Source organism: Theropithecus gelada, chromosome 10 (genome assembly GCF_003255815.1).
Source record: "Theropithecus gelada isolate Dixy chromosome 10, Tgel_1.0, whole genome shotgun sequence".
In the NCBI taxonomy this organism is placed as follows: domain Eukaryota; kingdom Metazoa; phylum Chordata; class Mammalia; order Primates; family Cercopithecidae; genus Theropithecus; species Theropithecus gelada.
The window spans coordinates 75,492,706-75,562,803 of NC_037678.1; the positions used below are offsets into that span (position 1 = coordinate 75,492,706).

The 70,098-nt window shown below is 49.8% G+C and overlaps 1 protein-coding gene and 1 pseudogene across 6 annotated transcripts; one reads left to right on the plus strand and one right to left on the minus strand.

Annotated features, from left to right (window-relative positions):
* Window positions 1-6,438: 6,438 nt before the first annotated feature.
* SMOX (spermine oxidase) lies at window positions 6,439-45,917 on the plus strand. Of its 5 annotated transcripts, XM_025400185.1 has the most exons (9): window positions 13,349-13,505; window positions 15,671-15,672; window positions 33,012-33,245; window positions 35,319-35,545; window positions 40,326-40,499; window positions 40,612-41,371; window positions 42,012-42,172; window positions 44,922-45,011; window positions 45,441-45,917. In XM_025400185.1, exons 3-9 carry the CDS (start codon window positions 33,038-33,040, stop codon window positions 45,576-45,578), a joined length of 1,758 nt encoding a protein of 585 aa, XP_025255970.1. In that variant the 5' UTR covers window positions 13,349-13,505; window positions 15,671-15,672; window positions 33,012-33,037; the 3' UTR covers window positions 45,579-45,917. The 5 variants fall into 5 exon arrangements, with proteins under 5 accessions (XP_025255969.1, XP_025255971.1, XP_025255973.1 ...); XM_025400184.1 differs by lacking the exons at window positions 13,349-13,505; window positions 15,671-15,672 and adding an exon at window positions 6,439-6,668; XM_025400186.1 differs by lacking the exons at window positions 13,349-13,505; window positions 15,671-15,672; window positions 44,922-45,011 and adding an exon at window positions 6,439-6,668.
* A 15,866-nt stretch (window positions 45,918-61,783) lies between these two features.
* LOC112633373 lies at window positions 61,784-62,178 on the minus strand (annotated as a pseudogene). The gene has a single exon (XR_003121516.1). The product of XR_003121516.1 is annotated as a 60S acidic ribosomal protein P2 pseudogene (transcript).
* Window positions 62,179-70,098: the final 7,920 nt, after the last annotated feature.

A 70,098-nucleotide genomic window follows, 5' to 3' on the forward strand; every position in this document is an offset into this window, starting at 1 on the left:
TACTATGTAGGGAAGTGAGGAACGTGGCCAATACGTCAATCCACTATATCTTCCAACTGGAAACTACGTTTCTGTGGGTATACATGACCCATTCCTTTATAAAATTCCTCTTGGCAAAGACTGCTGGCTGTTCATCACTATCACTTTCCTACCCTTCCTGGATACACAGCTAGGATACATTTCCCAGCCTTCTTTGTACTTAGATGTGACTATGTGACTGGTTTTTGTCGTTGGCATGTGAGTGGAAGTAATGTCATTTTTCAAGCTAAGACTTTCTTCTGCTGCTGGTTTTATGCAGATTACTACAAGACCCTAATGGGGTCTGGAGGCACAAGATGGAATGAGCCTAGATCCTTGAATCACTGTGTGGAGGAAGGCCATTATGAAACACGAATATTCCTTTATTGTGTCAGTAAGATCTAAACTTCTATTATGTTTGAGGCATTATATTATTGGGTCTCTGTTACACTAGCCAGCATTACTGTAAGTAATATATTTGTTAAAGCCCTTTTTTGTTACTCTGCTTTCATCCTACATGGTAACCCAATGCCCTGTGATGGTGGGTGTGAAGTGCTCCACACATGTGAAATCTGACTGCTACCAACACTTTACTAATGTTCCAACTCAAAATGGAATCTAAGTCAGCTGCACTAATGTGACAGAGACTGGTGCTAATAATTGCTAACATTTGGAGAGTACCTGATGGCTTGGACATCACTTTTCACACCCTTTATTCTTTTTAATCCTCACTACATCCCTGAGAGGTAGACTTTTATCATTACCCCCATTTTACAGATGACAAAATGGAGTTTTCCAAACTTGCTGAAGGCTTCACAGCTGGTCATTAGATACCCACACCCGACCTTCTTCCCCTCATTGTTCTGTGAGGAAACAAAGAGGAGACTTCTCAGCTCCACTCCATTTTACACCAATCAGGCTCCAAAGGCCTCCTTGGTGAAGCAGAAAAACAGATTATACCCAAGGCTGCTGGTGCTGCTGGTGCTGCTGACTTGTAAGGAGAATTTGAAGCTCCCAGGCTTTAGTTGAACCTGCCTGCCCTAGGAATCTGTTCTTGAAGACAACAGCGAGGTATTCCTGGGGGCTTCAGCTTGGTGGTAGATTACTTGCAAAGATGGCTGCCAAGGAGTCCTGCAATTCCTGATGCACAGTGGTCATGGGATGAATTGTGTTCCCCCAGATATACTGGGGTCGTAACCCTGAGTACCACAGGATATGACCTTAGTTGAAGATAAGGCATGATATATTGTTTGTGTGTGTGTGTGCATGTATATATATACACCATATATTGTATGTGTGTGTGTATATTACACACACAATATATTGCATATATATACGCACACACACATACATGATATATATTGTGTATATGTATACACACACACATATGTTTTTGTCCGTGGTTCTTAGTTCATAACTCCTATAGTCCTTATTATTTCCTAAGTGACCAAAACATATCTTTTGTTAAAATTATTTGTACTTCTGTCTTTGGTTCCTGAAGTAGCTTCAGAATGGCTTCAGAGCCATGAAGGTGAAAGCAGTCTTTTGTTATAATGTTGGGGGACTTTAGGCCTCAGAAGACAGAATTGCTCTCTCTGACCTTCTTCATTTCACCTGCTTCTTTTTCTCCCCAAGGCAGGCCGTAGAAATTAAAGATATATTCTAATTACCCCCCATCTTTCCGTCTTGGAGCTAGCCATAAAGAAATTCTCTGACTTATTTAATTGCAGGTCATAAAATCCTCATTTCAGAGGGGTCTTGCCCCATGCCCTGGAGGAAGGAATGCTGCACAGAAAGGCTAAGAAGAATCTGAACAGACAGGCCTTGCTGGGTTCCCCCACTCAGTCTATTAGTATCAGATTATACCCTTTTTGTCTATCACATTTCTACACGTTTGTCCTTATACCAATCATGTCTATCCAATGAAGTCTCCATAAAAGGCCCAAGAGGAGGGGTTTGGGGGAGTTTCTGGACAGCTCAACTCATAGGAAGGTGAACAAGAACTCATCCACGTGCCCAGAGGATGTTGTAGCCCAACTCCACAAGAATGGAAGCTCCTGTTGTTAGGATTCTTCCAGATCTCGCCCCATATAATCCCTTCATCTGGCTATTTATTTGTATTATTTAAATAAAGGTATTAAAATTAATTAATTACTTAACTAATGTATTTATTTTTTTCTTCCACTGCCAGAAATATTTGTATCCTTTAAAATATCTTTTTTTTTGATAGTCACTCTGTTGCCCAGGCTGGAGTGCAGTGGTACCATCTTGGCTGACTGCAGCCTCTGCCTCCCAGGTTCCAGCGATTCTCCTGATCAGCCTCCCGAGTTGCTGGGATTACAGGCACGCGCCACCATGCCTGGCCAATTTTTTATTAGTAGTAGAGACAGGGTTTCACCATGTTGGCCAGACTGGTCTTGAACTCCTGACGTCAGGTGATCCATCTGCCTAGGCCTCCCAAAATGCTGGGATTACAGGTGTGAGCCACCACACCGGACCTAAAGTATCCTTTCTAATAAACTGGTAAACATGTTTCCCTGAGTTTTATGAGCCACTCTAGCAAATTAATCAAGCCCAAAGAACGGATCATGGGAACCCTAACTTGAAGCTGGTTGGTCAGAAGTTCCAGAGGCCTTGGCTTGAGACCCGCATCTGAAGCTGGGGCAGTCTTGTGGGACCCAGCCCTTAACCTGGGGGATCTGCCACTATCTCTAGATAGATTGTGTCAGAATTGAGTTGCATTAGAAGATGCCCAGCTGGCTGGGCACGGTGGCTCACGCCTGTAATCCCAGCACTTTGGGAGGCTGAGGCAGGCAGATTACCTCAGGTCAGGAGTTTGAGACCAGCCTGACCAACATGGAGAAACCCCGTCTCTACTAAAAATACAAAATGAGCCGGGTGTGGTGGCGGGCACCTGTAATCTCAGCTACTTGGGAGGCTGAGGCAGGAGAATCGCTTGAACCTGGGAGGCAGAGGTTGCGGTGAGCCAAGATTGCGCCATTGCACTCCAACCTGGGCAACAAGAGTGAAATTCTGTCTAAAATAAAAAAATCAAAAAAAAAAAAAAAAAAAAAGAGAAAGAAAGAAAAAGAAATTGCCCAGCTGGTGTCTGCTGCAGAATTGCTTGCTTACTTATTGGGGAGCAATCTCCCACATTTGGTCACAGAAGTGTTCTGTATTGATTGTTGGGGTGTGAGAGCAGAGGATAAATGGTTTGTTTTTGAGTCCCTGGGGTTTTTACAGAGGTAATCAAGTTAAATGAGGTCATTAGGTTGGGCCCTAATCCAATGTGACTGGTGTCCTTATAAGAAGAGGAGATTTGAGCTGGGCACAGTGGCTCACGCCTGTAATCCCAGCACTTTTGGAGGCTGAGACACGAGGTCAGGAGTTTGAGACCAGCCTGGCCAATATGGTGAAACTCCATCTCTACTAAAAATACAAAAATTAGCCAGGCGTGGTGGCACAAGCCTGTAATCCCAGCTACTCAGGAGGCTGAGGCGGAAGAATCACTTGAACCTGGGAGGTGGATGTTGGAGTGAGCCAAGATCCTGCCACTGCACTCCAGCCTGGGCAACAGAGCGAGACTCCGTCTCAAAAAACAAAACAAAACAACCCAAAACAGAACAAAACAAAACGAAACAAAACAAAAAAAAAAGAGGAGATTTGAGAGAGAGCTCATGGGAAGGTGATGGCAGACATGGAGGTGAAGCCAATGAACACCAGAGTGCCAGAGAACTACCAGAAGATAGGAGAGAGGCTGGAACAGATTCTCCCTTCTAGAGGGAACCCACCTACACTTTGATCTTGGATTAATGCCCTCTAGAATGGCGAGAAACTAAATTTCAGTTGTTTAAGTCCCCTAGTCTGTGGCATTTTGTAATGGCAGCCCTAGCAAATGAGTACAACACTCCACTCTTTCCTTCAAGAGGTGGAGTTGATTTATCCTTCCCTTGAATATGGGCTGGCCTTATGACTTTCTTCAGCCATAGAATGTGGTAGAAATCATGACTTGGCAGTTCTGAGTCTAGGTCTTAAGATGTTTGGTTGCTTCCATATTCACCCTCTGGGAAGCCAAACCACCACATGCTAAGGAAGTTTAGGCTATCCTGCTGGAGAGGTCCCATGGAGAAACAGGCCATTTTGATTGTTCCAGCTTCAGTCAAGCTTCTAGCTAATGTCCCCAGTCAACATCACATGCAGCAGAACTGTCCAACTGAGTCCAGCAAACCCCCCAAATAGTGAGAAATAAGAAATCATTCAGCTGGGCACGGTGGCTCACGCCTGGGAGGCCGAGGCGGGTGGATCACCTGAGGTCAGGAGTTCAAGATCAGCCTGACCAACATGGTGAAACTCCATCTCTACTAAAAATACAAAAAAATTAGCTGGGTTTAATCTCAGCTACTTGGGAGGCTGAGGCAGGAGGATCACTTGAACCCAGGAGGTGGAGGTTGCAGTGAGCCAAGATTGCGCCACTGCATGCAGCCTGGACAACAGAGTGAGATTCTGACTCAAAAAGAAAAAAAAAAGTTGTTTTAAACCACTACATTTGGGGCAGCTTGTTATGTAGCAATGGGCAACTGAGATGTGCATCTTCAGTTCAGTGGGGCAAGTACTCCAGCATCTCTGCCACTGCTGCCCTTAAAGCCTCCAGTGCCATCCTTGCCACCCTCCTCCCGATGGATTCTGGGTGACTCCTGTCTCCTCACATTGCTTGCTTCTCTTCTTTTTTATTTTTATTTTTAAAGATACATTCTATTTGATGTTCCCAGCATTGCTCACTTCTATACACTAATTTTCAGGGGTGCATCTTGTTGGCAGGGCCTGGGTACTGCCAGCACTTCAGCTGCAAAGGAGACTGGGAAAGAGTGTTTCTGGCTTTGGCATGTGGGGAGGGGTTGGAAAGGTCCCCTAACATACAAAGATGTTCAAAAGGTACTGGCATCCCTGAAATGTAATGAAGGTCTTCAACCATGCCCAATACTTTTTGGGAACTTAATGTGTTCTTGGCACACAGCTCTGGGTCCGTTCACCTTCTAAAGGTAAACAGGGCCCTGAAATCACCTTTCCTCACTCTCCATCCACATGAATTAGGATGAATTGACTCTAGGGATGCATGTGTGACTCAGACCCAACTAATCTGAATATCAGAACCTCAGTGATTAGTTTGGAATGATATGTGAACCAGTCCAAGGCAACTAGGTGTCACCTTGGCTTTTTGCTGAAATAAATGAGGACTTGGGCTGAGAGGATGGAGCCTAGAGCAGCTGGAAGCCAACTTCCTACTGCAAAGAACAGAGATGAAAGACAGGGGAAGGAAGACCAAATCCTGATGTATTTTGTGCTTCTTGGTACCTGAATCAGTCAGACCACCTTTTATGTGAGCATATAAATTACCTGTCTGCTTACACCAAGCCAATTTGCATAGTTTCCCATCATTTGTAATCCATCAAGTCCATATTAATATTTTTATTTAACAAACTATTTTTTATTTTTTATTTTTTGAGATGGTGTCTTGCTCTGTCACACAGGCTAGAGTGTAGTGGTGTGATCTTGGCTCACTGCAACCTCCGCCTCCCGGGTCCAAGTGATTTTCCTATTTCAGCCTTCCGGGTAGCCCCCGACTACGCCCGGCTAATTTCTGTATTTTTAGTAGAAACGGGGTTTCACCATATTGGTCAGGCTGGTCTTGAACTCCTGACCTCAGGAGATCCACCTGCCTCGGCCTCCCAAAATGCGGGGATTACAGGCATGAGCCACCGTGCCCGGCCTTATTTAATAAACTCTTTGAAGTAGGTACTATTTATTAACCCTATTCTACAAATGAAGAAACTGAAGCAAAGAGATTAAGTAGTTTACCTAAGGCTACCTAGGGGCAGAATTCAAATCCAGGAGATACAATTCTGAGAGCTAACAAATATTCCGCTCTCCTCGGTGACCCAGGAGGATTCACAGAGGAGGGTGTGACATGTAGACTGACATTTAACCCCAAGAGGGCATAGGGATTTGTGGGGTGGGGTGGGGAGAAGAGGCTTCCAGGGGACGGAACAGCTTGGGCAATGACAAGGCCTTTTCTGCTGAGAGGAAACTTCACCTGAAATTCACTTGCCCCAGTCCTGAAGCCTGTCCCCAAGCGGTTCCCTCTTGGAGGGGAGCATCAAACCCCATTTCTCCAGGGCCACCTCTACCCTCCTGGCTTCTGGACCTCTGCCGCCGCCCTATGCTACACGTCGCTGCCTGTCCTGCGGTGGGTCCCCTGCGGGAGGGGGGACCCCTGATAGGGAGGGAGGAGGTGCGGGCCCAGATTTGGGCGCGGGACCTGGGTTTCCGAGGCAGGAATCCAGCAGTCTCCGGCTTCAGCGGCTTCCAGCTTCCCGGCTCCCGGCTCCCGGCTCCCGGCGGGGCGGGCCCGGGGAGGAGCTCGGCGCGTCCCCGCCCAGAGGCGGAACGGAGGGCCGGGCCGGAGCGGGGTGGGTAGGGGACGCGAGGCGGAGCGGGGCCCCACACAGGCCGCGGCGGCTGGCTCGGGCCCCTACGGTCCCGGCGGCGGCTGGAGGAGGAAGCCAGGCGGCTGGCGGAGGAGGAGAGAAGGAGGAGGCCGAGACCGGTGCGCCGCTCTCCGCAGACTTACTTCCCCGGCTCAGCAGGGAAAGGTACGGTGCGCCCGCTCTCCGGCCCCGGGCCCCGGCTCTCAGCTTCCCTCGGGCGCAGGCAGGGGCTGCGGCCGCAGCGAGAGGGTGAGGGGCCCAGAGCGGTCCCCGAGGGCTCCGCCGGCGCGGGGCTTGGGCGGCCAGCGCGGCGCTCGGGCGCTCGGGCGGGGGTGCGGGGCGTTCCGGGAGGCTTGCGGGGAGCGGGGGGCGCCGCGCCCCCCTGGCTCCCGCGGTGGAAAGCAGTGGTGTGGGCCGGGGTGGCGGTGATCCCGGCGCTAGGGCTGCGCGGCCCGGGCAGGGCGCCGGGGGTAGAGTGCCCGACGGACCCCCGAGCTGCGTGCGGGAGGGGAGCGTCCCGGGTGCCCGGCAGGCGCGCCCCGTGGGCGCAGACAAAGCCGGGCGCGGACGCCCCGCGACGACTCGGGCTGCCGGGAGGGTGGGCACCGGGGAGAGGACAGAAGGCTCCCGAGTGATGGCCCGAACGCCAGGAGAGGCTGTGCTGACCGCTCTGGGCTCCGGGCGTCCGGGTGGTCCCTTTGGGGCCCCGGGCAGGGTGAGGAGCTGCTTTCTCCTAAGGGCCAACTAGGGGCTTACGGGATGCCCCGGGCTTGGCGGGAGCCGGGCTCGCAAAGGGTTCGGGTGTGTTGGACGGCTCACTTTGGGGGAGGGGCTGAGGGAAGCCACTGCCCTGGGGTAGGGACGAGGGCTCCTTTAGAGCAGTTGAGGGGCCCGCGGCGCTTGAGCCAGGGGGCTTGGCCCGATGAGATACGCGCAGTTCCTGGCATGTATAGTGAGAGGTGCCCACAGGTTGTTTGCAGAACATTGCTGTTGGTGGCATATCACGTACCAATCTGTGGGGGGCAAGTTGGCCATGATTGGAGCCAGCAGTAGGTGCCCTGGGGTTACCGGGAGCGGCGCGGGCCGGGGTGCCATGCATCCGAAAGTGTGTGCGGTGAAGCCCCCACATCTGCATTCGGCCACCTCTGCCCCCTTGCCTCTTGTTAGGCGGAGAAAGCATCCCAATTCCTGCCGCTGGCCTTGCCTCCGCTTGGGCTCCAAGGTCCTCTCCCTGTCCCCCTTTCTGCAGTTACCCCCGCTCTCTCCGGTGTTAGAAGTGGCTTCTTTCCCCCTGGATCGTCCACAGCTTTATGAGAAATATGCTTTGGCACCCTGTCTCTCCAATTTTGTAGCCCCCTTTTTGCCTTATTTCCTCATTCCCTCCAGCTTCAGACCTTTTTCCCTTCACAGCAAAACTTCTCTGGAGAGCCTTCTGCACTCGCTTCTTCGGAGCACAGCTCTTCCGTTCTTTAGCTGGCTTGCCCTGACTTCAGTCCCACCCCTTCACTGAAACAGCCTCAGCCAAGCTCTCCAGTGAGCTCCACGCCCCCACAAGCAAGTCTTCTTCCACCTCTCCTGGTCTCCTTGAACACTCTCCTTCAAGAACCAGTATCCTCCCTTGGCTTCTCCTGGTTTTCTTCCCTCCTTGGCTGCCGTTTTTCTTAGACTTCTTTTCAGACAACTCCTTCACTCAGCTCCAAATGTTGGAGGGCCCCAGGGCTCTGTCCATAGCTGCTTCTCTCCCCGGTCTATTTACAAACTCTTCCCCGTTTCATTCTTTCTTATGATTTTAAAAATCAAGCATCAATTTGCAAACATACAGATCTTAAATGTACATCATTCTGATAGTTTTAAATAGCAGATTTTATCTCCAACCCCAGCCTCTCTACCTAACCCCCATCTGATGATTTTTGACGTCCTGGGTGACAAAAAACTTAATACGGATGAAAATAGAACCCTGATGGCACTCCCCAGGCCTTCCCATCTCAGTGAATGACCCATCATCTACTCACTTTTTTTATTCTTATTTTTATTTTTTGAGACGGAGTTTTGCTGTTTTCGCCCAGGCCGGAGTGCGATGACGTGATCTCGGCTCACTGCAACCTCCGCCTCCTGGGTTCAAGTGATTCTCCTGCCTCAGCCTCCCAAGTAGCTGGGATTACAGGCATGCGCCACCACGCCCGGCTAATTTTTATATTTTTAGTAGAGATGGGGTTTCACCATGTTGCCCAGGCTGGTCTCAAACTCCTGACCTCAGGTGATCCACCCGTCTTGGCCTCCCAAAGTGCTGGGATTACAGGCATGAGCCATTGCTCCTGGCCCATCTACTCACTTTTAAAGATGGGAAACCTAGCCGGGTGTGGTGGCTCACGCCTGTAATCCCAGCACTTTGGGAGGCCAAGGCAGGTGGATCACCTGAGGTCGGGAGTTCAAGACCAGCCTGACCAACGTGGAGAAACCCCGTCTCTACTAAAAATACAAAATTAGCTGGGCATGGTGGCACATGCCTGTAATCCCAGCTACTCAGGAGGCTGAGGCTGGGAATTGCTTGAACCCGGGAGGCGGAGGTTGCCGTGAGCCGAGATCGCGCCATCGCTCTCCAGCCTGGGCAACAAAAGTGAAGCTCCATCTCAGTCAAGAAAGAAAGAAAGGAAGGAAGGGAGGGACGGAGGGAGGGAGGAAGGAAGGAAGGAAAGAAGGAAGATGGGAAACCAGGGAGGGAGGGAGGGAGGGAGGAAGGAAGGAAGGAAGGAAGGAAGGAAGGAAGGAAGGAAGGAAGATGGGAAACCAGGGAGGGAGGGAGGGAGAAAGGAAGGAAGGAAGGAAGGAAGATGGGAAACCAGGGGCACAACTCCACCAAGAGCAAGTCCTTTTGGTTCTTTTCACAAAATTGATCTCAGGCCTGCCCTCTGTGCTCTGACTCCACTGTTACAGCCCCAGGCTACCTGCCCCAAGCCAAGCCAAGCCACCTAACCCTCTCCCCAGGTCTGCACTTGCCCTCTTCTGATATATTTTAGTAGAGCAGCAAGAATGATATAGAAACTGTTGATGGGACCATCTCATTTCTCTAAAATTCTTGATAGCTCCCTATCACACTTGATTAAAATCTCAAAGCTTTCCCTCAGCCTACCAGACCCTCCCCATTCTGGCCACAGCTGACCTCCCCAGCCTTATCTTGACCACTGTCTCCTCTGCATTCTCCCTGACAGACACATCTGAATCATTTCTGCCCTTTGGACACCCTAAGCTCTCTCCTGCCCCAGGGCCTTTGCTTGTGCTATCTTTCCTGCCACGAGTGTTTTTCCAGTGCCCTTTACTGGCCTGGCTTTTCTCCTTCTTATTTTTAAGGTCTTCACTTAATTATACCTTCCTCAAATGCCTTCCCAGTCTTGGGAAGTCCCCCATAATTCATCATAGCACCTGACTTACTTTCTATATTATATTTATCACAGTTCACAACCATTTGTTACAGTTGTTTGTATATTTGACTTATCTGGCTTCTTAAGGGCCGGAACCTTGACTGAAAGGACCAGTGCTGTATCTGGAGCATCTAGCACAGTGCCTGGCATATAGCTGATGCCCAGGAAATCTGAAGCCAGGTGGGCAGATTGGGGCTGGGTTGGGCAGACAGGTGGGTATTGCAGTGAGCACAGGAGCCCCCTTTAAACTTCAAGTGACCCTGAGGATTTTAATTTTTTTTCCACAAAAGCAATTGTGCAGATTGCTGCAAGAATCTAAGGGCGCCAATGGGATGTGAAAAAGGGAAGTGGAGAAGGTACGGGTGGCTCGAGAGCAGGCCTGTATGTCGAGGGCAGCCGGTGGGATGTGAGTCTGTGCGTGTCACTGTGGTTGGGGTAAATGATTTCCTTTGCTTTCTTTGGTAGAAATCCAGGCTGGGTCAGCAGAAGGATATGTGTGCATGTTGGGTGGGAGGGAGATTCTCTAGCTCAAAAGATGTGGGCAGCCTGGGCAGCCAGGAATTGATTTCAGCCCACTCTCTTGGGGGACTGCTGGGTGCCTAGCCCTGGGTGGTCTCTCTCTAGACTCTTGCCTTTCTATCCACAGCTTTCCTGTTTGCACAGAGGAGCCAGTTGAGTGTTAAATTGTGTGGCTGGTACTCTCAGAATGGAAGGCTGAGAGCTAGGGGACCTCAGATCTGGGACAGAGGGGAGCTGGGCCCTGGACAGGGGACAGGGGTGGACCAAGGTAACACCACGACGTGGGTGCTAGAACTAGGGGCAGTGGTCCAGATCTGGGATCGGGCTGGCATGCCTAGGAAAGGCCTTGAGCTGGGATAGGTGGGGATGAGGAGGGCATCCTGGGTGGGAGGAATCAAGCAGAGGTCAAGAGGCAGGGCAGGGCCCTGGCATATTCACTGGATGCCCTGCATTGTTCTAAGGACTTTGCAAATGTTAACTCCTTTAATCCTCTTAAAGGCTCTATAAGGTAGGTCTTATTCCCATTTTACAGATGGGAAGACTGAGTCATAGTCATACAACTAAATAATGACAAAGTGAGGATTGAATCTAAGCAACTTGACTCCAGAATCCATGTTCAAAATCAGTACACTCTGCTACTTCTCTCATGCCTCTCAGTTATGTGTCAGCCAAGGGCTTCCTAAGAAGAGGCTTTTCCTGCCTCCCAGAGGTGCCTGGCCTTGGGGGCTGGGGAGGTGGGAAAGAAGTTACACCCTTTAAGGTAGAAGGGATCCTCACTTGGAGTGGGTAACCGAATTTTTCTGCTTCATGCCCCGCTTTTTCTTCCAGGAGGGGCTCCGGACCCAGACCAATGGGTGGGGCATCACGTGCACTGTGATTTTGGGGTGCTGGGAAGGTCTACTGCTTCTGGTTCAGCTACTGCTTTCTGCCTGAGATGCCATCATTAGAATGTCACCCTTCTGGGTTTAGCATTGCCCTTGTCATCTGCCTGTAAAATGGGATTAGAGGGACTTTTTTTCTTTGCTCCCTGGAGGTCACATGCTTGAGTGCCTTCTCCTTGTAGACTCTGAAAGGAGGAAAGGCTTCCCCTGGGATGCCAGGCTGAGGAACTGGGCCAGGAAGGGGGGAGGAGGGTGTGACAGCTCTGCCCTGGGAGGCTTTCCTGTTTGGCATGAGGATGGCTCTGGGCAGGTGACCTGGCCTCCCAAGGACCTGACTGGCTGGCTGAGGAACGGTTTGCTGACCACACAGGGATGGGGTCTGTTTTCTCCGAATTCTGAGCCCCAGAGTTGAGGGGATCTGCTCATCTATCTGGACAGATCCTGCCAGCCTCCTAGGAAGACAGGGAGGCAGGGTTCGTGGAAACTGAGGCACAGGGAAAACATTGCTGTCGGAAGCTCACCAGCCTTCATGGTTGTCAGGAAGGGCTCCCTTCTCTGGCAGGGGAGCATGGAGGAGGCCTGTCCACGATGCCCAAGTCCTTGTCTGCTGAGTTGCAGTGAAGGCTGTGGCTGAGCCTGAGGTGGACAGGCTAGAGCTGAGGTGGACTTCCTGACAAGTAGTCACTGGGCCTTGTTAGCTGTGGTTAGCACCTGGCATCTCCTGTGCCCCAGCCTGGTGTTCAGAGCCTTTGGGAACACAGGACATGGTTCCTGCTCTCCAGGAAATAAACGTGAGCCATGCCAGGTGTGATACAATGAGGTCCTCCTCCCAGAGGAGGTGGTGCTTTGGGAGGGTTCTGAAATCTTGGGCGGCTTTGGCTGACAGAGGAGGGGATGGCATTCCTAAGGTGGAGGAGAAGTGGGTTGAAGCCAGGCCTAGAGTGGTTTGAAGCCAGGTTGGGAAAGGCCTTGGCTGCCAAGCTGCTGAGTCTGGCCTTGATTCAGTAGGCCCTGGGGAGCCTTTGAAGGTTATAGGGCATGGGGGCAATTACCTGATTAGAGCAGTGGTCTATAAAAGTGCTTTTCAGACTCGAATGCACATAGATCACCTAGGCAGCTTGTTAAAATGCAGGTCTGTCCTGTCTGATTCAGCAGGTCTGGGGTGAGGCCTGTGACTCTGCATTTCTTTCTTTCTTTCTTTTTTTTTTTTTGAGATGGTGTCTTGCTCTGTTGTCCAAGCTGGAGTGCAATGACAGGATCTCGGCTCACTGCAACCTTCGCCTCCTGGGTTCAAATGATTCTCCTGCCTCAGCCTTCTGAGTAGCTGGGATTACAGGTGCCCACCACCATCTTTAGTAGAGACAGGGTTTCACCATGTTGGTCAGGCTGGGCTCGAACTCCTGGCTTCAAGTGATCCGCCTGCCTCAGTCTCCCAAAGTGCTGGGATTACAGGCGAGAGCCGCTGCGCCCCGCCTGAGACTGCATTTTTAATAAGCTCCTTGGCAGTGCAGTGCTGCTGCTCCATGGAGCGCGCTTTGTATAGCAAGGATTTAGACTGCAGTCTTGAGGGATGAGTGCAGTTCAGGTGGGTGGAACAGGTAAAGGGAACCACCTTGGCTCCTGCGGCTCCTGTGTTTCAGGATGTGTAGGGAGCTGCCGGTGTAGGGGGTGGGGGTGGTGTAGGTGGGCTGGGGGCAGGACAGAGGGCACTGTAGAAGATGTGAGATGCAGGGGCTCTGCTGGGAGCTGGAGCTGTGTGAGGGCCTCCAGGTGCTTGGGTCATAGGCCAGGAACATAGGTCTGATTTCCAGGGCCCCTAACTGTAAGGAGCTCCCAAGACTATGAGTGGGTACCTTGAGTGACTGTATCCCAGGGCAGGGTGACATGCAGACAGCATGGAGGGCACCTTATCTCTCCCCACAGCTGAGCCTGGCACTGCGGGCAACCAATCTGGAGTGAGCAGCCTTCCTCCAGCCAGGGCAGGGCGGAGAGATTGGGGAAACAGCTGATCCAGCCCTCTAGCTCCAGTTGTGACGTGTCCTCATAAAAGACCGTAGTCTCCCCAGCTGCCGGGCCATCACCCCAGTATGTGCAGTGCCCGTCACCCTGACCCAAGTCCTTGTTGCCTGATGGTTACGTGAGCTGCTGTTGGGGGATCTTATCCCACTCTGGCCACCTCTGCGGTATACATGGGAGTAGCGGGGGCCTGGATGCTTCTCTCTGCTCTGCCCTGGCTGGGCCACTACAGGCAAGTGTCTGCTCCTCTCTGAGGTGTCAGTCTCCTCATCTGTAAACTGAGGGGTTCAGGTCCCTCCTTGGGGGGTTATCACAGGGTTTGTTGGGTGGGGCATTGCATCTTCCCAGAGAGTCAGCTTAACACATTTTAGTTTAATCTTAAGTATTAAAGTTAACATTAAGACTTACATGGGGTCGAATTAGCAATTTGCTTGCAAGAAACCAGGTTGCTTTGGGGCTCTCCCAAGGCCCCTTGCACCTCAGACTCTAAATGGCCTGCGGTGGGTATCTGAGGACACTGGTCGGTTGAGTCCCCCCAGATGCTAGCAGGGGGGTAGCAGTCACCACACCTAAAGGAAGGTGCAGAGGGCAGACACAAAGGGCAAAGGTTCAGCTGCCCTGGGCAGTGCCATGAGGGGCTGGCAGGGTAGGGGTTGACTGGCTCTCAGTCTGAGCTCCCCAGGTATCCCACACACGCCTCCTCAAAGGAGGGCAAGGCCAAGCCAATCACACCCCACTTTGATCCCTGCCCCTGGGCCAGGCTGTCCTGCGGGATGGGAGGGGATAACATTTCTCAAAGACTGTTCTGGGCAGTCTCAAGGGTTCAGGGGACAAATAAGGATAGAAACTGGCAAATTCACTCCACTACCCTATGGGAGGTTCAGAATACGTTTAAGAGAATTAAAGGCCCTGACAAGTCCTGTAGAAAAGAAACTGTTGAGTGTTTCCCAGCCTGATCTGACCATGGAAATCTTTTTTTAAACGACTGCCAATAATGTCCCACCCACCAGGAAAACACCTGCTGGGAGGAGCTGATGTGGAAAGATGCTGCTCACTGGAAGGCCATGAACGTGGTAGCACAGGTGGACTTCCTGGTAGAGGTGGACTTGGTGGGATGGGCACATTTGGACAATCAGTAGAAGAAAAGAGCACTGCAGAGAGAGAGAGATGCCAGGCTCCCCTCTGAGGCCTCAGTTTCTTCATCTCTGTAAATCTTTGCCCTCCATGTCTGCCTCCCCACCTTCCTTTGGGTGTAGTGACTGCTACCTCCCTGCCAGTGCCTGTGGGGACCTCAACTGACCAGGGCCCTCAGATGTGCCTGTCCCACCTCTACCAGGAAGCTCCCCGCCATCCTTCCTTTTCTCCCTGGTATTTCTGGGCTGAGAGCCAGCCCTGGGTTCTTTTGGCAATGGCTCTGCCTCACTGGGTAAGTGAGGAAGGATCTGGAAGGACCTGTCTGGTGCCTGGGATCCCCAGGTAGCTGGGCCTGGGTCTTCTGGATTCTTTTTCTTTTTTTTGAGATGGAGGCTCACTCTGTCGCCCAGGCTGGAGTGCAGTGGCGTAATCTCGGCTCACTGCAACCTCCACCTCCTGGGTGCAAGCAATTATCTTGCCTCAGCCTCCTGAGTAGCTGGGATTACAGGCACTCACCACCATGCCCGGTTAATTTTTGTGCTTTTAGTAGAGACGGGGTTTCACTGTGTTGGCCAGGCTGGTCTGAAACTCCTGACCTCAGGCAGTCTTCTCGCCTTGACCTCCCAAAGTGCTAGGATTACAGATGTGAGCCAGCCCGGCTGTCTTCTGGATTCTGAGAGGGCCTTTTCCTTATACCTCCTGGGCATCTCCTCGCTCTGCAAGTTCTCCCCAGCCTTTCATCTCAGAGCTTAACACAGCAGGGTTGTGAACTCTGAACAAGAAGCTAAGCCTCTCTGTGCCTCTGTTCCCTCATTTGTACCAGGAGGCTAATATTTCCTCCCTCCTAGGGTGGCTGGGTTGTTGTGACACTCTAATACCGGTTGGCTGCTCTTACTACTGTGATTGACATGGCTGGAGGAGGGACCCTGGGGAGGGTCCTGTCATCGTGGACATGAGGGAAGAAGGCAAGAACCAGCAGAAAGCAGCACAAGGCTTAGGGTGGGGTCCTGGTTAGACCAGAGCAGCCTGCAGAGGAGAAGAGTGAGGGTGCAAGTAGCTAGCAGGACTGGCTTCCTGGAGGAATGGCCAGTGGGGTGGGGAGATCTGGACAGGATGAGAAGTCACAGGTTTGGGTCTGAGAGTCAGAGGATCCTGGTGGGTGTGTGTAGGAGACAGGCGGCCTGCGGGCAGGGAGGAGGCGTCAGGGACTGCCTTGGTTCACTGGGCTGTGGCAGCCCACAGAAGGTTTTGAGCAGGGCAGTGATGTGATCAGAGCAGTGCATTAGTGAGAAAGGAGGCAGGGTGTGAGTGATGGTGGGCTGTGGGCGGGGACGGTGCTGTGCCCCTTCATGGACTTGAAGCTTGGGGAGGGGCCAGGTTACAGACGTGACCCTCATTCTCAGACTCTCAGGGCAGTCAGTGAGGCTACCCTGCCTTGCCTCTACCACACCTCCTTTCCTCTTCAGTGTGAGGCTCTTTGTTCAGCAGCTCAGGTTGGGGAGATGGGGTGTGGTTGTTTTTTTTTTTTTTTTAGAGTCTCACTCTGTTGCCCAGGCTGGAGTGCAGTGGCGCCTCCCCGGTTCACGCCATTCTCCTGCCTCAGCCTCCCAAGTAGCTGGGACTACAGGCGCCCGCCACCATGCCCGGCTAATTTTTTGTATTTTTAGTAGAGATGGGGTTTCATCATATTAGCCAGGATGGTCTCGATCTGCTGACCTCGTGATCTGTCCGCCTCTGCCTCCCAAAGTGCTGGGATTACAGGCGTGAGCTACCGCGCCCTGCCGGGATGTGGTATTTTAAATAGTACCCAGGAGGAGATACGGTGGTGCCTGAGGCAACGTTGGCCCTCCGACCTGACCTGGAGGCCCTGGTGGGGCATGCTCAGTGGATTTTCCTACCCAACCCCAGCTCCACTCTCTTGTCCTCCTTTGCCCCTTTGCCTTTCTTCCTCAAGCACGTAGGAGCCCACTACTTTCTAAATCCGGGGCTGGGAGGTTGGAGGATGAGGAAAAGCATCTGGGTTCTGGTGGAGCATGGTGGCCTAGCTGGGGGCCATTGCAGTACCCCTTAGTCCAGATTCCCTTCTTCACCTGCTTCTTGAGGGATGGCATTAAGGAAGGTGTGACTTACAGCCAGAAGAACGAGCACTTGGGAATGAGTTGCAATTTATTAGAAAACAGAACAAAGAATCTAGCCACCCCTGCCAACTCTGTGCCAGGCCCTGGCAGACACATGGGTCCTGTCTTCCCCATACAGCCTCATGGGGCCTGAGTGAGGCATGATGGGTCTCACTCAGGTTCTGGGACATCTGGCTTGATGCCCTTTCCTCAACCCCACGGCTCTCTCAGAGCCTGTCCTCATACCTTCAGCTGCTCCCCACCCATAACCAGACCTCCGGGACAGCCCAACTCAGCCACCGCACCTCTGATTGTGGCGGGTGGTGGTGATACTCCTTGCAGGCTGAGTTGGCTGGATTTTAGGATGACTCAAGCAGGAGACACCCAGGACCACCAAGGGGCATATATTCTTAGGAAATATTTTTAAATGATGCCTTTAAATGTTAAACACACAGGGACCTTTTTCTCTCTCTTATTTTGGAAAATGATAATAAAAAAAAATCATACGCAATGCAAAACCTGGAGAGTTAATCTGAAAAGGTTCGGAGTTTAAAAAGTAACTCAAGGAAAGACAATGAACTTGACTTCTTCATTAGATTTTTTCTTTTTTCTTTTTTTTTTTTTGAGACAAAGTTTTACTCTTGTTGCCCAGGCTGGAGTGCAATGGCATGATCTTGGCTCACTGCAACCTCCACCTCCTGGGTTCAAGCCATTCTCCTGCCTTAGCCTCCCGAGTAGCTAGGATTACAGGTACCCGCCACCATACCCGGCTAATTTTTGTATTTTTAGTAGAGATGGGGTTTCACCATGTTGGCCAGGCTGGTCTCAAACTCCTGACTTCAAGTGATCCGCCCACTTCGGCCTTCCAAAGTGCTGAGATTACAGGCATGAGCCACTGCACCCAGCTGCTTCTTCATTAGATTTTAAAAAGAGCAAGGCCTGAGGCTTAATATATTACTAAGTAAAGTTCAGAGGCAGGCTCATGGCAGGCTGTGGAACCTCTCTGAATCTCAGTTGCCTCCTCTGTAGTATGGGGGTATTGATGTGAGGATTGAGATATTCCACACAAAACGCTTGGCACTGCACTCTGTATCTCAGACGTATTCAGCTAAAAATAGAGTGATAACAATGATGACAGGATTTTAAGAACAGACCTTTCTTGATGCTTCAAAAGCTAGTGAGTTATTCTGTCTTTGAACGCCACAAAAGGGCCTAAAGAATATGTTTATGTCCAAACTCAGCGTCTCAACTCCGTAGGGGTTTTATGGATTAAATCATGGGTGCATGGCCCATGTGTGCATTTTGAAATGAACCTCAGTGGCTTTTGAGACCTGGTTCCAGCTCTCACTTGGGTGGGGGACTGGGCTTCATGGTTGAATTCTATGGAAAGTGCTTTATTGGTTAGTCCTGTGGACTTGTTAGGAGAGCACAGTTAATGTGCCCTGAAGTCACCAGGAGGGGAAAGTCTTGGGCCAGTGATCGAGGACCGTCTAGACGCAGTTATGAGTTACTTGCTTTTTGAATTTTCTTTTGTGCTGGCCAAAGCAATTAGAACTTGTCCCTGGCCCTGTTTATGGAGGAGGAGATCGAGGGTGAAGGACTGGGGCCTGGCTAGTTTAGTGCCTGGCAAGCCTAATCCAGCTGCATGGGGCAGGGAGACCAGGATGACCTGCAGGGACCCCACTAAGTGCCCAGGCCAGAAAGCAGGTAGCTGTGGCAGCCCCAGGCTTTGGCAGTGAAGCTGGAGTGAGCCGTCAGGCCTTGAGATGACTCCTGCCAGCCCCAAGTGCCTGGCACAATGTGTGCATATCAGTATGTGGGGAGGAGTAAGATGGGAAAATTGCCAAGCCAGGGTAGTCCTCAGGCCTGCAGCACCCCTGGGGAGGCTGAGTGGGGGGGCCTGAGGTCAGAGCAAGGGTTGAGCAGTGTTGCCCCACCCTGCCCCTCGCTCCATCCAGGTGGCCTCTGTCATGCCTCTGAACCTCTTGGGGCCCGTTTCCTCATCTGTAAAATGGGCAGCAGGGAGTTTATGATTATTAAAAGATGCAATGAATGGAAAGTGCCCAGCAAAGGGCCTGGCACAGGAGGGGCAAAATAGAGGTTTGCTGTGAGGTTCATCTGGTGACTAGATTTTTCTTTGGATATTTTCCTTTTTTCGTTTTGGGATTATGTATGCCACCTTTGCTCTATGATAAATTATGTTGCGTGGACACCGTAAGAGAGGTATTTGTGCTGGAAAAGGGTTTACAGCGGAGGAAGACCCTTCCCCACCTTCTGGGAGGAAGGCTGCCCGGATCCAGCACAGCTCAGACAGCTCTGACACTGGGGCTGTCGTGTCTCTTTGTGGGCAGAAAGCACAGGTCCCAGGCTGGGCGGAGTGGGACCTTGTGGCTCAGGAGACAGGATGGGCTTGCCGGAGACCCCACCCCCTCCCCAGGGCTGGAGCTGAAGCACAGTTGGGCTTTGTGCAGAGTCACGAGGGGCCGCTGAGGGGGAACTGCGCCCGGGCTGAGCTCACAGGCCTCAGTTCTTGTGAGTGGTTTTGAAAGAGTCAGCGGAAAGTGCTGACTGGGCTGTTCTCCTTCACCCCAGAATTGTGATGCTGCGGCTCCTGGCAGGGATAGGGGAGAAGCCCCACCGGGAAGCCACCCCCTCAGCTGCCAGCTCACACCTCCCAGGCGTCAAGTGTCCAGGCTGCAGAATGGGCGGATCTCTCTGCCAGGTGGTGCTGGGGACACTGACTCACGTCGGGGCCGTGCCTGCAGGTGATGCCTGATGCAGGGGGCTGTGTTTCGGGGTGTGCTTGGCCCTGCAATAGCAGGCGGCTTGGAGAAACTCTCCCAACCATGCTGATAGCCAGGAGGAGAGAACTGGGCTTAGTAATCAGACCCCTGGGCTGACCTCCCCACTGCAGTCCTGCACTGAGGTATTTGGCTTCTGTCATTTTTCTGACCCCACCAGCTTGTTGTGAAGGGCAAAGATGATGACCAGTTGACACAGTTAGAACTGGTCTGGGTTTGTCCCAGTGGTGTCATGCCTGCTCACCCAGGTCATGCTGATGTGGCCCTTGCCCTCACCCCACATCCTGCCATTCAGCAAGTCCCCAGGAGGTTGACACAGCACTGCACCTCTGCTGCAGCGTTGCCTTGGCAGGAGGCTTTCCCTGACGCCCCTGTGCAAACAGTTTCCGGTCTCTCCGCCCTGCTTTTCCCTGACCTGACAGATCCTTAAGGGGGGCATCTGGGTGTTGCAGTATCCCCAGTGCCTCAGACAGTGCCTGGCACAGGTAGCCCTCCAGAAAGCTTTTTGAATGAATGAAAAATCTGTCCCCTGCTACTCCCCTCCCTGCCGTAGGCCTCACTCACGAACCGTGTCTGTGCTTTTCTCCAGTCTCCTTAGCACCGGCCCCACCCTAGGCTGGAAACGTGCCCCCCACCTGCCCGGTGCCCATCCAGACTCCCATTCGCGGCGGCCACCGGGTTGCAGGGCCTGTGTGTCTCCAGCGCCTGTGCCTGCCCCGCCCCCTTCCTGGTGCCTTGGGTGGCAGGTCGTGTGCCTCCTGGCAGGTGTGCGTCCTGCCCTTCCCCAGGGCGCCTCGGGGAGCCAACCTGCATGGCTGACTTGCCCAGGAAGCGCAGGGCGGCACGGGTGGGGCTGGGGCAGGCCCTGAGCGGAGGCGGGAGGTGTGTTCTCCCCACCTGACGCTGGAAGGCTTCCCCACTCCCCACTTCCGACTCCCAACTCCCAGGGCTGGGTGAGGCGGCTGCCAAAGTTATGGAGGAAGCTCAGGAGAGTGCATAGCGTGGGACCAGGGGATTCCAAGCCGGTCCAGGTGAGTTCTGGGAGAGAGTGAAAAGGGACAGCTTTGGAATCACATGTTGAGAGATGATCCTGTTAGCAGCGCCTCTGAGCCTCTGCATGTGCAGTTTCCCTACGTGGAGCTCACTTCTCTCTCCTGGGAATTTCCGCCTCCTCTTCCACCCTCCATTAGGTCTTCCTTCCCATCGTCTCTTGAATTCATCATGATCCTTATTTCTGTACCTTTGAGTTCACTGGCTGTGAGCCTCAGGGCAGGGCCCTGTCTCTTTAATCCACTGCTGCGGAATCTCCAGGGGCTGATGCAGGGCCAGGCAAGGGTGCATCTTGCGGGAGACAAAACATACAAATATAGGTCTCTCTAAGGGCTTCTGATGAGGAGCCTGGGACCCAGCAGAGAGCAGAACAGATGTGATGGTCATTCCCATTTTGTGGATGAGGAAACAGTCTTTCCAAGATCACTCAGAGCTAGACCCCATCCCTGCTTCCTGGCTCCCGTCCTCTAGGGGAGCAGTCCCAGCACAGAGGTTGGACCTGAAGAGGGTGTTGAGATGCAGAGAGAAAGACGGGGAAGATGCGACTATGTGTGGCGGTGTGTGAACAAGGTTGGGCAAGGACATCTGTGTGGCCTGAGGTGCTTTGTATGCCTGGAGAGCAGGGGGCTTTGGGAGCTGGGCAGCAGCGGGGTGGAGGGAGACCCAAGCCTAAGCCCAGGGTGGAGAGCTTGGGCACTGCCTGGCCTTGTGGCTCTCTCTGCCTCCTCCTCTCCTGCACTGTCAGACCCCAGTGGCTCTGGGCTGGCCAGGAGGCTGCGATTGGAACCTGAGCCTTGGCTGTACGTTAGCATCATGTAGGTCCTTAAAGAAAAAAAAAAAAATCCATGGTTGGGCCCCACTCCAGAGAGTCTAATTTAGATGACCTGGTATAGGTAGGGGTTATTTGTAAAAATCTCCAGGTGAGTCTAATGTACTGGCTGGAAGACATTCCTGTCTCTTGGGCCTTGTAAGCTGTAGGACCTGGAGCAGGCTACCTGCCCACTTCATCCTAGCTCTGCATTTCAGAACAGCGGGGTCTGGTTGGGTGAGTGTTTACCTGATCCACTTTGGGGAGTCTCTGTGGGGAGAGAGATGCTGACTCTTAGTTATCTATTGTTGGCTAACCAGTGACCCCAAAACCGGTAGCTGAAAATGGCAGTAGACATTTATTACGCTCACAGTTTGTGTAGGTCGGGAATTTGGTAGCAGTTTAGTTGGGTGGTTCTGGCTCAGGCTCTCTCATGAGGTTGCAGTCACAGTGTCAGCCAGCGCTGCAGACATCTGAAGGGGCAGGAGGATTTGCTTCTGAGGCGGTGCGCTCACATGCGTGGCAGGACGGTTTGGCTGTTTATGGGAGGGCTCAGTTCTGTGCCCTGTGGGCTGCCCCAGGGTTGCCTGAGTGTCCTTCCCACATGGTGACTGGCTTCTCCCAGAGTAAGCTGCCCCAGGGAGCAAGGTGGAAGCCACAGTGTCTTTTATGTCTAGTTTCAGAAGTAACATTCCATCATTTCTGCCATATCCTATTGGCTGCAATGGTCAGCTTGGGAGAGAACTACACCAAGGCATGAATCCCAGGAGGCGGGGATCACTGAGGGGCATCTTAGAGGCTGGTGGCCACACAGATTGTCCTGTTGTTGCACCTGCAGCCTCACAGCCCTAGCCTAGGAGCTCCAAGCACCCCTACCAAGTAGGATAGCGGGGCGACCCTTCTATCCTGTTCTTCCCATTGTTAGTCCATAACTGTATCTCTGTGGGGTAGGGTGGCTCTCTCTGAGGCCTGGTGGCTCTGCTCTGGAACCATTCTGCAGGGGGATCTGTGATCTTTCTACTGGCTGGGCTTCCTTCATCCCCACCCCTGCCTCTTACCCGGCCCAATCTTCCCTGCAGTGACTACCACTAGTGTGCAGACTGGGGCCTGTAGGAAAACATAAGGACTGTTGCTGCTACACACCTGGCTCTGGGATAAGCCCTCTGCATGCATTGTCACACACCCCTGTGGGGCAGGCACACTTTATCCCTATTTTACTGATGAGGAAACTGAGGCTCAGATCACTCATCTAATAAGTGGTGGGGATTCAAATGACTGGTATTCAAAAGCCAGTATCACACCCCAGGACCTGTGTGAAAACTGTGGTACTATAAGGTGTTCCCAAAGGATAGGCCTGTTTATTAAGTTGGGTCATCAAATGAAACATAAGGAAATACGCTTTCATGATTTGTGTGTGTGTGTAAGAGAAGTGTCTCTTCCTGGGGTTCCCCAAGGGCTGTGGTGACTTGGGTACCTCAAAACAAGGCTGATACCTTGGTCTTGAGGCTAGTATTCCCTCTCTGGGTTTCAGCTGTGTTAGGAGACTTTTTTTCTAAGGAAGCGAGCAGCTGTGAGCACCATCACCTATTGACCCTCTCCTGCCAGTGGCCTCATCTGCTGTTATCAAGGGCAGTCTTGCACCAGCGTATTCGCCAGGGCAGTGACCGGTTCTGTGGTCTTTTTTTTTTATTTAGAGACAAGGTCGCCCATAGTGGAGTAGAGTGGCATGATCATAGCTCATTGCAGCCTTACACACCTGGGCTCAGGTGATCCTCCCACCTCAGCCTTTGGAGTAGCTGGGACTCCAGTTGTGCATCACCATGCCCTAGCTAAGTTTTTTTTTTTTTTTTTTTTTGACATGGAGTCTCGCTCTGTCGCCCAGGCTGGAGTGCAGTGGGGTGATCTTGGCTCACTGCAACCTCCGCCTCCCAGGTTCAAGCGATTCTCCTGCCTCAGCCTCCTAAGTAGCTGGGATTAACAGGTGCATGTCACCCCTTCTGGCTAATTTTTGTATTTTTAGTAGAGACGGTGTTTCACCCTGTTGGCCAGGCTGGTCTCGAACTCCTGACCTCGTGATTCACCTGCCTCGGCCTCCCAAAGTGCTGGGATTACAGGCGTGAACCGCTGTCCCCAGCCCTAGCTAATTTTTAAATTTTTATTTTTGTAGAGACAGGGTCTTGCTGTGTTGCCCAGGCTGGTCTCAACTTCCTGACCTCGAGCAATCCTCCTGCCTCAGCTTCCTAAAGCACTGGAATTATAGGCATGAGCCGCCATGCTGGGCCTGGTCTTTCTTACACCTGTGTGGTTGATGACTTCCTGCAGGGGAATTCAGAGTTGGGGTGTTAGGTCTTGCTTACAGGGAGGGAATCCAGACCATGGGGTCTTATCTTGAGAGCCACTAAAGGAAGCTGCAGTAGACTTTGCTGGGGATACAGGAGGCTGGTGAATAGGTTCGGGAGTCAAGGCTGGCCTCTCTCAGGGTAGGGGTGATTTTCCCTATTAGACAAATGGGGAAAATGAGGTTCAAGTGCTAACAGACTCTCACAAGGCCACACTGGTTAGTGGCAGAGGCTGCTGCCTGGGCAATTCATCTTCTCTAGTAGCATCCTGGAGTGGCATATCCTCCCAGCAGATCTCTGGTTGCTGAGAGGGCATGGAGCTTGCCTATCTCTGGAAGATCTGGAATCTGATGGGAAGAATGTGGGTTCTGTCTGCTGAGTGATGACTATCTATCTGGCAAGCCAGGGACGTCTGCAGATAGACATACACAAAGATGGGAAGCAGGGTGTGGGGTGTGAGGAGACTGAAAGTGGAAACTGAGCTGGTGGGGCTGGCCCAGAGCTTGAAAGGTTCAGAGGTGTTCAGAGCAATTGTGCCCAGGGCCTGACCTAATCTATTGTCAGAGTGTGATCAAGTGGCTAATTGTTGCTGAAGGTGGGACCTATAGGGTGGGGATTGGGATAAAGCTGCAGGGATGTGGCCTGGGGAAGGAATTGCAGTACCAGCCTCTGTTCTGGCCCGTCTGCACCTGTTTTTCTCTCTGACTGACACTGTCATCAGGGCCCTCAGTGAGCTTTCTGCCCATCAGAAAGACCCTGCCCTTTGTCTGGCTTCTGTTTTTTGAGACAAAGTCTTGCTCTGTCTCCCAAGCTGGAGTGCAGTGGTGTGATCATGGTTCACTGTAGCCTTGACTTTCTAGACTGAAGCAATCCTCCTGCCTTGGCCTCCCAAAGTGCTGGGATTGCAGGTGTGAGCCAATGTATCCACCCCCCCAGCCTCTCTGGCTTCTTTCTGAGCTTTCTTCCCCTCCTCCACCCCCAATTAGGTTTCTAGTTGAGTAGTCTCCTGGGTCTGCCCCTACAGGGAGCTATAAAATCACCTTATGCCTCCCAGGCAAAAGGGTCCTGAAACAATGAACCTCGGTGGTGTGCAGGACACCAAGGGACACAGAGACGCCCCAAAGTGCTCACCTCTCCCGGGGGGCCCTCCTGCTTTTGCCTCCCAGTGCCTGTGGGGGCCGTGTCTTTGGCTCTGTCCCTCCATGCACTGAGCCAATGGCTGCCTCTCCTTGCAACACATGCCTGCCAAGGGCCCCTGGCTCCTTCTTCTCATCTGAAATTGGCTTACAAAGCCTTTTTAAAGTTGTGCTTTTAGGGACTTTATGATTTTAGGGAAGAAATGTGGGTAGCAATGACAATGTGCTTGGAGAGAAGTCTGGGTGCCAGGCAGGATGATGGAGCCCTTCCGTGTTTTTGGCCTGTGAGGGCCAGGGGACATTGCTGGGGGCGGGGGCTCTGCTGAAAGAGGCTCCCACAGCTTTTCCCTTTCGTGAGCTTGGAACTGGCTAATGGCCACCACCTCTGATGCCCCCTTCCCCTCAACAGTGGGGAGGATGGTCAGACTGAGTCAGGATTGAGAGGCTCAGGCCGAGTCAGCATTGGGTTGGGGTTAGCCAGATACAGATGTGGGGTGCCTGCATGATGTCATTGTCAAGGTCCAGCCTGATATTAGGGTTGGGGCCAAGGTGAAGGCTGGGTTCTGAGCTCAGATGAAGATCGGGGCTCTTCTATAAGTGAGACAGAGCTCTGGGCTCTAGGAAAGGTGACTTTTGTACTGGTCTCTTTGGGGATCTTCCTCCCTCTCCCGCCCGCTCTGAGATGACCCTCACAGTGGCCACACCTTTTACCTGTGCTAATTTAATCGTCCTACAAAGTAGCTGTACCTATCCCCATTTTACAGATGGGAAAGCTTGAAGACCAAAGGAAGCCTTCAGATATCAGATAGGGCTGAGACAAGTGTGCAGTGGTGGGGTACAGAGGGTGCATCCTTGGAGTGAGTTCAGAGGTGTTGGCCAAATGGGGCCTGGAGAAGGGAAGACACTGGCCCAGGGGTCACCTGGCAAGGTAGAGATTGAGCTGGGGCCTGAACCCAGGTCTCCAGGCTCCTGGGCCAGTGTTCTCTCCCTCCCCTTGTGTTTCCTGGACTCATGGGCTGCCCCTGCTCTGTTCCCCACACCTGCCACCCCCTTCTCCCTCCCTGGCGGCCCAGCCTGGCCCAGCAGTCCTTTTACTTCCTGACTGGCCTGAGTGAGGAGGCTGGGGAGGGTCTGGCTGGGAGGAGTTGGGGCCCAGCCCCTCCCCGGTTGAGGGGTGGGAGGAGCCTCACCGCAGACACAGAGCCCCTTTGTCTGGGCCGTTGTGCAAAGCAGCTGGTCTGGGATTTCTGGGCGTTTTTACATTTGAAGAATAATTGCATTGTCTGGGGGGCCTCAAGAATCCAAATCCCTCCCCAGACTTCCAGGCAGTCCAAAGATGTGCCCCTGGAGCAGCTCCCCAGCTTCCCTCCCACTCCCTCTCCTCCTGTTAGAAACCTGAGAAAGCAGGGTGGGGGCGGGAGGCATGGGGAAACTGAGGTGGGGCTACCCTCAGGGACTAGAAGTCTCCACTGGGAAGAGAGGTTTAAAGTCCCCAAGGCTGGTCAGGAAGGGGGCAAGTGAGCTGTCCCCTGTTGCCGAGGGCACCACAGTCCTGGACAGGTCTCATGAGCAGATGTGGGGTTGGAGGAGGGAGGAGGCTGCTGGTGGAAGGGCTGGGTATATTTTGGGGCACTTCAGCTGGTGGAGTCCTGGGTTCCAAGGGGAGCCAGGCAAAGTGAGCCAGGTGGGCCAACTTCCTGGGAGCCTCACTCTTCTTCTCTGGGAAACGGATTAGGAAATTCATCCTGGGGTGACCTTGAGAAAAAGGCAGGGCTCAGGCACACTTGGGAATAGCCTGTGTTCAGAGGGGGCCAGAGATGGGTAGGAGTTTCTCTGTCTCTCTCTCTCTCTTTTTTTTTTTTTTTTGAGATGGAGTCTCACTCTGTCACCCAGGCTGGAGTGCAGTGGTGTGATCTTGACTCACTGCACCCTCTACCTCCCGGGTTCAAGTGATTCTCCTGCCTCAGCCTCCCGAGTAGCTGGGATTACAGGCACGCATCACCACACCCGGCTAATTTTTGTATTTTTAGTAGAGACAGGGTTTCACCATGTTGGCCAGGCTGGTCTCAAACTCCTGACTTCAAGTGATCCACTTGCCTCGGCCTCCCAAAGTACTGGGATTATAGGCGTGAGCCACCATGCCTGGTTCTCTCTCTCTCTCTTTTCAAAAGTAAAGCTTTATTTTAGTTTATTTTAGAGACAGGGTCTTGCTCTGTTGCCCAGACTAGAGTGCCATGGCGCTATCATAGCTCATTGCAACCTCAAACTTCCAGGCTCAAGCCATCCTTCGTCCTTGGTCTCCTGTGTAGCTGGGACTACAGACGCATTTCGCCACAACTAGCTAATTTTTAAATTTTTTTTTTTGTTTATGTTTCCGATAGTCTGAATATGTTTGCGATTTTTAATTTTTAGTAGAAACTAGGTCTCACTATGTTGTCCAGGCTGGTCTCTTAACTCCTGGGCTCAAGTGATCCTCCCACTTTGGCCTCCCAAAGTGCCGGGATTACAGGCATGAGCCACCTGTAATGGCTCTGACCACACCTGGCCAGATTTTTATGTCTTGTGAGGGGTGTCTTGGAAGGGTGTGGGGTACAGGAGGCTGGCCTCTCCTGGCACTGTTTTGTTTCAGTAGCCACTCTTGGAGAGAGGCGTGATGTACTGATTTTTGGGTGATGCTGAGGTGGGCTTCAATGTTAAAGAAAGGGCACCGCACACCCAGCTGGGTGATTGAGTCCACTGTGGTTCACTCACAGGGCTTGGCTGTGCTTACCTTGGGCAGGGGCTCACCAGTCTAGCCTGGGACCTCAGCCCTGCTTTGTGGCTGTGGGGCTCCAACCTCATTCTTGAGATAATAGACAACAGAATTTCCTGGGGTGAGATGCCTGTGCTTTGGGGTAGGCTGGGGGGCAGGTGACAGTGCAGAACCAGTATGAGGGACTCACATTTCAAGGGTGTCTGTTGCTTCAGGAAACAGTAATGGAGCAGGCCTTGCTGGTGGTTCGAGCAGCACCCAGCCCTGAAATCACACAAGGTGTGCATATGTTAAGAGAACCCAGAACCAGCTTCTCTGATGTGTATGAGGGAGGCTGTTTCCTGCAGGCCTTCAGGTGGGCTGGGCTGGGGAGGCTCCCGGCTTTTGGTGAAGTTGGGGGTCTGTGTGTATGTTTCGGAGGGGGAGTTGTGAGTGAGAACTGAAGCTAGAAAGGCCAGCTGGGTCGAGAGGGCAAGGCTGACATGCAGAGATCTTCCCCAGGCCTGCTACATAGTAGGTACTCAGTGAACTGCTAAATTATATTCCCTGGTCAACGAGATGCCCAGCTGTGCTTATCCTTGGAGGGTGGGGCTGGGAGATTGAGACCTGCATAGGTGAGGCTCAGATAGAGGAGGGGGGTGGGAGGTGCTCCTGGGGCAGCTACGGTGGAGGTGACAATGATTCAGGCTGTGGGGTTGCCATGGCTTGAACCGACGAATGAGGAGGGTCTCCCACTAAGGGTGACTCCAGATTTGAGCCTAGGGACTGCTTGGTGGTCCTGTGATTTGACCTCAGTGAGGAAAGTGCCAGGAGTTGGGTGGTGCCCCCAGTTTAGTTCTGGCCACTTCCAAGGGGGGCTTGGCAGGGTCAAACGTTGGAGACCAGGACTAACACGTGTCTCTAGTATTTGGCCCTTAGGAGGTACTTGCTGGAGTGTAAATTTCTTTACTTTTTTTTTTTTTTTCTGAGACAGGGTCTCACTCTGTTGCCCAGGCTGGAGCACAATGATGCGATCTCAGCTCACTGCAACTAGAGTATATATTTCTGAGAGTGTCAAAATGAAATTGGGGAGGATGTTCCAGGGATGGGATGAAGAAGTGGCAGTTCACACAAAGTTTGGTGGCTCATGCCCACTCTGGTCACCTGACCTCTGAGTCTTTATTCATCCGTCTTTGGCAACCCTGCCACAGGACGGGGCTTTTCTTCCCTCTTTTCCTCTCTCCATATCCTGCTACTTTCCTGTGTCCAATGTGGCTTCTTGGGACACTTCAGTCAGGGTGGTGGCGGCTCTGGACAGCTGGGGGAGGCGGAGTCCTGCAGGCTGGAGAATTGGCTGCACGGCATCTTGGATGAAATTGCCGGGGACCAGGGGGTGCACTCGTGCCCTGGCTGGCCTGATTTCTTGATGCTCCCAGGCATTGCCTGCTTGGGGACATGAAGAATTAACTCAAGGCGTGGGTGCAGGCACTGGGCAAGAGGCTTACACCCCCCCCTTTGCCATGGAAGCAGGAGCAAGAAGGCAAGTGTCTGTTGCCCGCCCTCCTCCTCTTCCCTGCCTGGCTGAGCCAGCACTTTTTTCTTCTCTCCTTTATCTGCTCAAAAAGTACAGGGTGTTCTGTTTCTCCTGTGCATACAGATCAAGGAGTGGATGTTCTTTCTTTCTTTCTTTCCCCAAGGCGAGAGAAGGACAGGGCAGGCACCGAGGACCATTTAAGCGATTGTCCTTCCTCAATAAGGCAGTTTCTCATACATTAAAACAAAACGAAACAAACCCCAAAAGGGAAAGGAAACGATGACACACACCAACAGAAAACAAGTTGCCCCTTACTGCCCCCACTCCCCACCAGGCGTTTAGCACACAGTAGGCGTCCTGGCTATGTTCTCTCTCTCCCTTTCGGTTGGACCCCAGGGTATGCTGGCTCCATGGGATGATTAAGTGATGTTAAGGACGCTGCTGTCCAGGGTGTGCTGGCTCCATGGGATGATATTAGGGCCACAGGACAGACTCATTTCTCTGCCCTCTGTGGGCTGTGTAGGGGGCTCCTCTGGCTTCCTGGAGGCACTGGGGGTTGACAGGCTTATCTAGGACAGGGCCTGAGGAGGGACAGGACTGTGGGATTAGCTCTGAGGGTCAGGATACAGGGGACTCACATGGCCCCTGCTTACTTGCGTGGCATTCCATGTGCGATGTCTGTTTGAGTTCAAAGTCTCTGAGACCAGGTGCAGGGAGCTGGGGGTTCTTTCTTTGCTGATCTTGGAGGCTGCCTGCATTCACATTGTCCATTCCACAGCTTGTTCCAGAGACAGTCTGCTCACGGTGTAGCTTCCGCACTTGACAAATTATTTTTATGCACGAGGCCCTTGAAAATGTTGACAGTCTTGTGACATCCATGGAGGGTCTTATTTGACGGCCACAACAGAGCGGTGAGGACAAGGGGCCCATGCAAGGCTCTGGGAGCTGGGAAGGCAGGTAGCTGGCTACGACGGCCCTGCTGGCACCGAGCGCTGTTCGCCTATCCTGGCTTCCCAAGGCTGGAGCTTATCTGGTCCCCTGGTTTTCAGAGGTGGTGCTCCAGGGAGCCTGGGGTGAGGGGGACCCGCAGTTTAATACCTGCTACACCCTGACCTCCATAGCAGTTTTTTAAGGGGTTCCACCAGTAAGGCGTGAGAGCCACTGCAGCCATGCCTTTCCGTAGTGGATAGGAGACTGTGTGGGGGGTTGCCTGGGGCAGTGCCGCCGGGCGGGTTGCGGCGCCACGTCAGTCCAGGGTGCGCAGGGTGGCGGCGTCCCCCTCGCAGCTGGCGCGGCCCCTCCGGAGCACGCCGCGTGTTTACCGACCTGACGCAGCGTCCCGGCCCGGCTGGCAGACATCCGGCAGCATCACCGCTGACCCTCCCCGCCCGCCCCATGCAGGCGGCCACATCCTTACCTCTAAATTTAGTCTGCAGGAAGGAGAACCTGGGGTAGGGTGGGGGAGGACTGGAGCCAGCCCTGATGCCTGTCCTCCTGGGAGGGAGGCAGGACCTAGCATCTCTGGGGTGAGGGAGGAGAGGGAGGGGAGTCAAGAGGACAGAGGCGGCGAGGAGGAAAGCGCCGGAGCGGCCCTGCTCCCGGCGTGGCCTCATCCCCAGCGAAAGCGCGACACCAGCTGTCTGGGAAGGGGAGCGGGAGCCCTTGCCTCCGAACTGGAGGCTGCCCGGATGGGGCTCCGGGTCTCGGGCGCCACCTACCGGCCTTTTTGGGAACCGATTCTGCACGGAGTTGGCGGGCCTGGGTCTCAGGGGAGCTTGGAGGACTTTTAGGGGCTGGAGGGTGGGCGGGGGGGTTGGAGAGAGGATTCCAGTCCAGGCCCAGGTATTGCAAGGGTAGGTGGAATGGGCGGGGGGCGGCGGGGGGGAGGCACAAAGAGCAGCTTCTCAGCCTGAGCGTATTTCGAAAAAAGCCTCCTTTGCTCACCCATGTCACTTAAGTGATGTTAAGGACGCTGCGGTTCAAAGCAGGATGGAAACCTCAGTGGTCAGACCCTGAAATGCATAGAGAAGAAAGTCAGTGTGGCAGCCTTTGACGGATTGATTGGAAGGCAGGAATGACTATCTTGTTAATGAGGTGTATGTAGATATATACAGTGAATTACACATATCTCAAATGTGTAACTCAGCGAATCTTCATATGTGCCCTGGGTACCCACTTTTCAGATTAAGATACTTATTCCCTCTACATAAGAAAGTCCCCTCCTGCCCCCTTCAGTCATCTCCCTGCCTCCTAACCTCTCTTCTGACCTCTGGCTTCACAGATTGGGTTTGCCTCTTCCTGAGCTTCGTGGGAATGAGGTCATAGTCTGTGCCTTTTTGTCTCTGGCTTCTTTTGCTCAGTGTGGGTTGAGGTGCATCTGTGTGGTTGGGAGTATCAGTAGTTGGGTTCTGTTTATTGCTGAAGAGTAGTGCGTGGTATGGATATGCTACTTACAGCACCGGATATGTATCTGTCCTCCTGCTGATAGACTTGTGGGGTGTTTTTATTTTCAGGCTGTTATGAATGTAGCTGCTGTGCACACTCTTTAACATGTGTCTTTGGTGGAATCTGCCCCCTTTCTGTTGGGTGTATGCTTTAGAGTGGGATTGCTATGTCATGGGAACAGTTATGCACAGCTTTATTAGGTACGGGTGACAGTGCCCCTTGTTTGCTGTCCAGCAGCCACCTTCCACCCACATTTGTTCCCTGTTAGATCCTGGATACTATTAGATTCTGCAACTGCTGCCACTTAAACCTCAGCAAAGACAGCTGGAATCGAAATTGCTTGAATCAGGGAAGGAACAGGGACAGCATCTGAGTTGAGTTGTTCCTCAGGGTGGCCCCCAGATACCTCCAAACCCTCCGGGTCATTCTAGGAAGAGAAACACAGCCTCTCCTAGCCCTGGGGCCAGATTTGGGGACCCCCTTGGCTTCCCAGCCATCAGCTCCCCTAATCTGGCGTCTCTGAGCAAACTGGTTTAGTGTAACTGTCAATTTCATGTCTGGCCTCTGGTGCCATGGGTCCTCTTGGTCCACTGTTTCCTGGGTTCCTTGCTGCTTTGTGGTGGCTGAGGGACTGGGTGGCTGGGAAAACAACCTACCCAGAATAGCAGGCTTGTTGGATGCAGGCCTCGTGGCACTTTCTTGGGGGAGGGTGGGACTATGTCCTGCCCACCAAATTGCCACTTTATTGAGGCTGTGAAAGACCAACAGAAAGCCAGAGACAAGAGAAGGGGCAAGGGAAAGAGAGAGTGCCAGGGAAAAGCCAGGCAAAGGAGGGAGAACAGAGGGTCCAGGGTTGTGTGTGCATGTATCCTGGGGTCTGTGTGAGTATCCTGAGGTTTGTGTGAATATCTTGGGGTCCATGCAAGTATCTTCGGGTCCAGGCAAGTATCCTGGGGTCCAGTCAAGTATCCTGGGGTCCAGGCAAGTATCCTGGGGTCTGTGTATCCTGGGGCATTTGTGTGAGTATCTTTGGGTCCAGACAAGTATCCTGGGGTCTGTGTGAGCATCCTAGTATTGGCACCAGATGGACCACAGCAGCTATGCCATGCTGAGCTGGTCCAGAATCAGCAGCCCCAAGCCCCAGTCTCTCCTGACTGTAGCCTTCTTGGTCATCTCCTCACTGGCCGCCTCTCATCTCCACTTTGGGGCCTGTGGTCAGGGAAGAAGCAGTGCCTAACAAGTTTGGGGGTGGGATTGAGAATTTCAGGGGCTTAAGATGGGCTCCTAGGTCTCCTGCCTGCTGGTGGGGACCCAAAATGCATCCCTCCCTTACATTCTCCTTCCCTCCCTTTCTTCCTTTTTTCCTCCCTTCCTGCCACCTTCTCTTATTTATTCTTCCCTCCCTCCCTGCCCCTTTGGAGGTGGCTCTTCTTGTCCAGGTCCTCAGAGAGGGAGGGAGAGGACTCCAGGTTCCCCCACCCGCAACAGAGGGCAGAGTGTGATGGGAGCCCTGAGTGTCCCTTGGGGCAGGTGGGAAGTGAAGGCAGAGCCAGTAAGCTGTGATACCTCCTCCTGCAGGTTCCTAGAAGGTGAGTGCGGACGGTATGCAAAGTTGTGAATCTAGTGGCGACAGTGCGGATGACCCTCTCAGTCGTGGCCTACGGAGAAGGGGACAGCCTCGTGTGGTGGTGATCGGCGCCGGCTTGGCTGGCCTGGCTGCAGCCAAAGCACTTCTCGAGCAGGGCTTCACGGATGTCACTGTGCTTGAGGCTTCCAGCCACATCGGAGGCCGTGTGCAGAGTGTGAAACTTGGTAAGTGCCACCCAGTCTAGCCAAGCCACCTCCCCAGGTCACCTTTAGTCTCCTAATTCCCGGCTCTGCCTGAAGTCTCATTATTTTAGCTTCTGGGATAGATGTTCCATTGTGCATCCTGCCTGGGCGTTTTCCAGAAGCTTCCTTTGCTCCTCGTGGCAGCCCTCTGAAGTGGGCACGGTAGGGCCCTGACTTTCACTTGGGGAGAATGCTGGCTATATTCTGACGTAGCGTTCACAGTGTTTAGGAGGGAGTGGACATCCCCGCTCTCTTGGTACTGAGTGGGCCAGTTTCTATTTCACAAGAAGTGAAATTCTTCTGCAAGGCCCTAGTAGTTGTTAACTTTTGATTGTGAGTTAGTCTATCATGACTGAGAGCTAGCCCTGCAGCAGTAGGATCCTGGGTTAGCAGAGGTGAAAGGGGATTTTGGGTCTCCATGTGTGTGATGGGCAGGTCTTGGGATTATCTGGGAAGTGGATCTGTCCAGGTTGCAGAGCAGTGAGGACCCTGGAGAAAGCAGCCAGGTAAGAGACTTGCCTTAGGGGTGGGCAGACTTTGCCAGGGGTCTCAGAGAGTGGGGAAATTGCCCGAAATCCCCCGGTCAGGGCTTCCCAACCGGGGGGTGGGGGGCTGGTGGGATCTGACCAATGAGGGGTTGGGTGGGTAGGAACCATGAAAATGACCCAGTGAGACCACACATGGCCTGGAATGTGTGGCTACACTGGTCCTCTAGAGGATTTTTTTTTTTTTTTTTTTGAGACAGTCTCGCTGTGTCACCCAGGCTGGAGTGCAGTGGCATGATCTTGGTTCACTGCAACCTCCGCCTCCGGGGTTCAGGAGATTCTCCAGCCTCAGCCTCCTGAGTAGCTGGGATTACAGGTGTGTGCCACCGTACCTGGCTAATTTTTGTATTTTTAGTACAGACGGGCGTTTCACCATGTTGGCCAGGCTGGTCTTGAACTCCTGACCTCAGGTGATCCGCCTGCCTCGGCCTCTTGTAGAAACTTTGATCACATTAAGTGTCTTCCCCTACAGCATTTCCTGCAAGGCATAACCAAAGTTGTCCCTTTTCCCCTGGCGCACACAACAGTGTCTGGCAGGGAAACAGACTCCGCCTTCTCATGGGAGGAATGGCAAAGTCACGTTGCAAAAGGGGTGTGTGTACAAAGATAGGAGGAATCATTGTGACTATCTTGGCAAAAAATGTACCACATATATCTTGAAGCAGGCCTGCAAAAACAAAACAAAACACACCCCCCAAAATTTCTATTTTCCTTTCATCATTTCAGCTTCCCTGGGAGCTAGGTAGGGATGGAGATGAATGGGAGAAGGAGACAGTTTCTGCAGCATCAGAAGAAGAAACTGCAGCCCAGGCACAGAGGCAACTTGCCTCAGAGTATATGGTACCTTGGCTGGGAATGGGGTAGTGGACCTCGTTCCCAGGTCATCCCAACTTGGACCCAGGAGATGTCCCCTGCCCCAGTCTGGCTCTCAGGGTTTTTTGTACTGCGCCAAAGGATGTAGAGGGCTTCACTTTCCCTGGAAGTGTGCTTTAGATTGCTTTATGGGTGAATCTTGCAAACTGGGATGTTTGGCCTTCTCTCCTGCCCCATGTTGAATTTGGAGGGGACCATTTTCTGTCTGGGAAGTGCTTTAGATCTTGGAGCCACTGGGGATGTTGAAGAATTGAAAAAAGCCCAGGTGGGGACCCTCAGGTGCCCACAGTGCTGCTCCCAGGTGAGGAGGCACCAGTGAGGAAGTGGGGTCTGGTATCTGGTATTACCTGAGAAAAAGGTGGGACTGAAAAAGAAGAGCCTTCTAACTGGTCCAGTAAGGTGACTCTGGGACAAATCACAGAGTCATCCAAGGTGGCAGTTATGTTAGCTGTAAGGTGTTTTTCTGTGGGAACTTTTCACTGAGGACCTTTGTTGTTTGCCAGCAGTGGGAGTTCAATCTCTTTCCTGCCCTGTTGTAGGGGTGGAAAGACCCTCTTGGAGGAAGGAGGGGGAAGCCGTGCTGGCCTTCTCTGGAGAAGTCCCTAAGCCTCTAAGGGCCTGTTGTTGTCACCCTCAGGACACGCCACCTTTGAGCTGGGAGCCACCTGGATCCATGGCTCCCATGGGAACCCTATCTATCATCTAGCAGAAGCCAGCGGCCTCCTGGAAGAGACAACCGATGGGGAACGCAGCGTGGGCCGCATCAGCCTCTATTCCAAGAATGGCGTGGCCTGCTACCTTACCAACCACGGCCGCAGGATCCCCAAGGACGTGGTTGAGGAATTCAGCGATTTATACAACGAGGTGAGGTGTGAGCAGAGTAGCTGGGCATGAGGGCATGGGGAGACCTGGGAGATCTGTGATTCTGGTCATGTCTCTGCACACTCCCTGGGCCCTGCATTTGGAAAACCAGGATAATGTGAGGGTAAATGAAGATATTGAGTGGGAAAGTACTAGCCAAGAGATTATTGATACGTGTTTAAGATTAAATATTCCTTTACAAAGTCCTTAAACATTTTTTGTTAGATTTATTACTAGGTATGTGGGGGTCGTGTTGATGGTTGTTGCTGTTGTTGTTTTTGGATACTCTTATAAGTAGTAGTTTTTTTTCTTTTTGGGACGGAGTCTCGCTCTGTCGCCCAGGCTGGAGTGCAGTGGTGTGATCTCAGCTTACTGCAACCTCTGCCTTCTGGGTTCAAGCAATTCTCCTGCCTCTGCCTCCCGAGTAAGTAGCTGGGATTACAGGCGCGCGCCGCCACGCCTGGCTAATTTTTGTATTTTTAGTAGAGACAGGGTTTCACTGTGTTGGCCAGACTGGTTTTGAACTCCTGACCTCGTGATCTGCCTGCCTTGGCCTCCCAAAGTGCTGGGATTACAGGTGTGAGCCACCACACCTGGCCATAAATAGTAATTTTTAAAAACTTTATTTTCTAATTGTTTCTGATATATAGACATATAATTGATTTTTATATATTGATTTGTTACGTTGCTAAATTATTTTTAATTCTAATAATATATCTATTATGTTAATTATATTAATTTATATTCTAATAATATTTTGGAATTTATGTATAGAACTCTACACAAAAAATGAGAATTTTGTCTTTTTTTCCTTTCTGGTCCTTAGACCAGCATTTATCCAATAGAACTTTCCACAGTGACGGTGATGTTTTAGACCTGCCCTATGCAGTGTGGCAGTCACTAGCCACATTTGGCTCTTGAGCACTTGAAATGACGCAAGTAAAACCGAGGAACTGAATATTTAATTTTTTTGTTGTTGTTGTTTATTTTTGAGATGGAGTCTCGCTCTGTCGCCCAGGCTGGAGTGCAGTGGCACAATCTCAGCTCACTGCAACCTCTACCTCTCTAGTTCAAGCGATTCTCCTGCCTCAGCCTCCTGAGTAGCTGGGATTACAGGCATGCAACACCACGCCCAGCTAATCTTTGTATTTTTAGTAGAGACAGAGTTTCACCATGTTGTTCAGGTTGGTCTCGAACTCCTGAGTTCATGATCTGCCCCCTTGGCCTCCCAAAGTGCTGGGATTACAGATGTGAGCCACTGTACCTGGCCTAATTTCTTAATTTTAAATTGCTACAGGTGTCTAGTAGCTGCTGTGTTGGATAGCACAGCTGTAGACAGTTTTATTTTTTTCTTGCCTTACTGCACGGGTTAGTATCTCAGTAAAGTGTTGGATAGAAGTGGCAATGGCACACATCCTTGTTTTATTCAGATTTAAAAAAAATTATTAATATTGTTAGTATTCTTTAGCTGTGTGAACTGCACTGAACAAGCAAAGTAATGTGTAGGCCCTGTCATCTGATAGCTTGTCATTTATGGTGTAATGATCCTTCACTCCAGGTCAGTAATTTGGCCAGCAAACACCTATTGTGCATTTTCTTTTCTTTCTTTCTTTCCTTCTTTGTTTCTTTTCCTTCTTTCTTTCTTTTCTTTCTTTTTTTTGAGATGGCATTTTGCTCTCGTTGTCCAGACTGGAGTGCAATGGCACGATCTCGGCTCACCACAACCTCCGCCTCTCAGGTTCAAGTGGTTCTCCTGCCTCAGCCTCTGAGTAGCTGGGATTACAGGCATGCACCACCATGCCCAGCTAATTTTGTATGTTTAGTAGAAACGGGGTTTCTCCGTGTTGGTCAGGCTGGTCTCAAACTCCTGCCCTCAGGTGATCGGCCTCCCAAAGTGCTGGGATTTACAAGCGGGAGCCACCGCGCCCAGCCTATTGTGCGTTTTCTAATCTCTTGGGCATGAGAAAGGAGACATGACCCTTGCTTTGGGTCGGTCCCTGCTCTATGGAGGACAGGCACACTCAGTGTCTTGTGTGTGTGCACCAACAAGGTACGTTGTGTGCAGTCCATTGTATTGTGCATTCTCACTCATGTGCCAAGAGACTGAATTGTTAATGGGTCAGATAAGAACTAGTATTCTTCAAAGTAGACCTCTCTGGTCTGCTGGAAATCAGCCCCAGCCTGATTCCCAGGTTATTGTGAGTGATTCAAACATGGATGCCTTTTGAAAATGACTTTCAGGGCCCATGGTTTGTTTTTTCAAATGTGTTTAAAAGTAGATCATCATCAAATTCTGCAGGTGGGTTTGATTTTTGAAAGTCAAGAGTGTGCATTGTGAATATGGGGTGGATATGGTGGATTATCATCTAGGTGGTGATGTTTTGAGTCAAAAGGATAAGGCATGATGATGATGTCAAGATTTCTTTGTGTGGCTTTTAACCAATCCTAGAGGCCATTCTGAGGAGGTGTGCTCTAAGCACGTGAAGCCTTGCCTCAATGTGGCTTCATAATAAATATGCAGCCCCCCAAAGATGATGACTTTGAAGAGCCACTCATTTGAATGTATTTTATTTATTAACAAATAAATGAGTTTGTGCAATAGTATCATCTAGAGCTTAGTTTCTGGAGTAAGACTGCCTTGATCAAATACCAGTTCTACCATTTATTAGCTGTGGAATCTTGAGCAGGTTATTGAACCTCTCTGAACCTTACTTTCCTCTTCTGTAAAATGGGCATGGTGGTACCTACCTCATAGTATTATGAGGATTGAATGAGATCCAATGATAAATGCTTAATGAGAATTGGGGTGAGTATTATTAGCTGACACAGACGTGTCCCATTTTCCTTGGGTCACATTGGGAAGGTGTCAGATAATCCAGGAGAGGAGACTGTGCCATATGGCACACCCATGTGCAGTGAAGGCTGTCGTAGTTGGTGGCTGATACAAAGAGTCATGTCGATGGACTAAATTTGTTACTCCTCAGCTGGGCATTTTGGCCTCTAGTTAACATAAGCTAAGGACTGGCTACCATGTTGCTTATTGCCCAAGGGAAAAACCCAGGGAGGAGGAGGCAAATTGAAACCCTGACCCTTGGCAGTGCTCCTGGGTGAAGAATGTGCTGAGGACTCCAGCTAAGGCTAACCACTCAGCATCTCCTGATTGCAGGGAGGCAAGACAAAACAATTTCCCTCACTTTCTTCTTTGTAATTTAGTCTCCAGAGATAAGTTTAATTCATGTCTGTGTCTCAGGTGGAGGCCTTCCCCTTGAGTGAGATGGTGGTGGTGGAGGGTGGTGGACATCACTGCGCTTTGCCATCTTCCTTCACCCTGTGGCCCCAGGGCTGGGGGACAGGGCAGACACCATTCCCAGACATGTGTGCTGACCACACTCACTTTAGGAAGGGAAACAAACCATTCATCAGCTCAGCCACAGAGGCCCGGCCAAGGAGCCTCCATTAGCTGGTGTCCTGGGAATGACAGCTGTGGGCATGTGATCCTGCCGCCTTTTTGCTCAGCCCTCCAGCGATGCCAGGGCCTTGGATCAAGTCCAGAGTTCTTGGAATGACTCTCAGTCCTTTATGCCCTGGACCCTGCCTGCCTTTCTAACGTCAGCTCTCAGATCCTCTCTCCTTCCTGCCCCCTCCAGCAAAACCACACTCCTTCAGGATTCCTGACTGCTTCTCCATCTTTGAGGTTGCTGTTCCCTCTGCCTGAAATGCTTTTCTTCCCCCTCCTGCTCCACCCTGGCTGTCTCCCAGCTGCCCATGGTTGTCTGCGTTGACCTCACAGCCCCGGGTTCTTTCCTATCACGGCAGCCCAATGGTGGACTGTCTCCCCAGCTGGAGTGAGGATAGGGGCAGGGACTGTTTTGCCCACATCACAAGCTGTGTCCTGTGCAGAGTTCAGTAAATGTTGAGTAAATGTTGCTTCTGGGGATCCCAGGACTGCCCCTGGACTGGCTTACTTCCTTCAGAGAGCTCTGCCTGGTGCTTAGTGGGGGCTGTAGATGAGGCAGGTACGGGGGTGGGCGGGCAGTGAGACCCCTTTCCAAGCGACTGATCATCGTTACCTGTTGATGAGGTGTGGGCTGGAGTTCTTGCTGAAATGTGCCCGTGAAATGCATCTTCCTTCCTTGGCACACTGGGGCCTCCTGAAACCCTGGCTTTTGTGTTCCTGTCTTCCCCACTGCATCAGCTTCCTTACTCATGGTTGAGGCCTGAAGCAAAGGGGGTACTTTGTACGGACCTGCACAGGCCCAGGGAGGTGTCTCCAGACTTCAGGGGCCCTTCTGCTGGCCAGGCCACAGCTCCAGACTGCCCTCTTGGGAGCGGGCAAAGCAGACACACTTGGGCAGGGGTGGCAGGGAAAGTACGTGTATGGCTCTTGGAACAGGTAAATGTGTGCAAATGCCCATCCTCCAGTGGGAGGTAGAGCCCATGGAGGCCCATGCAGAGTCCATGAGGGGTGGCTTCTTTCCCACAGACTGTATGGGCACCAAATGTTTCACATCGTCCTAAGCGAGGGCCCGGCAAGAAAGCCTCCAGGGCCCATCTCACCTCCCCAACAGGCCATAGGCGAGGAGGTGGCTGCCCAGGGCCTTGGCTGTTGGTGCAGTCCTGATGCAGCATTGAGTGCAACATCAGATCCCTAAGGGACAGAGACCAGGGGCTCAGTGCATCCAGGGGACACCTGGGAACTGGTGGGTTTGAGTTGGGAGCCTTCTGTTTGAGATGGAGGTGTGATGAGGTGTTTTCAGTCTCTCTCATGGGGTCTCTCTGGCAGGTCTATAACTTGACCCAGGAGTTCTTCCGGCACGATAAACCAGTCAATGCTGAAAGTCAAAATAGCGTGGGGGTGTTCACCCGAGAGGAGGTGCGTAACCGCATCAGGAATGACCCTGATGACCCAGAGGCCACCAAGCGCCTGAAGCTCGCCATGATCCAGCAGTACCTGAAGGTATCTTGAGGAAGACGGATTCTGGGGGCGTCTGGGTCTGAGGAGGGCTGCGCTGCTCCTACCCCTGCCCAACCCTGGCGGTCACCTGGCTTCTCCTTGGGTCTTCCCGCAGGTGGAGAGCTGTGAGAGCAGCTCACACAGCATGGACGAGGTGTCCCTGAGCGCCTTCGGGGAGTGGACCGAGATCCCCGGCGCTCACCACATCATCCCCTCAGGCTTCATGCGGGTTGTGGAGCTGCTGGCGGAGGGCATCCCTGCCCACGTCATCCAGCTAGGGAAACCTGTCCGCTGCATTCACTGGGACCAGGCCTCAGCCCGCCCCAGAGGCCCTGAGATTGAGCCCCGGGGTGAGGGCGACCACAATCACGACACTGGGGAGGGTAGCCAGGGGGGAGAGGAGCCCCAGGGGCGCAGGTGGGATGAGGATGAGCAGTGGCCGGTGGTGGTGGAGTGCGAGGACTGTGAGCTGATCCCAGCGGACCACGTGATTGTGACCGTGTCGCTGGGTGTGCTGAAGAGGCAGTACACCAGTTTCTTCCGGCCAGGCCTGCCCACAGAGAAGGTGGCTGCCATCCACCGCCTGGGCATTGGCACCACCGACAAGATCTTTCTGGAATTCGAGGAGCCCTTCTGGGGCCCCGAGTGCAACAGCCTACAGTTTGTGTGGGAGGACGAGGCGGAGAGCCGCACCCTCACCTACCCACCCGAGCTCTGGTACCGCAAGATCTGCGGCTTTGATGTCCTCTACCCGCCTGAGCGCTATGGCCATGTGCTGAGCGGCTGGATCTGCGGGGAGGAGGCCCTCGTCATGGAGAAGTGTGATGACGAGGCAGTGGCCGAGATCTGCACAGAGATGCTGCGTCAGTTCACAGGTGTGCCATGTGCCCCACGACCCGCTTCCCCCACGCCACTTCTTCCTCACCTGCCCTCCTCTGGTGGACCCGTGGCAGCTCTCTCCTCCCCAGACTGTGAAGCTCGGATGCTGTGCCCCACGGGAGAGCCACTGCAGGGTGCCACATTCAGCCAAAGGCTCTTCAATTGCTGACAGTTTAGAACTTGAAACACTCAGAATTATGGGCGCTGTGTCTCTTCCCTCTTTCTGAGGGCTAATGGTAAAACTCTCAAACATCACTGCCCATTGTGCTCTGTTGCTAAGAGTTGGATTTGTATTTTACTCTCTGAGCCTTTCAGCTGAATTTTTCACCCACGATTCCAGGAGGGCCTCACAAGAACCCCCGACATTAGGCAGGGAAACATGATTATCTGTCCCTTCTTTTCAGATAGATAGGAAAACTAAGGTGGAGTGTTTTGCTGGGGGTCACAGGAGGTGCCGAGTGGGTGCACAGCTCGAGCCCCAGCCTCCCTCCTTCCTCCTCTATCCTCCGTGCCTACCCCTGTCAGCCTGGTCCTCCTGGAGCCCTGGAGGTGGGGTGGGGGGTTGTCCATTTGAGGTCATCTTCTGTATGCAGCCATTTCTTATGGCTCCCCTTGGCTTTTCTGACTCCCCATCAGGGAACCCCAACATTCCAAAACCTCGGCGAATCCTGCGCTCGGCCTGGGGCAGCAACCCCTACTTCCACGGCTCCTATTCATACACGCAGGTGGGCTCCAGTGGGGCGGATGTGGAGAAGCTGGCCAAGCCCCTGCCGTACACGGAGAGCTCGAAGACAGCGGTAAGTGGGGGCGTTTGGGGTGAGGAGGGGAGTTGTGGGTGTATTTCGTATGTGTGTCTGGTCCAGGGTGAGGAGGGCTAGGGTAGTGTTCACTAAGGGGTGCTCAGGTGAGGCAGGGATGGAGGGTGGAGTAGCTTCTGTAATGAGAGAGAACACAAGGAGAAAAGTGTGCACTTAATATCTGGAAGAAAAAATGGAATCAAATTGAAACTTAAAGTGTTTTCTTGATATTATGAAAACTGAGCTATTCCGTGCTGTGCTGGCCAATATGGTAGCTATCAGCCACTTTCAATTTAGATTAATTAATTAAAATTTAAGTTAATACAGTATTTTTTTTTTCTTTTTTTGAGACAGGGTCTTGCTCTGTCTACACTTCAGACTGGGGTGTAGTGGTGCAATCACAGCTCACTGCAGCCTTGACCTCCCAGGCTCAAGTGATCCTCCCACCTCAGCCTCCCAAGTAGCTGGGACCACAGGCATGCTGGCACGCCGCCACATCCAGCTAATTTTTGTATTTTTTTGGGTAGAGACAGGGTTTCATCATCCTGCTAGGCTGGTCTTGAACTCCTGGGCTCAAGCTAGCCTCCCGCCTCAACCTCCTGAAGTGCTAGGATTATAGGAATGAGCCACCACACTTGGCCAATATAGTAAAGTTTTTGTTCCTTGGTTGCACTAGTCGCATAGCCACATGTGGCTAGAGGCTCCATAGTAAATTATATAGTGATAGAACATTTCCAGCATCATGGCACGTCCTATTGGACAGCACTGATTCAATGGAAATGTTTTCCCAATATATTTTAGAAAATAAAGTTTAGATTACTGATGTTCTCCACAATTATGCCAGCTGTACAGTTAAAAAAAAAAAATCTGAAATATATATTTTTGCTCCCATAAAGTGGATTTTGAGTTTCCCCCATCAAGTAGACACACACAGTAAATGTTAAAACTCAACAGAGTTATATTTAAAACAATTATTTGGTATAATTGGTGAAGAAGAGTTCAGTCAACCAGCATCTACTGTGCCTGCCCAACTGTGCTCAGAGGGAAAGAGAAAAGGACTGGTGTTTAAAGAAAGAGAGATCCTCAGAAAGGCCCTTTCTGCTGCCACAGCCATCCTGCTAAAAAGCAAATCTCTTTTCACTTGCATCAGTTAGGACTAGTGCATGTAACAAAAAGCAAAGCAAAGCAAACACACCTGTGACTTAAACAAGGAAAACCAAAAGGAAATCTGGAGGCAGGCAGCAGGATCCCATATCATTAGCACCTGGCTCTCATCTTCAAGACCATCTTGTGGTCCAAGAGGGCTGCAGAAGCTCCAGTTCTCACATCTGCATCTGAGGCTGGAAGGAAGAGGAAAGGCAGATGGCAAGAAGGGAACCCTTGGAGCTGAGTCAGCTGTGTCTCTAAGCAACAGTGGACTTTAATGCTTATTGGCCAGAACATAGTCACATGACTGCACCTAGCTGCTAGAGAGGCTGGGTAGTATCATTTTTATTCTGGGTGGCAATGGACCCAGTTAAAAATCAGGACTTTGTTATTGAGGAGAAAGAGGAGAATGGGTGGATGTGGGAGTAGGCAGCTTGTACCCTGACACAGTATACAGCACCCCTTTCAGTGTAACAGCCTCTGTGGGCTCCTTGGTGGTGGGATACGGCCTCACTACTCAGGGTAGCTAGATCAGTACCAGCCTCACCTGGGAGCTGGTTAGAAATGCAGACTCTCAGCCTGGCCAACATGGCGAAACCCTGTCTCTACTAAAAATACAAAATTAGCCACGCATGGTGGTGCACACCTGTAGTTCTAGCTACTCAGGAGGCTGAGGCATGAGAATTGCTTGAACCCAGGAGGCGGAGGTTGCAGTGAGCGGAGATCATGCCATTGCACTCCAGCCTGGGTGTCAGAGCGAGACCCTGTCTCAAAACAAAAAAACAAAAAACAACAACCCCTGCCACCTCAAACACACACACACAAATAAATAAATAAAAAGCAATGCAGACTCTCAGCCCACCCCAGACCTGCTGGATTAAAAACTCTGCATTCTGGCCAGGGATGCAGACTCCTGCCTATAATCCCAGCACTATGGGAGGCTGAAATGGGAGGATGGCTTGAGCTCAGGAGTTCAAGACCAGCCTGGGCAGAAAAGTAAAACCCCCATCTCTACAAAAAATTAAAAAAAAAAAAAATTAGCCAGATGTGGTGGTGTGTGCTTGTAGTCCCAGCTACTTAGGAAGCTTAGGTAGGAGGATTACTTGAGCCCAGGAGGCCAAGGCTGCAGTGAGCTGTGATACTGCACTCCAACCGGAGCAATAGAGTGAGACACTGTCTCAAAAATAATAAATAAAAACTGCATTTTATCAGGGTGCCTTGCACACTGAATTTGAGAGGAACCAGGATAAAGTCTAAATGCAAACTTGGGGTGCAAGAACTTGTACCTTGCCTAGACTTCACCTAGACAGCCTGCTTTCTCAGGGCTGAGCCCTGGCTGTGCCAAAATTCTCACTGTCCCCTGGGCAAGGCCTGCTTTCGTACATTTTTGCCCCCACCTTTCCCTCTGTCCAAAATGTCCTTTGCCTGTCCGTTCACTCAGCATCTTCTGAGAACCAGTTCAAAGGTCCTGTCCTCTGGGAAGCTTTGTGGGATCCCCTGACACTGGGCCTCTTTTCTGGGCTTTTGGCGCCACGTGCAAACCCCATTCCATCACGTATGACGCTGTTTAGTAACTGGGTTTCATGTCTGGCTTCCTCACCAGCATGGAAGCTCCACAAAGCAGCAGCCTGGTCACCTTTTCTCTTCCAAGTGCCCAGAACAGCCCCTGGATGCTAACAGGGGCGCCGTAAAGGTTTGTCAAATTACCACCGACTTTATTGAGTGCTTTGTTCTTCCAGGTTCTAAGTGCTTTACATACATGATTTCCCTTAATCCTTACAACCACCCTCCAAAGTAGGTGGTGTAAACCCATTTGGCAGATGAGAAAAGCAAGGCTTAGGGAGGTTAAACCACCTGCCTCAAGTTCACAAGTAAGAGGCACAAAGAGCATTTGAGACTGCAGAGCCAGGACTCCTAATGGCCGCAAGACAGGCAGAGCCGAGGGAAGAAGCAGGGGAAAGTGGCCAGATAGGATGGGCAGCTCTTCATCCTGTGGAAGCAGCAGCACCTGTGTCTCAGAGCCTCTCTAATTTGTCATTGGGATGGGGGGTTCTGGTGGAGAGGGGTGGCCTCGTGGCCTCTGCTGCTCCTCCACCCTGACCTCCCTATCGCCGCCCCCCAGCCCATGCAGGTGCTGTTTTCCGGTGAGGCCACCCACCGCAAGTACTATTCCACTACCCACGGTGCTCTGCTCTCTGGCCAGCGCGAGGCTGCCCGCCTCATCGAGATGTACCGAGACCTCTTCCAGCAGGGGACCTGAGGGCTGTCCTCGCTGCCGAGAAGAGCCACTAACTTGTGACCTCCAGCCCGCCCCTTGCTGCCATGTGCTCCTGCCTTCCTGATCCTCTGTAGAAAGGATTTTTATTTTCTTTAGAGCTAGCTGCCCTGACTGCCTTCAGACCCGGCCCTGTAGCTTTTCTTTTTCTCCAGGCCGGGCCATGAGCAGGTGGGCTGTTGAGTTACCTCTGTGCTGGATCCTGTGCCCCCCTTGCCTACCCTCTGTCCCGCCTTGTTATTGTAAGTGCCTTCAATACTTTGCATTTTGGGATAATAAAAGAGGCTCCCTCCCCTGCCCCTCAGCTTCTCTCTGGTTTTCTCAGCCTCTGTGTATGTGTGTGTGTGTTTATTTCTGTCACACCCCCTTTGAGTGAGAAGAAGGTGGGGGAGCCGTGGCCTGGCTGTGTCTCCAGAGGGAAGGTGCTGCTTTTACTGGAAGGGGTGTCCCCTCCCCACATCTGTTGGGGTGTTTACCTTCCTGCCAGTAAGGCCCCTCAGGAATACAGGCCTCTCACTGTCCACCTGCTCCTTCAGGTCTGGCCTGAGTCTGCCTGCTGGCCCTTTTTTTGCTGGACTTCTCTGAGTTTAATTGAGTGACACGCTGCCTGGAGTAAAGGAGTTCTGTGGGAGGGACCCCAGCAGTGGTGGCTCCATGCCAAGCCTAGGTATGTTCATTGTTTTCTTTCTTTTCTTTTTTTTTTTTTTTAAGACAGAGTCTCGCTCTGTCGCCCAGGCTGGGGTGCAATGGCGCAATCTCGGCTCACTGCAACCTCCGCCTCCTGGGTTCAAGCAATTCTCTGCCTCAGCCTCCTGAGTAGCCAGGATTACAGGTGTCTGCCACCATGCCTGGATAATTTTTATATTTTTCGTAGAGATGGAGTTTTGTCATGTTGGCCAGGCTGGTCTCGAACTCCTGACCTCAGGTGATACACCCGCCTTGGCCTCCCAAAGTGCTGGGATTATAGGCGTGAGCTACTGCGCCTGGTCTGTTCATTGTTAATTAGTGCCACCTGGCCACTGGGCTGTGGGTCTGGCCCCTGGGGTGGCCTCTTTTTGAACATCTGGGCAGGTGATCATTCTGGGCTTTATTTTTTTGGCAGGAGGAATATCCTAAGGCCTGCCATTTATTGGGGGATAGATTTTTCTTCTCTTCAGCTGGGTTCAGTGCTTCCAACACTTTGGGAGGCCAAGGTGGGAGGATCGCTTGAGCCCAGGAGTCTGAGGCTGCAGTAAGCCATGATTGTACCACTGCACTCCAGCTTGGGTGACAGAGTGAGACCCTGTCTCAGAAAAATAAAAGAAGGTGTTATTTGTAATCCTTTACATGTAAGCTGTCAAGCTTCTCAGTATTAAGGAATAATTCAGACACCAAATATAAAGTGATCAATACTTTCCTTTACATACTAGGCATCTAGAAAAGGGTCCTAGGCTGGACATGGTGGCTCATGCTTGTAATCCCAGCACTTTGGGAGGCTGAGGCAGAAGGATCGCTTGAGCCTGGGAGCTTGAAACCAGCCTGGGCAACACAGTGATACCCCATCTCTACAGGTGTCTCTAAAAAAAAGAAAAACTTCTTTTTCTTCTCTTTTTGCTGAGTAAAAAGACACACCTACCCCCTTATGTATACTCACCCACATATATAGGTACACATATCTACATATACTCACCACTACACCTTACACATAACCCACATGGCATATACAGGTACACACATCTATATACACTCACTCTACACCCTACACATATACGCATCTACATACACACACAGAACCTTAAAGAACAGTCATTTTGTTACTCCACATTTCTAGTGATGAAATTTGAATCCAGATCCACATGGATCTGTCTATGTTGTTTAAGCCCAAAAGCTATATAAGAATACACTAAAATGTCCCCATTCGCACTATCCCCAATCATCTTAAAGAAGAGTTAGTCATTTTGTTATCCTAAATTTCTAGTGATGAAATTTGAATTCTATAGAGTTGAAGGGGTGGGGTGATGGGGAGAAGTTATGAAGAGCCAGGTAGGCCCCCCTGGTCTAATTCCATGTGAGCTTAGGTTAGGTCCCCTCCATGGACATTTAGGGCCCTGCCCTTGATAGGACATGACATCACCTTCCTCCTCTCAGGTGATTGATTGATTGATTGAGGTAACATCTCACTCTGCTGCTCAGGCTGGAGTACAGTGGTGCGGTCATGGCTCACTGCAGCCTCAGACTCCTGGGCTTAAATGATCCTCCTTCCTCAGGAGTAGCTGGGACTACAAGCACGTGCCACCATGCATGGCTAATTTTTATTTTGATTTTTTCATAGAGACAGTGTCTTGTTATATTGCCCAGGCTGGTAGGTTGTGATGGAGATGTCTAACACACAGACACACCTACACACATGCTTACCTACATCCACTTACACACACCTACGTGCACAAACCTCGCAGACATTTTGCTTTGCCAGGGTTGATCCACCAGAAATCTTCATGGAGCTTATATCAAGGGATTCATACCCACCTGCTGGCATAGCTGAAAAATATCTAAGTATATATATGAATTTTTCTTTTTTTTGAGACGGAGTTTCACTAAGTTGCCTGGGCTGGAGTGTAGTGGCACGATCCTGGCTCATTGCAACCTCCACCTCCCAGGCTCAAGCGATTCTCCTGCCTCAGTTTCTTGAGTAGCTGGGATTATAGGCACGCACCATATGCCTGGCTAATTTTTCTATTTTAAATAGACTCGGGGTTTTGCTATATTGGCCAGGCTGGTCTTGAACTCCTGACCTCAGGTGATCCACCTGCCTCAGACTCCCAAAGTGTTGGGATTACAGGCATGAGCCACTGTGCCCGGCCTATATATGAAAAATTCTCTGAATAGAGGATCTGTTCATGTAGTTTAAGCCCAAAAGCTGTCCATGTGGATACAATACACTGAAATGTTCCCTCCTACAGTGTCCTCAGTCATTGTTGCCTCTCCCACAGCCCTATGGGTATCCATTCCTAGATGTAAGTCAATATGAAAACACTCTTCTCCCTCCTTTGTATACAAAAGCGCCTAAGTATTCATCCTGTCCTGCATTTTGCTTGTTTTAGTTAACAATATGTCTTGTAGGCTGGGTGTGGTGGCTCATGCCTGTAGTCCCAGCACTTTGGGAGGCCAAGGTAGGTGGATCACCTGAGGTCAGGAGTTTGAGACAAGCCTGATCAACATGGTGAAACCCCATCTCTACTAAAAGTATAAAAAAGTAGCCGGGTGGGTGGTGCGTGCCTGTAATCCCAGCTACTCAGGAGGCTGAAGCAGGAGAATTTTTTGAACCCAGGAGGTGGAGGTCGCAGTGAGCCGAGATCGCACCATTGCACTCTAGCCTGGGCAACAAGAGCGAAACTCCATCTCAAAAACAAACATACAAACAAACAAAAAACAAAAAAACCCACAATATGTCTTGGACATCTTTCCATAACAGTACATAAACAGACAATGTAAATTTGGACCTTACTTTGGTCAAAGCATGTCTGTCTCCTCCCAGGGTCACTTTATGGGAAGCCACCTTCTATTACCTGTTACCTTCCATGACTCACAGTCTGCTGTCTGCTTCTGACTCCTCAGTTGTTGGATTTCCCCACCCACTGCAGTGGGATGGAGACAAGCAGCCCCATCACATAAGTATTGGGGAAGAAAGTGATAAATAGGTTCTCGGTGTACAGGCAGAGGAATTTTAAAGGACCCCGTGGGGGTGAAAGGTCTGGAAATGTTTACTTGACTGCACTTCGGGGAACTTCACGGATAGGTAAGAGGGAGGGAGAGAATATTCACTTAGTGCCAATTGCCTGGCACTATGCCATGTGGATGTGATACTGATTTGACAGTGATGCCAACTCAGGCTTGGGAGGGTGATTTATTCCTGTGGGCAAATGAAACCTCAGAGAAGTTAAGTAACTTGCCCAAGGTTGCTCAGAGGTGCCGAGACATGAGCTGAAGTCTGTCTGACTGCGCGGTGTAGGCTTGTTCTATTGTATGATGAAAAGAAGAGGCTGGTGCCACCAAAAAAGCTTGAGACCATTGCTGGAGAGAATGGGTGTGGTACGACCACACCGGGGGACTGTGGCAGAGTCAGCTAAAACTGGCCATGTGCTGGTCAGCATTCCTACCCCTGGGTATACACCCAGGAGAAAGGTATGCAGACGCTCACAAACATATATGCCAATGTGTCCACAGCAACATAGTTCCTAATAGCTAAAAAACTGGAAACTACCCAGATGTCCATCAACAGTAGAATGGATAAATTGCAGTGCACTCATACAATGGAATACTATATAGCAATAAATAAAAGGAAACTTTTGCAACAACATAATCTCAAAAACGTTATGTTGGCAGGGTAGGATGGCTCATGTACTCCCAGCACTTTGAGAGGCCAAGGCAGGTGGATTGCTTGAGCCCAGGAGTTCATCAGCTAGGCAACATGGCAAAACCCCATCTCCACAAAAAAACAGAAATTAGCTGGGCATGGTGGTGCATGCCTATAGTCTCAGCTACTGGGGAGGCTGAGGTGGGAGGATTGCTTGAGTCCAGAAGGTTGAGGCTGCAGTGAGCTGTGAGCATGCCACTGCACTCCAGCCTGAGCAACATAGCAAGATTCCATCTCCAACAACAACAACAACCCCCAAAACATTATGTTGAGTTAAAGAAGCCAGACAAAAGGCTTTGTACTGTATGATTTCTGTTACATGATGTTCAAGAACTTGCAAAACTAATCTTCTGTGTTGGAGATGAGGGACTAGGGGTGGTGGCTGGGCAGAAGTGGGATGGGGGCACTTCTTGGGGTTATGGAAGTGTTCTACATCTTGACGTGGGTGGTGGTTGCATGGGCATGCACATTGGTAAAAATGCATCAAGTTATACATGGAAGAAAGTTTCAAGAGTCTGAGAATGCCCTCCCTTCATTCTCCCATTCCAAAACATGGTTGTGTTGGCCCAGCTAATTTCCTCCTTACAGCAGAGATGACACATCTGAGAGCAGATAAAGGGAGGAGGGCCCTCTTAGGTCCCACTGGCTGCCTGGTGATAAGGAGTGACTTTAAATTCATATAGGATGTCACTGTTTACCAGTTCCATTGCCTGTATCCCGTTATCTTCTCTGCATCTGCAACCACGAAAGGGGGGTTGGGATTGTTCCACAGCAGAGGAAATGGAGGTTCTCAGAAGGACCTTGGGGCGGCCATGCAAGGCCACTCAGCTTGGAGAGGACATGACCTCATGGGGAAGGGAGCAACCCTGGGAGGAAGCCGATGGCGAGCCTTTGGACACACAGGCAGGGACAGGTGCCAGAGGGGGCATCTCCTCCAGTGTGCTGCCTCCACATCATTAATTGCATTATGCGGGTGCCATTTATGATTGACAGTTCCAAAAACCAAACCCACTCCAGACAGAGGAGCAAGGAAGAGCAAGAGCCATTCAGAAGTGAGGAGATATGACATACAAGGAACACAGGATATGTTTCATGCTGTGATGAAGTTTCAAAATAGACTTGGCATAGATTGAAACCCAAGGGGCTCTATCAGGAGTGGCAAATGTGGCATGCTCAGGCCAATACCCATGCCAGTGGTTCCTATAAAATTCCCATTGCCTGATAGAAGTTCACAGGAGGGGAAAGTTCTTTCCGGCACCAGGTTCTATGGAGAATTGGTTGCGTGGTTTCTCATGCTGTGGGCATCAGGGACTTCAGGGTCAAAGGTGTTTAGTTGTGGCTTTGTGCAAACCTCAGAACTGTTTCCTCCAAGGGCCTGGGGTATTTGGCAGGCACTGTCTCTTGCTGCCTTTGCTGCTGTGTGACAGGTGAGTAATATGTTATGTCCTATTTCTTGGGAGCTGCCTGGAGTGTATGCCCCTCCTGCAAAAAAATGTAGGAGTGAAGCACCTCTAGTTTGAGTCACCTGCACTTACTAGGTCCTGTTGGGGTGAGCTCAAGGGTAACCCCAAGGTGCAGAGTGAGTTAGGTTGCTGGGTCAGTTCTTGAGAATTGCCTGTCTAATTAGTGGTCTGCCAAACTGAATGGTAGAGTTACGAAGGCTGTACTCTTTATAATGACTGGCTGGGCTGTTTGTTGAGACTCCTTATTTGTGTAGGACAATCAAGCCATCCACATGCAGGAAGAGTTGTTGCTCTACCAAGGTGGCATTCAGGACATCTAATCTTGTGTTATGTATCTAGTATTAAAAAAAGGGGGTCGTTCACTGCCCTGTTTCATACTGTTCAGCTTGAGACTGATAGGTACAAAAGTCTTCTCACTTCCCATGATTCTAGCCGTGGTTGTTTAACACTGATTTTGCCAGAATGTTCAAAGCCTAGATATCTCTCAGGGAATGCAGAGTGTCAGGCATATTTTAGTTCGGCAAACTCAGTGTTTGTGCAATTTTGATCTGTTGGATTGGGTATTCCTTCTCCATTTCACTGCAGTCCCAGCCACTCCCTTTTGTCTCAGATTGCCACCATCCCACTCCCATACATGGGGCACGTGGGCTTACACAGTTGTCTTTCAGCCCCGGTTCAAGGTCATGTGGCCACTTTATTATGCCTTGAAGCTCTTTCTTTTCATTTGTGAGCTACTTGGGTGTGCTTTCCGCTACTTGAGTCATTGGTTCCTCCTCTTTTGCTTAAGTTAGTTTGGGTTAGGCTTCTGTCACTTGTGATCAGTTCAGACTAATTAAAATTGGTTCCAGGACTGGAGTTTTACATTTGGTCTATCATTTCACTGGGTCTCCTTCTAATACCCTCAACTCTCTTACCCCCTATTTTGTTAAAGCCAGTTGACATAATTCCAATCAGGAATCAGTCTACAGCTATGGCTGGGCCACCAACAGGTGCTGCTGGAAAAAAACAGAGCCACACCTGCTGGGCAAAGCAAAGCAACTAACAGTACTGCCTGCAGAATCTTTCCAGGGACTTAACATATTCAAAGCAGAAGTTCTGCTTCTTCCCAAATCTAATCTACCTTTGGTCTTCCACATTTGAGTGAGTGGTACCACCATTTGGCCCGGAGCAAACACCTGAGTCATCATCAACTCCTCTTTTTCGTTTCACATTCCACATCTGATCATCAGATTTGCCATCAGCAAATCCTGTTGGCTCTCCCTGCAAAACACATCCTGAATGTGATGACTTCGAGCCTCCTTCACTGCTCCTCACATCTTTGCTGTGTATGACTGCAACAGCCTCCCAAGTGGGGTCCCTTTTTCCACGTCTGCCCCTTTTAGCCTGTCCTCTGCACAGCAGCAGCGTGATCCTTTCTTTTTTTTTTTTTTTTTTTTTTGAGACAGAGTCTCGCTTAGTCGCCCAGGCTGGAGTGCAGTGGCGCGATCTCGGCTCACTGCAAGCTCCGCCTCCCGGGTTCACGCCATTCTCCTGCCTCAGCCTCCCGAGTAGCTGGGACTACAGGCGCCCGCCGCCTCGCCCGGCTAATTTTTTGCATTTTTAGTAGAGACGGGGTTTCACCATGTTAGCCAGGATGGTCTCGACCTCCTGACCTCGTGATCCGCCCGCCTCGGCCTCCCAAAGTGCTGGGATTACAGGCGTGAGCCACCGCGCCCGGCCGCGTGATCCTTTCAAAATACGAATCCAGCCACGTCACTTCCCTGGTTCTTAGTAACAAAAATCATGCTAAAGATCAAAGGTGATTTCCAACATCCTATGTGATCTGTCTCCCTGGGTTGCACCTCCTCTCCACGCTCTCCTTCCCTTTACCCTGGCTGTCCTCTTTAACTGAAATGCTCTCTGTCCCCCAGATATTCGCAGGGCTCTTTGCTGCTGCCTTCTGATCTCTACTCAGAGGTCACTTCTTTGGGAAGACTTCCTGAGCAAAAGACCTCCTTGAGCACCTTGTTTCCACAGCCTCCCGCACTCTCTGCTCTCTCATCCTGCCTGTTTCTTCATAGTCCTTCTCTTTCCCCGATGTTTTTGGTTTTGATGTTTATGTGTTTACTTGTCTATTTTCCCTCAACCCCTGAACATAAGTTCTATGTTCACTTCTGCATGTCCAGTGAGTCCAAAATAGTGCCTAGCATAATAGGTTATCAATACATATTTGCAGAAGGAATAAGCAAGAGATTGAAGAAGTCAAGATAAATGGTGGAAATCCAGAGGACACCCCTCTCCACCATCACTTGTCAACAGGCAACTTGGTCTCTTGCTTCATAGACAAAATAGAAGCCACCTGGAGGCAACTTCCTCCCCCATCGACAAGCTCACCAGCCTTCATGCCTATCCTTCGGCGCTTCCCTGCAGACAGTGGCAGATGAGGCTTCTGCCTCTCCTAGGCTGACCCTCCACCTATGCTTCCCATGCCTCAAGTGCAGGGACGTTGCCTCGTCCTTTCTGTCCCCTATCTCTCTCCTTCATCCTTTCCACCCACATTTCAGTATGCTCACGTCTTTCCCATCAGCCATCTTCCTCTGGAACCACCTTCCTGGGCCTCTCCTTCAGTCAAGCTGCACAGCAGCATTTTGTACACTTACTCTGGCTGCATCCTTACTATTCTGCACTAGCAGTTGTTGGTGAGGCTCTTCAGGCTGCAGATGGAGACATAGGAAGGGCTGGACTGGCTCCCCTTCTCACTGTGGCTGGGAGGGGTGGGGGGTACCCCAGCTTCCAGGATCACTGGAAGCAAGGACAACCTCAAAGGCTGAGCCACATCCTCTGGCGCCATCTGCTGCCCAGATGGGGACACAGCCCTCTTGCTGCACTGAGAACATGTGTGTCCTGGATTCTCCGTGAGCTTTTCTGAATTTAAACAAACAACATAAAATCATGGGAGTGCCTTTAATTAATGTTGAATAAGTGAATAAAATAAGATTATAATATTCTACAGTATCATTTATTTTTCATTCTTAACATTATAAAGAAGGCTTGTTGGCCGGGCGCGGTGGCTCGCCTGTAATCCCAGCACTTTGGGAGGCCGAGGCGAGTGGATCACAAGATCAGGATATCGAGACCATCCTGGCTAACACGGTGAAACCCCGTCTCTACTAAAAGTGCAAAAAATTAGCCAGGTGTGGTGGCTCGTGCCTGTAGTCCCAGCTACTCGGGAGGCTGAGGCAGGAGAATGGTGTGAACCCAGGATGGGGAGCTTACAGTGAGCTGAGATTGTGCCAATGCACTCCAGCCTGGCTAACAGTGCATGACTCCATCTAAAAAAAAAAAAAAAAAAAAAAAATAGAGGGCTTAGTGGCCCCCAAGATGAGATATTTACTTTTGTTCAATTGTTCACTCATTCTTTTGTTCATCTATCGGACTTTTAATGATTTCCATTTGTATGCCAGGCTATATGCTAAAAAAAGAGCTTCATTATGCTTTAAGAAATAAGTTTAGTAAATAAATAAGAAATGTGTCCTTAGTTTGTTCCCTAAGGGAAGCTGGACTTACGGGTTGTATTTGTAATAGTTGTGTGTGTGGATTAAGTAATGTGAGTGTGAGGAATGTCATAGGTGTGGATATATCTTATGTGTCCTGTTAAATCTGGCTTCCTAATGGGGACAAAATAAGGTCTCATTTAAAAAAATAATAAACATATTTATTGGAAGTATAATTGTGTACAATAATACATGGATCACGAGGCTGGGTGCGGTGGCTCACGCCTGTAATCCCAGCACTTTGGGAGGAGGAGGTGGGTGGATCACCTGAGGTCAGGAGTTCGAGAACGGCCTGACCAACATGGTAAAACCCCATCTCTACTAAATAGAAAAATAATTAGCCAGGCATGGTGGCACATGCCTGTAATCCCAGCTACTTGGGAGGCTGAGGCAGGAGAATGGCTTGAATCCGAGAGGCAGAGGTTGCAGTGAGCCGAGATTGTGCCATTCCGTGTCAAAAATAAATAAATAAATATAAAAAAAAATACACAGATCACGAGTGTACAGCTTTATAAATTTTGAAGCTACCTATGTAACTGGCACCCAGATCAGGAAACAGAAGTATCCCTTTGTTCTTCCAGTCACAAGCTACCATTATCTTGACTTCTAACGCTTTAGTTTAACCTGTGCTCATTTTTGTACTTCATGTAAACATGCCCCATTTGGTTTCTTTATCTCACTTGGTTTCTTTATTTGGTTTCTTTAGCTTGTGTCTGTGAGATCCATCCATGTTGTTTCGTGTAGCAAGCATTTGTTCATTCTTGCTGCAGGATCGTATTCCATTGTGTGATATGCCATGATTTGTGTATCCTTTCTCCTGGTGATGGACATTAGAATTGTTTCAAGTTTTTGGCTATTAAAAGCAGTGTAGCTAGCCAGGCACGGTGGCTCATGCCTGTACTACCAGCACTTTGGGAGGCTGAGGCAGGCTGATCACAAGGTCAGGAGTTCAAGACCAGCCTGGGCGATATGGTGAAACCCCGTCGCTACTAAAAATACAAAAATTACCTGGGTGTGGTGGCGTGTGCCTCTAGTCCCAGCTACTTAGGAGGCTGAGGCAGAATAATTGCTTGAACCCTGGAGGCGGAGATTGCAGTGAGCAGAGATCACGCCACTGCACTCCAGCCTGGGCGACAGAGGGAGACTCCGTCTAAAAAAACAAAACAAAACAAAAAACAGTGCCGCTACCAACATTCTAGTATTAGTCTTCTGCTGAATATACATATATGTGTGTATAGATGTGCATTTTTTTTTCTTTTCTTTTTTGAGATGGAGTTTTGGTCTGTCGCCCGGGCCGGAGTACAGTGGTGCAATCTTGGCTCACTGCAACCTATGCCTCCTGGGTTCAAGCGATTCTCCTGCCACAGCCTCCCGAGTAACTGGGATTATGGGTGCCCGCCACCATGCCCAGCTGATTTTTGTATTTTTAGTAGAGACCTGGTTTTACCACAATGGCCAGGCAGGTCTTGAACTCCTGACCTCAAGTGATCTGCCTGCCTCGGCCTCTCAAAGTGCTGGGATTAAAGGCGTGAGCCACCGCGCCTGGCCTATGTATGCATTTCTATTGGCTCTATACCCAGGAGAAGAACGGATGGGTCACAGCTTAGGAGTGGTTTAGCTTTGGGAGTTCAAGGTGTAATGGCTCCAAGCTCCCACATTCCACACTAGCAGGAAGTGTAGATTTATCTCTGGTTCTCCTCCAAGGGTATTGACACTGAGTCATTATGCATCTTAGTTCTCTTCTCCCTGAGAAAATTCACCTGAGCCTCCTTCTAGTTAATATCACCACAGCTGGTGTCTGGGGGTTCTGCAGCCCTCATTTCTATCAAAGCATCTTTGGAGGTTCTTGGGGCCACCACAGATACCAGGGCAGCCAGCACAAATCCCAGTGGCCAAGGATCAGTGAGCAGAGGCCCTGGGCTATTCCAGGGCTGGCTGCCAGGCCCTGTCCATTCCCAGCTGTGTTAAGTTGACTATCCGTCCTCCACTCTGGTCCTCCTTGCTTTTTGTCTACACTGTTGTTTTTCCAAGTGTGGCCCCCTGACTAGCAGCATCAGCATCTCCCGGGAACTCAGTAGAAATGCAGAACATCAGGCTCCTCTTCCGACCTGAATCAGAATCTGCATTTTAACAAGATCTCCAGGTGATTTGTGTGCACATTTGGCTTGATCTGTGCTAACTATAATACCTCACTAATAGTGAGGCTCAGCTGTGCCTCATGCTTTTCAGACAGCAGGGGTTAATAATCTCCTTACATCCCTCTCCTTCATGCCCCTTGTCATACATTTCTAGAGCTCACCTCCCAGGGAGAGTTTGCCCATCTTTAAGTTATTTTGCAGGCAGGTGTTAGGGCTTCCCCACAGCCTGTGAGTGTTCCAGTGCTGCAGTGGCCTTCCATTTCTTTTGCCTGTCTAGAGCCTTGCCCTTCTAAGTGTGTTCAGTGGATCAGCAGCATGGGCCTCACCTGGGAGCTTTTTAGAGCGTCAGAATGCCAGGCTCCATCTTCAGACCTACTGGATCATAAAGCAGGACAGGTGAGCCCCTAAACTGGGGCTTAGCTGCCCTGCATTATGAGTTTTTGGCTTTGCCCAGGAAAGAATTTAAGGGTGAGCTGGTGGTGTTAGACAGCGACTTTTACTGAAGTGGCAGTGCACAGCAGCAGCAGAGGCACAGTTCCTTGAGGGGCAGGGCTACCCCACAGGCAGTGTGCCCAGAGGAGCGGCTCAGAGGCAGTTCTGCAGTCATATTTATACCTACTTTTAATTACATGCAAATTAAGGGGTGAATTTTGGAGACATTTTTAGGAAAAAGGTGGTAACTTCTGGATCGTTGGGTGGTTGCCATGAAAAGGGGTGGTAACTTTCAGGTGTTGCCATGGCAACGGTAAACTGACATGGCACACTGATGGACATGTCTTATAGAGGGATGCTTTAGTCTCTTCCTGTTTCAGCTAGTTCTCAATTTGGTGTGGTGTCCTAGCCCCACCTTTGGAGTCAAGTCCCACCTCCTACCTCAATCAGAACCTGAGTTTTTCCAACACGAGCTCTAGGTGATTTGATTGCACAGTAAAGTCTGAGATGTGCTGTTTACACCACTGGTTCCTCACCATGGCATTAGGATCATTTGGGGAGATTTAAAAAGCCAACAACTCAGTGTTCCTGGCTTAACTTAGAGTTATGGTTCCTGCCCTTGACTGCACATTGGATCACCTGAAGCTTTAAAAGCCATGGGTGACCAGGCGCAGTGGCTCACGTCTGTAATCCCAGCACTTTGGGAGACTGAGGTAGGCAAACCATCTGAGGTCAGGAGTTTGAGACCAGCCTGGCCAACATGGTGAAACCCTGTCTCTACTGAAAATACAAAAAGTAGGCCAGGTGCAGTGGCTCACACCTGTAGTCCCAGCACTCTGGGAGGCTCAGGTGGATGAATCTCCTGAGGTCTGGAGTTCAAGACCAGCCAGCCTGGCCAACATGGTGAAACCCCATCTCTACTAAAAAAATACAAAAAAATTAGCTGAGCGTGGTGGTGGGAGTAGCTGTAATCCCAGCTACTCAGGAGGCTGAGGCAGGATAATCGCTTGAACCTATGGGGCGGAGGTTGCAGTGAGCCGAGGCTGTGCCATTGCACTCCAGCCTGGGCAACAAGAGCGAAACTCCATCTCAAAAATAAATAAATAAATAAAATAAATAAAAATAAAAATTAACTGGGTGTGGTGTGCATGCCTGTAATCCCAGCTACTCTGGAGGCTGATGCAGGAGAATCACTTGAACCCAGGAGGCGGAGGTTGCAGTGAGCTGAGATCACGCCATTGCACTCCAGCTTGGGCGATAAGAGCAAAAAAAAAAAAAAAAAAAAAAGCCATGGATGCCCAGGGCCACCCCTAGAACTGGTTTGAATTGGCCTTTCCCCCGTGTTCTTCAATGTAGACAGCAACTCCTGCCTCTAATTCCATCAGGGGCCACCTTGTGACTTTTCCTACCATAATGGCTTTCATTTCACAAGTCAGGGGGCCAAAGAGATGAGCTTGACTGTTGCCAAGGATATCTGCCTTTGCTCTTCATGCAGGAACTGGGGAACTAACCCTGCAGGGGTTCAGATTTCTTGGGCTACTGCAAGACAGACTTTGGTCAAAGCTCCATTAACTTACTATCTACATGGTCCCCACTGTGATCAGTGTTATTTAATCTCTGAAAGGTTTTTATCCACCCCTAGTGAACAATCATACAAATACTTTTGTAGAAGGAAGATGTTTACAAAACAAAGCATGTGGATCAAGTGTACCCAGCCTTCCTTTTATTCAAGAGGTTCTGGGACAGTGAACTTATCCAGATTAATCAATTTCACGGGGTATGCCATATTTATTTGTCTGCATGTCTATTTCCTTAAACTTGCCATTTTTTGTCCTTGCACAGTTATTATGTTACAATATATTCTCCACCATCAAATTTTCACACTGCCAGGATTCAATAATAAAGCTTAGCAATGCCTGTGAGGCATGAAGATTACCTTCTGAATCATCAAAGAGAGATTTTTTTTTGTTTTTTTGAGATGGAGTCTCACTCTATCACCCAGGTTGGAGTGCAGTGGCCTGATCTCAGTTCACTGCAACCTCCGCTTCCTGGGTTCAAGTGATTCTCCTGCCTCAGCCTCAGGAGCAGCTGGGATTACACGCATGCAGCACTATGCCTGGCTTTTATTTTATTTTTTTGGATTTTTAGTGAGGATGGGGTTTCACCATATTGGTCAGGCTGGTCTCGAACTCCTGACCTCAAGTGGTCCGCCCGCCTCTGCCTCCCAAAGTGATGGGGTTATAGGCGTAAGTCACCGCGCCCAGCCTGAATCGTCAAAGAGAGATTTGATTAGGAACCATTGCTATATCCTAAGTCTCTTTGGTCTATAATTCTTTCTCCTTTTTACTTCAACTTTTTTTTTTTTTTTTGTGACAGGCTCTTGCTCTGTTGCCCAGTCTGGAGTGCAGTGGCGTGATCATGGCTCACTGCAGCCTCCATCTTCTGGACTCAAGCCATCCTCCCACCTCTGCCTCCTGAGTAGCTGGGACCACAGGCACGCACCACCACACCTAGCTAATTTAAAAAATTATTTGTAGAGTCAAAGTCTCACTATGTTGGCCAGGCTAGTATCTAACTTCTGGGCTCAAGCAGTCCTCCTGACTTGACATCCCAAAGTGTTAGGATTACAGGCATGAGCCACTGCACCTGGCCTTTCTTCAACTTTTTATACTGAAACATAGCATACAGAGTGCAGGACAGTTCTCCTGGTGGCCTTGGACCAACCCAGCTCTTCCCCCTTTCTGGCTTATAGTTCTCAAAATAACTTGAATGTGCTGGGAATGCAACATCCTGTGATAAGGAGGGATTCGCTACAACTGCCTGCGCTCTGTTCCAGTCCCCATCAGAAACAGGATGTCCTGGCTGGGCTCGGTGGTTCATGCCTGTAATCCCAGCACTTTGGGAGACCGAGGTGGATGGATGACCTGAGGTCAGGAGTTCAAGACCAGCCTGGCCAACGTGGTGAAACCCTGCCTCTACTAAAATACAAAAAATTAGCCTGGTGTGGTAGTGGACACCTGTAATCCCAGCTACTCAGGAGGCCAGGCAGGGAAATCGCTTGAACCTGGGAGGCGGAGGTTGCAGTGAGCCGAAATCGCACCACTGCACTCCAGTCTTGGCGACAGAACGAGACTCTGTCTCAAGAAAAAAAAAAAAAAAGAAAGAAACAGGATGTCCTTCAACACTGTAGTCCAGTGAATCATGTATCTCCGGGGTATAAAGCCCAGGGTGGGCTGCTTCTTGGGGGCCCTCAGTTGCAGTGCAAGTGGGGCATGCACAGTTGAGACGCCTTCTGCCCCAGGCTGCTTTCCTGAGCCTTAAGTGACCAGCTCACAATGAACCCTAGGCTTCTGTTATCCCTTGGTGCCTATCTGTAAGTAATAGATCCTCTTCAGGTAACTTGTTGCATATGTGAATGTTTTGTCTCACTGGACTCAGATAAGTTGGTAACTAAGGGCACAGTGAACTTGTTTCACAGAGATAATTACTCAAAATATAAATGTATGATGAATTAGCAGAGTAAACAGCTTTGTACCATGAGGCAGGCAAAGAAATGAGACATGGCCAGCACTACCAAAGCCCCTTTCATGAAACGTAAGTTCCTCCCACTTTGCAAAAGGACTTGACTTCTAACACTATCATTTTTAATTTGTTTGCCTATCGTGAACTTTCCATATTTGGAATCTCACAGAATGTGTTCTTGGAAGCTTGGTTTCTTTCGTGAAGCATTATATTCATGAGATGCATTATGTTGTTGTGTGCGGTAGTAGCTCATGCATTTTTATATATGATACATTTTTCTTATCTGATCCTTTTTTTAATTTTAATTTTAATTAATTAATTTATTTTTTTGAGATGGAGTTTCACTCTTGTTGCCAAGGATTGCAATGGCGTGATCTTGGCTCACTGCAACCTCCGCCTCCTGGTTTCATGCGATTCTCCTGCCTCAGCCTCCCAAGTAGCAGGGATTACAGGCACCTGCCACCAGGCCCGGCTAATTTTTTTTGTGTTTTGAGTAGAGACGGCGCTTCCCCATGTTGGCCAGGCTGGTCTGGAGCTCCTGGTCTCAAGTGATCCGCCCACCTCGGCCTCCCAAAGTGCTGGGATTACAGGTGTGAGCCACCACGACATTTGGGTTGTTTCTAGTTTGTGGCTATTATGAATAAATATTGCAATGAGCATGCTTGTCACATGGTGCACATGGGAACATATATATATATATATATATATATATTTTTAAATGTGTAAAAAGGCTTTATTTGCAGGGAAGCAGGAATTTAATCAAAGAGGCCAAATCCCATGTCATCGTCTGACTCTTCAGACCCCTCCTTCTTCTCATCTTTCTTCTCCTCTGCTGCAGCAGGCGTGGAGCCAGCAGCAGACGCTGCAGAGCCTGGGGCAGCAGAGACGGCCACAGCCCCACCGGTAGGTACACTGGCAAGCTTGCCAATACCCTGGGCAATGACGTCTTCAATGTTTTTTTCCATTCAGCTCACTAATAACCTTGTTGAGCCGGTCGTCGTCCGCCTCGATGCCCACGCTGTCCAAGATCTTCCTGATATCCTTGACGCTGGGGGAGGAGTTACCCCCGAGGGCAGCCAGCAGGTAGGAGGCGATGTAGCGCATCGGGGGCCCCGTCTGCGGTGTCGGAGAGGCCTCACGCGTGCGACCTTGGCGGTGTCAGGGAGGGAAAAAAAAAACGGGAACACATTTTGATTGGTATGTGCCTGGAGGTGGAACTGATGGTTCATAAAGTCACTTCAACTTCAGGTGATAATTTGAACCAGCTTCCCAAAGTAGTGGTACCAATGGACATACCCTCCTGCAGGTATAAAACTGTCTGGACTCTGTTCTAGTCCCGTTCAGAAACAGGATGTCCTTCAATATATTAGTCCAGTGAGTCATGCGGCCCTGGGATATAAAACTTACCTGGGGTATAAGAATTGTGAAGTGGTCATCCAAGGCTCAGGAAAGCTGCCTGGGGCAAATGGAGCAGGTATGAGACTTCCAGTTGTTCCCCATCCATTCTTGGAATGTCCCCATCCTTTCTTGTCTGATTTTAGTATCAAAGTTTTTCTGGCCTCATAACATGAATTTGGCAGTGTTCGCTCTTTTTTCAGTCTTTGAAAGAGTTTGTTTAAAATTGGTGTTCCTCCCGGGAGGCAGAGGTTGCAGTGATGTGAGATCACGCCATTGCACTCCATCTCAAATAAATAAATTTGAGCAAACTCCGTCTCAAATAAATAAATAAAATAAAATAAAATAAAATAAAATAAAATTTGCATCCTTAGATGTGTGGATGGCATTCACAGGTGAAGTCATTTAGTCTCAGAAAGTTTTTTAAGTTGCAGATTTAATTTATTTCTTTATTATAGGATTATTCATATTTTCTTTTTCTTTCTTTTTTTTTTTTTTGAGGCAGAGTTTCGCTGTTGTTGCCCGGGCTGGAGTGCAATGGCACGATCTCGGCTCACTGCAACCTCTGCCTCCCAGGTTCAAGCGATTGTCCTGCCTCAGCCTCCTGAGTAGCTGGGATTACAGGCATGTACCACTGTGCCCGGCTAATTTTGTATTTTTAGTAGAGATGGGGTTTCTCCGTGTTGGTCAGGCTGGTCTCGAACTCCTGACCTCAGGTGATCCACCCGCCTCGGCCTCCCAAAGTGCTGGGATTACAGGCGTGAGCCACCGTGCCTAGCCCATATTATCTTTTTTTAGGAGAGATTTTGTACATTGTGTTTTTAAAGGAATTTGTTTATTTCACTAGGTTTTCAAATTTATTGGCTTAACTTCATCATATCCATGTATTATTGTTTTATGTTCATGAGTGATTTCTATTTTTATTTTTTAAAAAATTGACTCTATTTTCACTATATAAAAATTTTAATGATACGGAGAAATAAAATTTTAAAAAGAAAAGTAAGCAGATGATCTGTTAAATGGCAATTAAGCTAAACTGTGGCCTAAAAATGGGCTTATCAATAACTATGACTTAAACAATTGATTCAATTTGCTTAATTCTCTTATTAAGACATAGGTGATAAATCTTTCTGCTCATTTTAGTAAAATAAAATCTAAGGTGCAATTGATGGGTTTGGATTTTATCTTTAGCCCTTTAGTGTCATCTCTTCCTTATTTAATAGTTTAAAACTGAAATTTCTTGATTTTCATATGAGTTCACGATTCTTTGAGAATCCAAAGGGAATCAAAATTTTCTTATCCAGTTCCAGCAAAAGTAAGATTGCTCTAGGGAGAATATTTCTTAGAGTAGGAGCTCCATTATTTCAGTCCATTGTCAAGGTAATATTTTACAGAGACAAATTCCCAATCTGATTAATCATCACTTTGACTTTCAGTACCTAAAAATTAGAAGAATTTTGCAGTTGCGATTTACTATATACCTGTAAAATGTGAGCTAGACCTATCTAGTCGTGTCAGTGAAATTGTTTCTGCTGTCTTCTAACTATTCTATATGATAAACTGTGTTTGCCTCAGCCACAGATTTGAGTCAAACAAAATATTATGTAAATTATTCATTATAAACATAATTTGATTAACCACTTAAAATTTTAAAGTTCAATTCGTAGTAAAATCCTTTTCTTTTATTTTCTTCCATCATAAGCAGTTCTTCAAATTATGTTACTTCATGTAAATCAAAAAGTCTGTGATGCATCTTTTTTTTTTTTTTTTGAGACGGAGTCTTACTCTGTCACCCAGGCTGGAATGCAGTGCCACTGTGTTGACTCACTGCAACCTCTGTCTCCTGGGCTCAAGCAATTCTCCTGCCTCAGTCTCTTGAGTAGCTGGGATTACGGGTACCCAATACCATGCCCAGCTAATTTTTATATTTTTAGTAGAGATGGGGTTTCACCATATTGGCCAGGCTGGTCTCGAACTCCTGACCTCAGGTGATCCACCTGCCTTGGCCTCCTAAACTGCTGGGATTACAGGCGTGAGCCGCTGTGCCTGGCCAGATGCATTTTAATTCATGTTATTTTGTTCAGTCTTCTTTAGGTCTTCATGTCAACAGATGTTTGAAACCATTATCATGTCTTTAACTTCCTTTCTCCAAGCTGAGTGCCAAATCTTTACTTTTTTATATATAACCCATTCTTTTCTTTTCTCTTTTTTTTTCATCTTTTCTTTTCTTTCTTTATTTTTTTGAGATGGAGTCTCACCCTGTCCCCCAGGATGGAGCGCAGTGGCACAGTCTTGGCTCACTGCAACTGCTGCCTCCCGGGTTCAAGCAATTCTCCTGCCTCAGCCTCCTGAGTAGTTGGGATTACCAGCTCCTACCACCACACCCAGCTAATTTTTGTATTTTTTAGTAGAGATGGGGTTTCACCATGTTGGCCAAGCTGGTCTCAAACTCCTGATCTCAAGTGATCCGCCTGCTTCAGCCTCCCAAAGTGCTGGGATTACAGGCTTGAGCCACCACACTTGGTCTCAACTTTTATTTTAGATTTGGGGGGTAGCTGTGAAGCTTTGTTACCTGGGTATCTTAAAAGGAAAATAAATCTTGGAACTCCCAAATCACTAAGCCAAAGGGAAAAGTCAAGCTGGAAACTGCTGAGGGCAAACCTGCCTCCCATTCTCTTCCTAAGAAAGTTAGCTACTTAGATAATAAAGCTACATCCCCACGAGGAATTTCCTTGTGGACAAAGAACAGACAGATCTCAAAGTCATCCCTCCGCTCACTGAGATAAATCCTTATCTGATTGCCTCCTTTGGAAAGGCTCATCAGAAACTCAAAAGAATGCAACTGTCTCTTACCTATCTATGACCTGGAATCCCCCTCCCCAGTTTGAGTTGTCCCGCCTTTCTGGATGGAGCCAATGTACATCTTACATGTGTTGATTGATGTCTCATGTCTCCCTAAAATGTATAAAACCAAGCGGTGCCCTGGCTACCTTGGGCAGATGTCCTCAGAACATCCTGAGGCTGTGTCACAGGTGCGCATGCTTAACTTTGGCAAAATAAACTTCCAAAATTGACTGAGAACTGTCTCAGATATTTGGGGATCGCAATATACTGTGTGATGCTGAGGTTTGGGATATGAATAATAATTTTTAATTTTTAAACCCTTTCTCCCCTCCCTCCCCGGACTTCTTTCTTGACTATTGACGATTTCTCTTTTTCTCCTGTTCAAGCTCACCAGGAAATAATTGTACATTGTCTTAAAAGAAACAACTTTTGGCTTCATGATCCTCTCTTTTGTAAGTAGATTTTTAATTTTATTAACTTCTGTTCTTATCTTTATTATTTTCTGTTTTCTACTTTATTTAGGCTTAATGTACTGTTCTTTTTCTTTCTGAGGTGGGTGCTTGTTAATTTTGACTTTCTTCCTTTCTAACATGTGCCTTTGAAGCTATGAATTTTCCGTTAATCATGGCCTTGACTTCCTCCCATAAGTTTATTTTATTTTTATTTATTTATTTATTTTTGAGACGGAGTCTCTCTCTGTTGCCCAGGCTGGAGTGCAGTGGCGCGATCTCGGCTCACTGCAAGCTCCGCCTCTCGGGTTCACGCCATTCTCCTGCCTCAGCCTCCCAAGTAACTGGGACTACAGGCGCCCACCAGGGAGCCCGGCTAATTTATTGTAGGGGGTTTCACTGTGTTAGCCAGGATGGTCTCGATCTCCTGACCTCGTGATCCACCACCCTCCGCCTCCCAAAGTGCTGGGATTACAGGTATGAGCCATCACGCCCGGCCGTTGCTCTTCTTTCTAGTTTTGAAGCAGCGTCGTTGTCTGGGCTAAATACCCGAGGTTCGTAGTCTCATAACAAGGAAATTTGAGTATGTAGACACGCAAGAAGTGGGTTTAGGAGTTGAGGTTTAATAGGCAAAAGAAAGAGAAAGGAGACTAGAATAGCACTCTCTCCTGCCAGAAAGAGGGGCTCCCGAGTGGGACTTCGGCCCACAGCAAAGTGCTCTGGATTTTATAGACTGGCTTGATGAGGCGCTGTCTGATTTATAGCGCCCAAAGATTGGATGGACCAGGTTTGACGTCTACATAGTATGCAAGGAAGCTGGCGACCCCATCCTAAAATTCTATTATACAAATAGAGTCGTTACTTGGCTGGTGCCATGTTGTCTTCTCCTCACCGTACACGTGAAGGAAGATGGAGCCGCCATGTTGAACATGCCTAGCCCCCAGGTAGCAGCCCCTTTCCCATTGGCACAGCTGCCAGCATTCACTCGTGCAAGCTTCTAGCTTGCCTTTTTATGTCTACAGGTCGATTTTACAGGCTGTTATTTGTTAGAAAAGAAAATGATTGACCGGGGGTGGTGGCTCACACCTGTGATCCCAGCTCTGAGGTCAGGAGTTCGAGACTAGCCTGACCAACATGGCGAAACCCTGTCTCTATTAAAAATATAAAATTAGCCTGGCGTGGTAGCGGGCACCTGTAATTCCAGCTACTTGGGAGAGTGAGGCAGGAGAATCGCTTGAACCCGGGAGGCAGAGGTTGCAGTGAGTCGAGATCGCACCATTGCACTCCAGCCTGGGCAACAAGATGAAACTCCATTTCAAAAAAAAAAAAAAAAAAGGAATTATTTGGGAGCTGCTTTGTATTAAAAGGAAAACCTTACTGAGGACTTCCTTACCTTCACTATCTGCTAAATAATTCCTTTTTAAACTCCTATATCAGTTTCACAGGTGTGAGGTCAGATTATAGATTTGGGACATTTTCTCTTTTCTAATGTAAGCATTTAATGTCCTAAATTTCCCTCTCACCACTCTTTAAGCTGCGTCCCACAAATTTTGATGTGTTTTCATTTTCACTCAGTTCAATATATGTTTTGATTTCTCTTGAGACTTCTCTGTGACTCAGGGATTATTTAGAAGTGTGTTTTTTAGTTTCCTAGTTTTTGGAGATTTTCTTTTGATCTTTCTGATTGATTTCTAGTTCGATTCCACAGGGGTTGGGGAACACACTTGGCATGATTTCAATTCATTTAAATTTGTTCAGGTTTGTTTTATGGCCCAGGATATGGTATATGATTATGAAAGGAAAATAAAATCCTGGGACCCCAATTCACGAGGCCAAAAGAAAAAAATTAAACTGAGAGCCGAATCATGCAAGAAGCTGCCTTTCATTGTGTTCCTAAGCAGACAGCTACAGATAACAGGTTAAATTATCTCCAAAGCTAGCTACTCCGTGTTCCCCTTATCTTAATGATTTACTGAGCATGAGACGAATACATAATTGACTCTTTCCCTACTTGCTCCTTTTCTCTTGCGACATGTGGATGACTGTTCCTCTTCAGCCCACTTTTCCCCTTTAAATACTGACGCCCTTAAATTCATCTTTAGAGAAAGGCACAGACCACAGACTGTTTCTGTGATTCTGAGTTTACTTCTTCTGGGCATGTCCTTAACCTTGGCAAAATAAACTTCTAAATTAATCAAGGCCTGTCTCAGAAACTTTTTAGTTTACATGATCTTGGTACACAAGCCATAGGTGCTTGAAAAGAATAATATGTCTTCTGTTTTTGTTGGGTGGAGTGTTTTATAGATGTTGATTAGATACTGTTGACTGATGGTGGTGTTGAATTCTTCTGTATCCTTGCTGATGTTCAGTTTAGTTCTATCAATTGTTGAGAGAATAGTGTTGAAGTCTCCAGCTGTAATTGTGTATTTGTTTATTTTTGTCTTTCAGTTCTGTTTCTTACATTAATAAACTTTATTTTTAGAACAGTTTTAGACTTAAAGAAGCAAGAAGATAGTCTCCCATCCCCCCAATTTCCCTTATTATGAACATTTTACATTAGTATGATACATTTGTCATAATTAATGAACCAATATTGAGACCTTATTAACTAAACTCCATCATTTATGCAGCTTTCCTTATATTTTCCCTAATGTCCTTTTTCTCTTCTAGAATACCACATTATATTTAGTTGTCTCCTTAGGTTCTGTGGTATAATAGGAAATATACACAGTATTTTGTCTTTGTCGCTGGTTCCTGTCACAGAGCTCCTAAAACCCTTGGAATTTTCTGAATGATCGCAGTGTCCTGTGTTATTCATAATGAGCCCCTTTTGATCATACCTGAGTTAATGCTAATGAGGTGATTTAGGGTTGGTCCCCTAGATAACCTCAGAATGGGGACAGTCACCAGAAAGACCAAGTAATTAGAGGATTAGAGGGTTGGAATTTTTATCCCCACCCACCAATTTTTGGGAAGCAGGGTGGCTCTATTACAACTCTTGGGTTGGGCATGGTGGATCGCATCTGTAATCCCAGTACTTTGGCAGGCTCAGGTTGGAGGACTGCTTGAATCCAGGAGTTTGAGACCAGCCTGGGCAATATAGCAAGACCCCCATGTCTACAAAAAGCAGAAAAAATTAGCTGGGCTTAGTGGTATGTGCCTGTAGTCCCGGCTACCCAGGAAGCTGAAGCTGAGGTGGGAGGATCACCTGAGTCTGGGTGGTCGAGGATGCAGTGAGCCATGTTTGTGCCATTATACTCCAGCCTGGGTGACGGAGTTAGACCCTGGTCTCAAGACAAAAACCAAAATACCCCCTCTTGAACAACAAGCTCTGATGAGCTTCTGGGTTGCTGAACATGTGGAGGTGCTGGGAGGGTGGCACACCCAGAGGAGGCGTGGAAGCTCCACGTCCACCCACACCTTGCCCTGTCCATCCATCTCTTTATCTGGCTGTTCATCTGTATCCTTTATAATAAACTGGTAAACTTAAGTAAAGTGTTTCCCTGAGTCCTGTGTGCCATTTTAAGAAATTATTGAGGCCGGATGTGGTGGCTCACATCTGTAATCCCAGCACTTTGGGAGGCCGAAGTGGGTGGATCACCTGAGGTCAGGAGTTCAAGACCAGCCTGGTCAACATGGTGAAACTCTGTCTCTACTAAAAATACAAAAATTAGCTGGGTGTGGTGGCACACGCCTGTAGTCTCAGCTACTCTGAAGGCTGAGTCAGGAGAATTGCTTGAACCTGGGAGGCAGAGGTGGCAGTGAGCCGAGATTGTACCACTGCATTCTCGCCTGGGCGACAGAGTGAGATTCCATCTCAAACAAACAAAAAAAAAGGTATTGAACCTGAGGTGCTAGGTCATGGGAACCCTGATTTATAGCTGGTCAGTCAGCTATAAGTTGTTTCTACAACGGGTCTTTGTGATTGGCGTCTGAAGTGGAGGCATCTTGCGGGACTGAGCCCTTGACCTGTGGGATCTGACGCCATCTCAGCCAGGTAGTGCCAGAGTGGAACTGAATTACAGACAATGCTGAAGAATTGCTTGATGTGGAGGGAAGCCCACCACATCTGATCACAGAAGTGTTCTGTGTTGAATGTGAGTAGAGAGAAAAAACAGTTTTTGTTTCTCTTGGCTATGACATTTTCTTAGGCTTTCCTTGTTTTTGATGACCTTGAAATTTTTGAGGAGTAGTAGTCAGGTATACTATAGGATCTCCCTCTATTGGATTTTTTTTCTGATTCTTTTTTTTTTGAGACGGAGTTTCACTCTCGTTGCTCAGGCTGGAGTGCAATGGTGTGATCTCGGCTCATTGCAACCTCTGCCTCCCAGGTTCA

Excerpts from the sequence above, each read along its gene's own strand:
- SMOX (XM_025400184.1), top strand. The coding sequence starts at position 33,038 with ATGCAAAGTTGTGAATCTAGTGGCGACAGTGCGGATGACCCTCTCAGT. Across the intron at positions 42,173-44,921 it reads CGGAGAGCTCGAAGACAGCG|CATGGAAGCTCCACAAAGCA; the intron begins GTAAGTGGGGGC and ends CTTCCTCACCAG. Across the intron at positions 45,012-45,440 it reads CTAACAGGGGCGCCGTAAAG|CCCATGCAGGTGCTGTTTTC; the intron begins GTTTGTCAAATT and ends GCCGCCCCCCAG.